Source organism: Dendrobates tinctorius, unplaced genomic scaffold (genome assembly GCF_039654945.1).
Source record: "Dendrobates tinctorius isolate UK_male_01 unplaced genomic scaffold, ASM3965494v1 ptg000011l, whole genome shotgun sequence".
Classification (NCBI taxonomy): domain Eukaryota; kingdom Metazoa; phylum Chordata; class Amphibia; order Anura; family Dendrobatidae; genus Dendrobates; species Dendrobates tinctorius.
Window position 1 is genome coordinate 70,207,946 of NW_027361679.1, and position 72,089 is coordinate 70,280,034.

The window sequence follows — 72,089 nt, forward strand, 5'->3', positions numbered from 1 at the left end:
TGCTTTTATTCGTTCTGGGAAAGGTGAGTAGATTCCATTTGAATTTGTTCTATCTTCCACCCAGATAAGACCCTATTGCGCTCTTTCCTTTTTAGTTTTATCATGAATAAGTATTGGGCAGATGATCACAGCTAACACAATCACAGAAGTGTACATTGTGATGCAAACATTATATAGGAATACATTAGTTTATGATTACATTTACTGAGAACTGGCAACTAAAGGGTTAATGACATCTCTTGGCTGCTAGACAGTAGATAACACCTCTCTGAATCACTGCATTGCAAGAAAGATTAAGCTTACCAGATATGTTTTAAGCGGATAACGAATTCAAGTTGGAGAATTAAGATGGAGGATAGGTAAACACGTGCATCCTATGATATACACAAAGTAAAATGGCCCTTCTTCATCCCAGAATACATTGTTTCCTTCCCACAAAGCACTACTTCAATCCCATAGTGCATTGCTTCTGTTAAAGGCACAGACTATATAATGCTAGCAAAGACACTGCTATAAATTCAGCCACCACTAGATGGTGCTATAATTAACCCAGCACATAATACAAACATATTGCTTTATTCAGCGCACATAACACAAACAGACTGCCCTAGATCAGAGGGCAGAACACTCCCCGCTTGGCATCATCTGATGCCACTTACAGGCTCTTTAGGCGAAAGCAATAGAATTAGCTCCGCAACTGGTCTGAGGAATAGTTTACTCTCCCCAGCCTTCCACACTTTGACCTTGACCTTGCACACCTTCTAATCTTTGCTTGGGAACACCTTGGTGATGAGGCCCAGAGGCCACTCATTTCGATGTGACTGACTGTCCTTCATGAGCACAATATCACCGGGTTTGATGTTTGTCGATCTGCCACTTCTTCCTAGGCTGTAAGGTGGAGAGGTATTGCTTTCTCCATCTGTCCCAGAAAGTATTGGAGAGACTTTGAACTTGTCTCCATTGACGTCTGTAGAGGTCCTTGCTGCTGAATTCTCCCAGTGGAGCGCTAGGAGTGTCGGTTTTCTGAGTGAGTAACATGGTGGGAGTGAGAATGGTTGGATCTTCAGCATCACTGGAGAGTGCAGTCAATGGTCTGGCATTTATGATGGCCGAAACTTCTGCCAAGAATGTAGTCAAACCTTCGTGTGTGTCTTGTGCTACCTTCTTGCAAGAAGATAGAGTCTAAGATTCTGCATGCTATTCCTATCATCCTCTCCCAAGCACCTCCCATTTGAGAAGAGTGTGGTAAATTGAAGGTCCAGGAACATCCCTGTTCACTCAGGTATCTTTCCACACTGGTAATGTCTAGGTTGGAAGGAATTTGGAGTTCTTTCACTGCTGCTACGAAATTTGTGCCTCTGTCAGAACGAATGTGTTTTATGGTGCCTCTGATGGCAATGAAGCGTCGGAGTGCATTTATGAAACTTGATGTGTCCATGGATTCAGTCACTTCGATGTGGAACGCTCTGATGGACATGCAGGTAAACATAACTGCCCAGCGTTTTGCGTTGGCTTGGACTCTTCTAGTATGCCGTGCAACCACAGACCATGGCCCGAATAATCCAGTCCAACGTTGGTAAAGGGAGGAGCCATACTAAGTCTGTCTGATGGGAGATTGGCCATCTTTGGGCTTTGAGTCGTGCCGCGGAGTTTGCGACAAGTCACACAGTTGAAGATGAGTTTACTCACACATCTCTTTGCTCTGACTATCCATAGTCCAGCAGTTCATAGTTTCCCTTCGGTAAACAATCGGCTCTGATGTTTCACCAAAACATGATGGTGCTGTACGAGCAGAGCAGTCACATGATGATGGCCAGGAATTATTACAGGGTGTTTTTCCACAAATTCCACCTTGGCTTCCTGAAGACGACCTCCAATTCGTATCAGCTCGTTTTGTTCAATTGTTGGATCAAGCTTTTTCAAGACACCATCTCTAGAAATGGGTTGACCTTTGTTGAGGTTGTCTATTTCTTTGGTGTAACACTCGCGTTGTATGGTACGAATTATCGTGTTTTTGGCATTTTCCAGGTTCGAAGCAGTAAATGCGTGTTTGCAATGGTGCCAACCCTTACAAGACTTCTGACTGGTGGGTGATGTTGATTTGTAAGACTGAGCCAAATGAATTAAACAAGCAATTGCACGAACACGAACAAGCGAGGTCCAGGTTGAAAACCTGCTGAAATGGTGGGATTTGAGGTGATTGTCTGAAGTCACCGTACTTTGAGCGGATACCTGAGGGCGGATTTCTTCATCTGCATCTGGATCTACCAGTTCAAAGGTGTCTGATTCATCACTGTGAGGCATTGAACGGCTTAAGAATACAGGGCCCATAAACCAGGTTGTGTCCTTACGGTGTCCAGATTCAACAGATCTAGTTGCGTGGTCCACAGGATTGTGGTGTGTGGACACATAGTGCCACTGTTTAGGGCAAGTGGATCTCCTGATCCTTAGCACCCGATTGCTGACGTAAACATAAAAGCGTCGAGTTTTGTTGCAAATGTACCCTGTAAGAAAAAGTTCTATTGAGAGCTGGAAGAGTCGGGAAGAAGTTCCACAGGCGATCTCTTATCAAACTGAGGTTGAAGGTTTATTCGGAGATACACGGCAAAACAGATACAGAATAACAGAGGAGTTGGAATATGCGGGCAAAAACAGGAATTCAGACAGGCAGAGATTTGCTAGGAAGTCTGGCGATGATAAGGCTCTGTGCCCTGGCCATGGTGAGGCACAGTGGCATGATGGCGATGGAATGGCCCCGATCGACAGTAACAGGAGCTTCTTATACATTATCAGAACAAAGAAAGCTGCATTTTGCCGCAGAAAGGCGTTAACATTATAATTCTAAGGCGTTTTCATGGTAATCTACAGAAACGTGGTTTAGAACAGAGAATATAATGACATAATACGAAGATATTAATTAACATTTCTTCAAGCAACACTAAAACCCATAAGTCATTGGTATCTATGGCTACTGTCCTAAAATCTTATCATTGTCTCCAGTCTAGGTCCCTAAATTCTTACATCCTGACATTTTAACTACTCTACACTTCGCTACCACACTATCACGTATAAGCATACTGGCCATATATTTGGTGACCTGTGATCCTATTGATTGATCCAATCTTCCTCTACGCACATCGGCTGAGGTTGCTAGGAGACATGATCTCATTTTCCATCCTCCATTTAATACATTTTATCAGCTCTTTTGTAAAAGTTGAATCTTCTCTAACTTTCAACAAAATGGCTGCTAGAGACAACATGGCCGCTCAGTATATTATGACTGACCATTCTCTTACAAGTCCCCCTCTTGTACTCTATCCAGAGTACAACATACAGTACTGTAATATTCATGGGTGAATTACTGAAAATAAGAATATTGAGGTAATTCAGCACTTTATGCACGTGTGTGTGTAAGGCAAATGTCCCTAAAAATAGAACAAACACATAATAAAAAAATAATTCAAATAGTCCCGAAAAAATAAGTTGCACAAATAGTCCCGAAAAAATAAGTTGCACAATAGTCAATTCTTTTGGTCTTGTCAATTCTTTTGGTCTTTTTCTTCTCATTCTTTGTCTTCTGGATTTTCCTTATCTTCTCCCCCTCTCACACTATCAGAGTCCCACTGTATAGTGTGAAACATCTTCTCCTGATCATCCAATAGGTTCATGGTCCCTGGAGTCGAATATGAAAATCTTCAGCTGACCTGGTGGAAATAAAAAAAAAAAAAAGTGGAGTATCAGTCCTTACCAGAAATCTCAGTAAAATAATTAAGAAGTCTACACTGATTGATATGAACCATTTTAATCACCTTTTTAGCTTGAAAATTTGAGCAAAGACTTAATCATTGTTGTTGGGATGTAAAGCACTAGTCTATCATTAACCCGTTTGTAGTACAAGCACTCCCCCTCAATGGGCAGGGACTCAAGGGAATTGAACAGAGATGAGTCTCCATCCTTCTCCTGTGCTTTTACGAGATCTTGAAGAGAAGAATAAACAAGGGGGGGCTCTCGGGGTTTTTTTAGTAACTGCAGCGATGACTTCTTGGGGATATTTGTCCTCGCCTGTGAGTGCAGCTTCCCTGGCTGCGTGATCTACATATGCATTGCCAAGGATGTGAGGGTCAGGAATTAGCCTCTGGTGTCCTTTAATTTTGCAGAAGGACCATAATTTTGGAAATTCTTTACCCCATTGCTCAATTTGTTTTAGAATGTCTGCATGCTGCAAGGGCTTGTTCTGAGAATCAACCATCCCCCTAAGGGCCCATACATTAAGATATAGAGTGAGTGACGACACGACATATGCGCTATTACTGAAGATATTCATTGGCTCTGGACACACGAGAATGACCTGTAGAGCTGCTTCCAACTCAGCTCTTTGAGCGGAGCAATGACCAGGGAGTTTATACTGCAGCAGCAATGGCTTAGCTGGAAACCACACAGCGAAGCCTGTGACGTAATGCCCCTCATGCCAATAGCGAGCTCCGTCAATATAGGCACAGGGGATTCCCTCTTGAAAGTCTGCTTGGAAGGGAGAGGGAGTAACATTAGCCTGTTCAATTTGACAATCGTGACTTTTTCCTGCATATTGCATCATCTGGGCTAAGTGATATTTCTCACCCACTTCGATTTGTAAGTCTCTAGTCTCAAAATCAATGATCCATTGGGCCATTCTCTGTGAATTAATACCTGAAGCTTTTCCCTTCAGCAAAGTTTTTAAAGTGACATGTGGGGTCTGTAGAATTAAGGGAGCAAATCCCACTATATGCTTCACTTGATTCATAGTCCAGTGCACGCCCAGTAGGTGCTTCATGCACTGAGTGAATCCTTTTTCCACGGGAGTAAGCAACCTGGAGTAATAACCTAAGGCATCCAAATGACTAGATACCTCTGGGCTTTCTTTGGGCCATTTTTGTAGGAGCACTGAAGAAATAGAGATATCACCAGTGTGAGTCTGAATATAGAAAGGCTGGGAAGGGTCAGGGTTAATCAATGCAGCAGCTGCCATAAGGGCGCGCTTCAATCCCTCAAAAGCCTGTAAGGCGGTTCCCTCTACATTAACAGGGTCAAAGTCATTATCAACATTTTTCAATAAATCATACAGTGGTTTAGCCAAATAAGCAAAATCTTCAATGAATTCTCTGGAAAAATTAATAAGACCCAAAAATTTTCTGAGTTCAGTAATGTTAGTTGGTATGGGGACAGCCTGAATAGCTTTAACCCTATCATGCATGGGCTTCTTTCCTTCTGCTGAGACAGACACACCCAGAAATGTAACCTCTGATTTCATCAATTGTACTTTATCTAGACTCATTTTGAGTCCTGCCTCTTGTAAAGCCTGACAAACATTTTCAAGGGTTTCTCTGTGTTCACATTCATCGACAGTTTGAATCAATAAATAATCAACATACTGTAAGACTTTGTCTCCGTAACCAAGGGATTCTAACATCTGAGCTAATGCCTGATAGAAATACACAGGAGAACTGTGAAATCCTTGGGCAGCCGTGTGAACAAGTATTGCACATTCTCAAAGTGAATGCGAAGCGGAGGGCAGATTCAGGTGTTAGGGGTACTGAGAAAAAGCCATTTGCAATGTCCAAGCAAGAAAACACTTTACAATCACTCCTCACCTGCGACATAACTTCAGGGACAGATGCAACAAGGTGAGCAGCTGAGGGAGTGTACTTATTTACAAGTCTCAGGTCTACTACCATTCGAAAACTGCCATCTTCCTTTTTTACAGGTAGAATAGGACTGTTACATGGAGAATTACCTTTCACAACAACACCTTGTTTCTCCAATTCACTGACTGCTACCCTTATGTAAGGGATTGCGTCCTCCGGAATACGGTACTGACGCTGGAAAGGTGGCAGTTTTTCACCATCAATTTTAACCTGAGTTTGCATTAACCCACAATCAGTTTTCTTTGAGATCCACAATTCAGGGAACTTTTGCTTCAATTCATTCTTTAAAGCATCATTGTCAGTGTTTTCAACATTTTCATTAGCACCTAATCCGAAGCTAGCAATGGGTAATTTATGACTCTCCTCCTCCTCTACAGGGACAATTACAGAACAGATAGTGGCTTCTTTCTTCCGCCACAAGACTTTGTTACATAAATCAACAACAATTCCCATTGCTCCTAAAACATCAGTTCCCAAAATAGTGTACCGTAACTGTGGGTTTACCCAAAAAGCGCATCGAAGACCCCTTTGCTTCGATCCCCCTGTGTCCTGAAATCTCAGGTTTACTGGACGACTTTTTTACTGCTTGAATACAGGAGCCCCCAAATTCTACCCAAAATGGTAGTCTCAGGCAGTCCAGGGGGTGACAGCAATTTGTGTCTTTTTTACTGAAACTGAGGCTCCTGTATCGATGAGGATGTCTTCCCAAGGCAGCCCCTCCATTCTCCCTCTGACATAAGGTCTACCGTCCCTGCCCAGGGAAAGGGGGGCAAGGAGGGTAAGGGGAACAGGGGGAGCACTCCATCAATCAGTGTTACCTGCCGTGGGAAGCCCGAAAAATCCATCATCCCCATCTGGACTCGGCTTCCGTCCAACAGCTGCCACCTCCGCCCCAAAGAGATCCTTAGTCAGGGTCCGGTCCTCATGTTCCCGCAGCTCCTTAATCAGCGGAGCATAGGGACGAGGAGGAGTGACCCCTCCCTGAATAGCTTGGATCTCCGGGTGCGGATGAGTGAAAGCTATTGGGAGGGAGCAGGAGCAGAAGGCTCCTGTGAGACTGGGTTAACCATTTGAAGAACGTTGTACTGCTGATACTGCCTAGGGTCATTCACTGCTGGATACAGAGGTCTAACTCCGAAAGGTAGTCTAGAGAACTCCCGGGGCTGTTGGGGATTAAATGGTGCCCGGGGTTCTAGGGGTACAATCCCTGGCACAAGGTTGGGACAAAAACGTCTAACATGTCCCAGATGTCCACAAAAATAACACAAGGGGGGGCCTCTCATGGGATCCCTTGGGGGCTCTGCCGAACGGGACCTGCCCATTCTCGGTACCTGGCCATACCCCCCCGGAACCCCTGGCCTCCCCGAATCAGCAGATACACCCCGAGGTAAATGGCATGCAAAAACATTAGACTCATCACCCCTCACCTCGGATTGCATCGTCCTAACAAAACACTCACTTACTTTCCTCCCAATTAGGCAACATTTTTTTAATAAATTTAAGATGGACCAGGAACATTTGGCCTGGGATTTTTTTCTCTCGGGGTTGAAGCAGCATCACACCTAACCTAGGGTCTGCATGTGCTGGAGCTGTCGGGACAATATATCTTTCCTCAACTGTGTCTGCATAAGCTGGAGCTGTTGGGACACTATATCTTGTTATGTACTACTTTACTCATTCTCCTAACTCTTCTCCATTCTACAACTGTATTTACATCAGCACTGTGTCTTGAAGCTGCAGTGTCCATCTGTGACATAACTGCTCTCAGCTGCTGCTGCTGCTCGCACCCCTCCTCTCTGTGCTTCCGTGCTAGCTCCAGCATCTCACTGAGCTTTTCTGATCTCTCCCTATACGCTGCCCCTCCCCGGGTGATCATGTTAACATATTGTTGTGTAGACTATTTATCAAGAGCCTGATCAAAGGTTATGACTGTCTTACACAAAGCCACTACTTGGCTATTTAGCTTAACCTAGCGAATTTTTTCTATCTAGTTCCCTGTTCTCTGTGGTAAACCAACGCATACAATTTAACCACGTGGTTTCCACATTAACCCCCTCCAGCTGGGGTGTGCCAGCATATTTCTCTGCCTGCTTCCGTAACCACACCATATTTACAGTGGTCTACAAGGACGAGTTTTACTCTGTTCTAGTATCAACAAATGCAATTTAAGCAAAGTTAGATACTCACACCTCTCAGATGGAAGACCTCGCTGCAGCTGTTTGGGGTCGACCAGATATCAAAAGAGGTGCAGCCGTGATTCCAGCCTCACTCGTTACACTTGCCAAGCGTCTCCCCACGCCCTTTTAAAGCTTCTTGCTACCCGGCACAACAAATTCTCACGTCCTTGTAGATAGCTTCTTCTTAGTTACTCATCTTTTTATAGTCTTTTTCTTTGTCCGTGGTTTTATTATAAAAAAATCGGGCAGGCGGTTTCAGAGCGATCACGAGAGGTTCTCCTTCAGGCTGGCTTCCTTTGACCGGTTTAACGTATGGCCATACGCGTTTTTTTATTTTTTCTTCAGTCTTCTAACCTCCAAGCCCTCATCTGCAGCTTCTTCCGGTGGTCCTTCTGGAGGCAGCTCTCCGGAGCCGCTCCTCCTGGCTGGCTCGCCACTTGTAAGAAAAAGTTCTATTGAGAGCTGGAAGAGTCGGGAAGAAGTTCCACAGACGATCTCTTATCAAGCTGAGGTTGAAGGTTTATTCGGAGATACACGGCAAAACAGATACAGAATAACAGAGGAGTTGGAATATGCGGGCAAAAACAGGAATTCAGACAGGCAGAGATGTGCTAGGAAGTCTGGCGATGATAAGGCTCTGTGCCCTGGCCATGGTGAGGCACAGTGGCATGATGGCGATGGAATGGCCCCGATCGACAGTAACAGGACCTTCTTATACATTATCAGAACAAAGAAAGCTGCATTTTGCCGCAGAAAGGCGTTAACATTATATTTCTAAGGTGTTTTCATGGTAATCTACAGAAACGTGGTTTAGAACAGAGAATATAATGACATAATACGAAGATATTAATTAACATTTCTTCAAGCAACACTAAAACCCATAAGTCATTGGTATCTATGGCTACTGTCCTAAAATCTTATCATTGTCTCCAGTCTAGGTCCCTAAATTCTTACATCCTGACATTTTAACTACTCTACACTTCGCTACCACACTATCACGTATAAGCATACTGGCCATATATTTGGTGACCTGTGATCCTATTGATTGATCCAATCTTCCTCTACGCACATCGGCTGAGGTTGCTAGGAGACATGATCTCATTTTCCATCCTCCATTTAATACATTTTATCAGCTCTTTTGTAAAAGTTGAATCTTCTCTAACTTTCAACAAAATGGCTGCTAGAGACAACATGACCGCTCAGTATATTATGACTGACCATTCTCTTACATACCCAAGCACTATCTTGCTGTCTGAGTAGAACTCAACGTCTTTGATTTCCAGGTCAATTTCTGTCGAGATAAGTTCAGCTAACTCTACTGCTAGCACAGCCGCACAGAGTTCCAGTCTGGGTATTGTGTGCTCCTGGACTGGCGCTAGTTTTGTCCGGCTCATAACAAGCCTTACATGGCATTTATCCCTGATGTCAGTAGTTTTTAGATATGCTACTGCTGCAATCGCTTTGACTGAGGCATCACAGAAGATACAGAGCTTTCGAGTTTTGACTTCTGTTGATGGCATTGAAGCGTATGGTCATGCCACGTAAAGATCTGACTAGGCTTCTAAAGATTTCTTCCATCTTACCCACAGATCTCTCTTCTCCATGGGAAGCGGATCATCCCATTCAGACATCTCTTGGGTGAAGTCTCTCAACATGATTTTACCTTGGATAGTTACAGGGGTTACAAATCCTAGAGGATCGTACAGGCTGTTTATCACGGATAGGATGCCTCTACGTGTGAAAGGTTTTTCCTCTTCGTTGATCCGAAAGGTAAATGCATCTCTCTTCAAATCCCAGAGCAAACCAAGGCTCCATTGCATGGGAAGGGAGTCCATATCCAAATCCAAGTCTTTTAGGAGCCGGGGAAGGTGAGAGTTTCCTCGACTCCACAAGCAGCCCCCACCACTCGGCCGCAGCGCTCGGCCTCCTGTGTTCCTGGAAGCCCGGCTGCGGATGGCTCTGCTGCCTCCGCCGGGCTGATCGATGCCCCAGCTCCCGTCCTCGAACCACCCCGCCCGGCGGCGCCATGTCCGGTGTTGCCGGTGCGGAACCGAAACGTCCCCGAACCACCCCGCCCGGTGGTGCCACGTCCGGTGTCGCCTGTGCGGAGCCAGCCCGCGGCCGACGCTGTTGCATTCCACCTGCCAGCAGCGGCCCCGTTCATGAAGCCGGCCGCTACTCCGGCCCCGTCTGCAACTCCGGTTGCGGCCTACCCTGCGGCCGCATCTGCGTCACCACCGGAGTCGGCCACGGCCTGTGTCGGGCTCTGCGGCCTATTCATCAGGAACTACGGCTGCCCCTACCCGCCGCCCGGCCCCAGCGGCTGCTGGGCCGCCGACATCTATGGCCACCTCTGCCCCGCTCTCAACCCTGGCCGTGTCCCGCCCACCGGACTCCGGGGCCTACGCCGGACTCTCTGTTTGGGTCGTGGAGGTTATCCAGAAGAAAAAGGCCAGGGAGCAGGAGGTCTGGAACCTGCTCCATGAGAGGGGGGAGGCCGGCATGGTGGCTGCACGATCCCGGGGGCGGCTCGTATATACTAACTTGGCTAAAGGATACGGGTTCATCCGAGACCTCGCAACCGGCCAGAAGGTGTACATCAATGTGACCGTTATTCGTCACGGCCGGGCACTGCGAGAGGGGGACTTGGTGTCCTACTACAAGGAATACTGTCCCCGCAGCTACTATGCGGTAGCCGTAATCACTGAACCCGAAGATCACGAGCCCCCGTAGAAAGGACCCTAAAGACACTCCCTGCATCCTGGGAGCTCCACGGCTGTGGGGCCCCTTGCTACCGGCCACCAGGAGATGGCTTGGACTGTCGAGTTTGCGTCCAGGTTAAAGGAAAAATGTTTTTTTTATAATTGTTGAATTTGGTTTTGCCTGACATAGCGGGGATGCGAAAAAGGGAGTATTAACGTTAAAGGGAGGGGGAGTCTTTCTTTTAAGAATACTGTACGGAAAATGCTGTGGAAAAATATGTTGATGTGTTTTGGAAAAAAAAGAGAAAAACAAAAAAAAAAAAGAAAGGGGTTACTCCAGTTGGGTAACTCTTTATGTTATTAAAATAAGAGTGATAGTCTGTTAAGAGTTGATGTAATGAATAATGTGTTAAAAAAAAATGTATGTAACAGGTTCCGGGTATGAGGTAAAAGTGATGAATACGCCGGCCATGACTCCTTTAAGTGAAAGATGAAGAGGCGAAGAACAGTGAGCCAGACAGTGGCCCGTCAGTCAGGTCCCCAACACCACTGACACCCCAACAGGACGGGCGGACGTCGATGACCTGGCAGGCAAAACGCCTCGGTCACGGCGTTCCGGACAACTGAAGGTAGCAGAAGGGGAGAGCAGTGGGAGGTTCACGCCGTAGAGTAGTCTGGGTGGACCCGAAAGAAGTTGTCACGTGGTGTGCGCGCTGGCGGGTAGCAGTAGGCTGCTCAGAGCATGGTGCTCCCAGTTTAGTTTGGTCCCCGTGGCGGGTGTGGCCAACGACCGGTCCGACAACAGACTGTGGGTAAGATTCAGAACGACGTAGGTAGGATGATTGTCGGGACGACAATGGACAAAGGGAGGGGGGGTTGTTATGAATGGGTCACCGAGGAGAAAAAAAAACAAAACAAGCTAAGCCACAGAAAACCAGAGAAGTTGGTAACTATGCAGATTGCAGATCCCTGATTTTACCACACAACTAGCAGTAGCCGTGGAGCGTGCCTACGATGTTCCTAGATGCCTCGTCATGGCCGGAGGACTACATAAGCCTAAAGCAAGAAAAGGGAAAACTAACTGCCCCAAAGCAGACCCCAAAGGAATAGCTATCCCCCACACATGTACTGACGGTGAAACAAGATGAAGGCACAAACACAGGCATGAAAATAGGCTGAGCAAATGATGGGGCCCAAACTAACTAGACAGGAAAGGAAAGGCAAGTCACTGTCTGCAACCTGCAAAAAACCCTACAAAAATAATGTCCAACACTTTTGATAGCAAAATTAACCCTGAAGTCACTAGACTTCTCCCACTATATCAGCACTCTGGAATAATCTGAGACAGAGCAAAAAGAGACCGAACTAGTAAGGGACAAAAAGCCAATTGGCAAAATACTGATAAATAAGAGTGGAAATTCAGCTCAGCCCCCAGCCGGGGCTGGCAGACCACACAAAAAAAACTGAATAGACCAACAAAATCAAGCGTGAACATTAGCAGAAAAACTTAGGTTTAGATGACTGGAACAGAGCTGAAAACCAAGAGCTGACAAGCCAGAAGGAATCACCAGCAACTGAATAGGGCGTGGGCTGTCTTAAATCCAATCTGAGAATCCCGAGATCCAATCATTATCACCATCCTCAGGTGGCAGATCTCCACCGATCAAACCAGCCGCACCACCTCCCGACACCACCAGAGGGAGTTCAGAAGGGGAACCCGAGAATTAACTCACAACAGGGAGTGTGGGGAAGGTGACTTGACGGACAGACGTGACTGGCAGTAGGAGGGGACAGTTTGTACAGGGAAGACGGAGATTGACAGGATAGAAGGACGACAGCTAGGAAAGGCAGGATAGAAGGGTGTAGTACTGGAAAGTGACCACAAGATGGCAGGGGAGAGTAGTGTAGGACTGAACAACAGCTTATGGCTCAGATACGCTTAGTCATGGGGGGCGGGGAGATAGGAGCCCAGGTGGGAAATTCCCCTGTGAGAGAGGGGATAAATAGAAGTAGGCAGGGCTCCAGGAGAGTCTAGTCCCGGGAGGAGCTCAGTAGAAAACTGGAAAGGTAGAAGAGCTCAGCCAGGGGACGGACAAAGGAGAGACAGTCAGGGGGGGGTGGCCCTGACCTGACGAACCGCAGGACAGGCAAGGAGAAGAGACAGCCAGGGGGGAGACCCTGACTCGACGGACCGCAAGACAGACCAGGCCCCAGGGGTACCGATTGGAAGACGACCTCGGGCAGGTGAAGCGCTGGGGGTAGATTGGTCTAGGACAGCCCCCAGTGAAAGATCCGTCAGGTGCATTACTGCGACTGGAGCTGAAGAATAGGTACCCGGGCCTGGCGATACAGTGGTGTATAGAAGCTGCGGTGCGTGTTTGGTGGCCGTCAGGAGGACGACAAATAAATCCGGAACTGTTACAAGTAGAAGCTGTCTCCGTCTCGTCTTTGCCTCGTCTGGTAAGCAGTGGTCCACCCACCCAAGCCCGGCCCCCCACCACACTAGCTTCACAGTTCTTGACGAAGTGAGAGGTTGCAGCGCAACATTTGAAGCAGATGTTGTTCTCCTTGAGGAAACCTTTACGATCCTCTAAAGACTTGAAGGCTCTGCATTTTAATAGAGGATGTGGTTTCTTGTGTAGAGGACAATATTTACTGACATCCTGAGGTGTGCTCTCGTTTGGAGGGGTTTTATTCACCTTGTGAGGAGGGCCTGTGGAATCAATGTTAGTTTTGTGGACTGCCACGGGAGTCTTACCAGATTTGACACCAGTGGCAGTGGAACACGACAGAGTAAAATCAAAACTAGGGTCATTTCTAATCCTAGTTTGTTTGGTGACAAAATCAACAAATACAGTGAAAGGAGGAAATGATACATTATGATTGTGTTTATACTCTGAACTACATGTAATCCACTTTTCTTGTAGGTTGTAAGGAAGTTTCTGTACTATCAGATTGACACCCCTAGCGGTATCTAAGAATGCCAATCTGGGCAAGTTTCCTTCCTGCTGAGTAACCTGCAACTCATTCAACAAATCTCTTAGTTTCTAAGCTTTAGATAACCTTTAGGTCCGATCTTAGGAAAATCCTCAATTCTTTTATATAAAGCATTCTCTATGACTTCTACTGCCCCATAGCATTCATTGAATCTTTCCCACACCTTATGCAGGGCTGTGTGAGGATGCTTTACATTAATGTCTCTCAGTCTTTTGGCATGCTCGACTGACTCACTTCCGAGCCACCTCACCAGGAGATCTAACTCCTCACCACAAGAAAGGTCCAGACCATGAATGGCATTCCGGAATGAGGCTCGCCATGACCGATAGTTCTCGGGTTTGTCAGTGAACTTTACAAGACCCTTTGTAACCAGTTCTTGGCGGGCAAGGAACTTTGCAAGGTTCTTGATGGCTCCGTCAGTGCTGGCACGAGCCGGTGTGTGATAGTCATGTCTAGTGTCTGGTGCATCACCATACCTGTAAGACGCTTGTGACTCCGGATAATCTGTGCGGTACCTTGTTGGTGAAGAAGATCTCTTCAAGGCGGGATGGGAACTCTACCTTCTTTTCAGTGGAATGGTAGCTGTGGTCGACATCTGTGTGCTGGACGTCTCCTCTCCTATGGTAGTGAAGCTCGGGGTTGGATCGCTGGTAATCGGCATGGGCTGATCGATGTGATGCGCCAGGGCTGTCATCTACGTCGGAATATTGACCAACGTTCTCTGCGACGTGTTGCGCTGGATCTTGCTGCTCTAGATCTGATCCGAGAATGCTGCTGTGTCTCTCAGAATCAGGATTCTTCATAGCTTCCAAGCACTCTGTTTTAGCTATTGCAGCTGCTGTCTCTTTGTCTGCCGCAAATCTTTCTAGCTCTGCTTGCAAACGTGCAGTTTCCGCTTCTCTTTCTGTCTGCAACTGTACATGTAAAGCACCATGGAATAAATGGCACTATAATAATAAATGATAATAATAATGTCACTGTATTGTTACTGTTTTGCTCTTTAAAATCTCAATTTTATTTTTTATTATTTTGTAAATCTACCTTTGCCTTTCAAAACTGCCTGAATTTTTCTGGGCATGCTTTCGATCAGATTAAAACATTTCTCAACTGAAATCTGATCCCAGGTCTCTTCTACATGTTCCCAAAGTTGATTCACACTGGTCGACTCACTTGGGCAGAGGCGTATCTAGGCTTTCTGGCACCTGGGGCAAGAATTCGGTTCGGCGCCCCCCCCCCAAGTACATATGCGACTTGCACACTTAGCCATGTACCCACGAGCTGCTCCTCCTAATGCTCTCAATGTTCAGTAAAAAACTGAGAGAAGCAGGAAGAGAAGCTCGTTGTCACAGGAACATACCTATGAAAATCGCATGAGTGAAGTGTCCGTGTGATGACTACTGGAACCTGCAGAGCTGAATCCTGACATTGCAGCATCTGAATTCTCACAACGAATGCACTGCACACATTTAGGATTCTCCCTTGCCGATGTACAGTCATGTCAGCACAAGTATGTGATTTATATACTTCTGGCCACATTCCGACTAGACGTGCCCGGCCTCGCTCTGTTCATTTTCATTGAGTGAGGCCACACATGTCTAGTCAGCATGTGACCGCATGTATGTAAATTACCGGCACGAGAGAATCCTGACAGCGTTCAGTGAGCACTGTGAGAGTTCAGACGTCTGCAGTCACAAGGAATGACTGCAGACTCACCACAGACCTGGACAACCCCTTTAATGTTCCTAACAAATAAAAACATGAGAATTAGTCAGTATCACTAATTACATTTACATCCAGGTACCTTATAGATGACGTCGTCTCTGCAGTCAGTCACCTTTTCTTCTAGACCCCATGATGAGTTTTCTCATCCACATCTCGTCTCTGTAGACGTCCATCTTCTCCGGTCTTCTGCAGCAAATCTCCACACGATGCCCTTAAAGATAGAAGTGTCATTATAATGCTCCTAAATAAAAATGTCTGCAATATACTGTCTCCTCACACTATTCCCCTCTAGCATCCCACCTGTTCACCATACTGTCTCCTCATATATTTACTCCCTCACTCTCTATACTGTCTGCTCACACATATCCCTGACTCCCCATACTGTGTCCATCCACATACATTAACCCATTCGCTCCCCATACTGTCTGCACCAATCCCCCATACTGTTTCCTCATACATACTCTTTATTTTGTGTCCTCAAATCTCCCCACACATTAAATCCCCCATCCCCAATCCCCCACATACATTAAGTACCCCTATCCCCATTCCAAATCCCCCACACACATTAAATAACCCCCCATCCCCACTCCAAATACCCCCACACATTAACCCCAACCCCACTCATTAATGCCCCCATACATTAACCCCATCCCCATTCATTAACCCCCGCACACATTAACCCAATCCCCACTCATTAACTCCATCCCCACTCCAAATCCCCCCACACATTAAATAACCAACTGCACTCCAAATACCCCCACACATTAACCCCCATCCCCACTCATTAACGCCCCCACACATTAATCCCCATCCCCATTCATTAACCCCCACACACATTAACCCAATCCCCACTCATTAACACCCCCACACATTAACCCCCATCCCCATTCATTAACGCCCCCACACATTAATCCCCATCCCCATTCATTAACCCCCGCACACATTAACCCAATCCCCACTCATTAACCCCCATCACATTAAATAACCCCCATCTCCACTCCAAATCCCCCCACACATTAACCCCATGGCATCCCCACTCATTAACCCCCACACACATTAACCCCCATCCCCACTCTAAATACCCCCACACATTAACCGCCATCCCCTCTACAAATCCCCCCATCTCCACTCATTAACTCCCCCTCATCTCCCATCTTCGGTGGTTCTTCAGCTCCACAGAGGAGCACACTTACCACCAGCGTTTGCTTTGGGCGCCGGGGAGTGACGTCAGCAGCGTGATCACATGACCTGATCATGCTGCTGACGTCGCTCTGGCCCGGTGGTCAGAGCTTCAATTGTACATATCGTCTGTATAGACGCCAGTACAATTGCTCCCTGGGAGCCGGCACGCACTCCTTCTCTGCGCCGGCTGTCAGCTTGACAGCTGACACAGAGAACCGCCGACTCACAGGACAGGGGGGGCGGCAGAACGCAGCCGCCAGGGAGGACACTGCGGACTGCTGCATTAGGCGGCCCGACTGCGCCCCCCTGCTGGCTGCGCCCGGGGCAACTGCCCCGGCTGCCCCCCCCTAGATACGCCACTGCACTTGGGTACGTATATTGTTTTTTCTTCAATTCTACCCACAAGTGCTTGATTGGGTTGAGGTCTGGGGCTGTGTGGGCCAATCCAGCACCTCTAATACATTGACATTGAACCATTCCTTTGCCAATTTCAATGTACAGTGGCTTGGAAAAGTATTCACCCCCTTGACTTTTTACCTATTTTGTTATATTAGAACCTGTGCTTAAATATTTTCATAAAACAATTTGTGTGTAGTGCATCAGCACTTAATAGTCTTAAGTTGGTGAAGGGAATTGAGAAAAATATAGGCATAAATTACATTTATGGGATAAAATAACTAAAATTGGCATGTGCATATGTATTCAGCCCATTTTGCTATGAAGCACCTAAAAATTTCTGGTGCAAGCAATTACTTTCATAAATCACATACTTAGGCTAGGTTCAGATTTGCAGATATCAGAGCTGCGGAGAGCTGCGTAGTTCCTCCGTGAAGCTCCGCCCACTGCTTCACCTCCTCCGTTCAGCTCCGTTTACGTCTGCATTTGGCCTGCTTACCTATCTTTAACATTGGGTACGCAGACCATGCAGATGTATGCGGATACGTCTGCATGCGTCACTTTGACACTGTGGAAACCGCAACAAAATGCAACATGTTGCGTTCGACGCAGGTTGCCGCAGCGTCAATACGACGCATGCGGATGCATCCGCATACATCCGCATGGCCTGCGTACCCAATGTTAAAGATAGGTACACAGGCAGCATGCAGACATAGGTGGAGCTGAACGGAAGAGGTGCGGCAGTGGGCGGAGCTTCACAGAGGAACTGCACAGCCCAAAGAGTCACCACTAACCAAACAACACCATGAAGACCAAGGACATCTTTAAACAAGTCAGGGACAAAGTTGTTGAGAAGTACAAGTGGCCCAATGTGACACGACCCACCAATCGCTCGGACACTAAATGGCAAAACAAAAACACACCAGGAAAACTTTAACAACGGTGAGCCTTGCGATAGGGAATGGGGAAATGGACACCTCCTGCACTCACCTGAGGATGTGCCCTCCTCTTACTATCGTCCCTATACAGGTTTTTTCAACCCGTCGCCGCTCAGGATACCTAAACCCTCACTTGCCCTGCTCCTATCCATAAGTAGGGAATTGGCAAGTCAAGACACTGGTCCCACCGCTGCACTAAGACAACACAAGGTAAGACAAACACCACAGGGAATGGAAAGCACAAAAACAAAAACAACACTTAGCTTTCTCTGCTGCAATGCACCACACAGCAGAGTAAGGCAGCAGATCACAGCATTCAACTGAAGCACCACTGCACCAGCAACCTCATGTCTTCAGCACGGTTGATATCCAAAAGGTCCTGTATCACCAAGAGTCAGCTGATGAATCACGTGACATTTTAAAGGATGGTGGGAGTGGTCTCCACCTGCATCAGCAAACTCAGCAGCAATGTAATCACACCAGCGGCCACCTGTGGACAAAACTGACATTAACCCCAGATGGCCTGAAAGGAAAAAAGTTTTAATATGAAATGCCAAATCTGCCACAGATCCAAAAATGGATTGTGACAACAAGTCAGGGTTGTGTTAGAATAAAATATCCCAATTTCCGATGATCCACGGAGCACCATCAAATTCATTATTATCAAATGAAAAGAACACGATACCACAACAAACCTGCCAAGAGAGGGTCACCCACCAAAACTCTCAGCCCGGGCATGGAGGGCATTAATTAGCGAGGCAGCACAGAGACCAAATTAAACTCTGCAGGAGCTGCAGAGTACCCAAGCAAAGACTTGAGTATCTGTCCATATGACCACAATAAGCCAAACAGTACATAGAGGGGTCTTTATGGAAGAGGGGGCAGAAAAAAGTCTTTACTTACAGACAAAAATTGTAAGGCTCATTTTCAACTGGCCAAAAGACATGTGCGAGAGTCCACAAAAATAGAGAATAAGGTGCTGTGGTCAGTTGAGACCATTATTGAACTTTTTGGCCATCAAGGTAAACTCTATGTCTGGGACCAAACCAACACAGTTCATTAAGCAAAGAACACCATCCCATTAGTGAAATGTGGTGGCAGCATCATGCTGTGGGAATGTTTTTCAGCAGCAGGGATAGGGAAAATGGTCCAAGTGGAAGGGAAGAAAGATAGTGCGAAACACAGGGATATTCTTGAGCAAAACCTGTTTCAGTCTGTCAGTGATTTGAGACTGGGACGGAGGTTCACCCTCCAACAAAACAATGACCCAAGCATACTGCTAAAGCAACACTCGAGCAGTTTAAGGAAAACTTGTACCATATTTTTCACTTTATAAAACGCACCTGATTATAAGACGCACCCCCAAATTTGTTGAAGAAAAAGAGAATTTTTTTTAATGTTAAATGGGGTCTGTCTTATAATGCCAGTGTCCATCTTACAAATCATATATATGTCCTTCATCCTGGTATCTATTAAACCCCCATCCTGGCACATGGCCCCCTTGTGCTGTCACATGGCCCCGCTGTGCTGCTGGCACACTGCCCCCTTGAGCTGCTACACTGGCACATTCTCCCTCTGTGCTGCTGGCACAACACCCCACTGTGCTGCTGGCATGCACATGCCCCCCATCCCATCCTGGATATGCTCCCCTGTGCTGCTGGCGCACACATTACCCCCCACCCCATCCTGGATATGCCCCCCTGTGCTGCTGGCATGCACATGGCCCCCACATCCTATCCTGGATATGCCCCCCTGTGCTGCTGGCATGCACATCGCCCCCACATCACATCCTGGATATGCCCCCCCTGTGCTGCTGGCGCACACATGCCCCCCATCCCATCCTGGATATGCCCCCCTGTGCTGCTGGCACGCAAATGGCCCCCACATCACATCCTGGATATGCCCCCCTGTGCTGCTGGCACACACATGGCCCCCTATCCCATCCTGGATATGCCCCCCTGTGCTGCTAGCACGCACATGGCCCCCACATCTCATCCTGGATATGCCCCCTGTGCTGCTGGCATGCACATGGCCCCCACAGCCAGACACCACCCTGGAGTGGCACCCGGCAGCTACCTGCCGCACAAGCCTGACCTCACCATCAGAGGCTCCAGTGAAGACCAAGGTAGCTGCCGTAGTTACGCCCCTTCCAGGGTAGTCTGGTTTGTGGCACAGTGGGGCCACAACCCCCCGGCTCGCGCCATTCAGCCAAGGCGCGAGCGTGACAGTTTCCCTTATTGTTTAAATTTGCCTTACTGGAGGTGGGGTTTCCAGATTTACGTGTTACGTGTATTACCTAAATTTGCCTGTTGGAGGTGGCGTATCCAGCTGCACGTCTTATTATTTAAATTCGCCCCACTGGAGGCGGTGTATCCAGGGTCACTCATGTCATCTAAATCTGCCCTGCTGGGGGCGCTGTGTCAAGCCGTGCGTGACCGTGATATTATCACTAACCTTACTTTTTTTTTTCTGGTGAGCCTTGGCCATGTGGAGACCTGTGAACAATTGATGCTGGGCCTCACTGAGGTGAGTGAGGAGCTGCATGGTATTGAAGCAGCTGCGACAGCAATTATCAGGGTCTGGGGCCTTCCCTCTGGCTGAACCAGAAAATCAAAATTGCGGCTCTGGCAATGAAGCCCCTAGAGTCGCTGCTGGGGAGTGGGACTTGCACATGCATGCGGAGGTACCCAGGCAGGTGGGAGGAGTTGGTGCCCCACAGAGCTGCCTGGTATTCCCTGAGGTGAAGGGGTACGTCCCTGTGGTGAGCAGACTGGTGTGATAGTCCGCGGGGTTTACGCCAAATCTTCCATACCACCGAAGAAGCTGCCCCTCCTGGTCGTGTGGAGGAAGGCAACCAGCGAGTGTATATTCCTTCCATATCCCGGTTCCCTTCTCCTCCAGGTGTGAGCAGCAGGTGCGCTGCAGGGGAGTGGGGGCATATCACAACCCTCGCCATTAACCAACCCTGGGAGGCGCAGACCTCATGGTGAAAGGGTTGGAGGGTGGTGTCCCTTAGTGAATAGCGGAGTGTGAGTGTGGTGACACAGGGGGATGCCTCTGCTGTAAATCCAAGAGTGAGTTCGCCGAATAATGACAAACGAATGCATGGCAATAAACGTTCAGGTCTGGACCTGTGGGTGAACGAGCATGTATGGGTGGCCACCAAAAAACATCCTGTGGAAGTGTGTTGTGGTGTCTTACCAGCTCATAACAAGCATACACATACATAAACTCGTTCCCCAGGTTGGCGCTGTGGAGATGAGTGGTGTCTTCAGAACATATTTTGCCAATACCAGCGGTGCGTTTGTCATAAACCTGAGGTGCAGGTAGTTGCAGGGGTGAACTCTGGATCTAGGCATCTCCGCTGTTGCTGGTGCCCTGTTGAGAATTGGTCTTGAGGGTCCAGAGGCCCCTCATTAAGGGGAGGGTACTGTCATGATCCAGGTTTGATCTGACAGTTTTAAATGCACAAGTGAACTTTTTTTTTCCTTTGGCTGTGTGCCAAAGTGTGGTGTTTGCCCCCGGTGGCCATTAGGATTATTGAACTGTGGTGTCATTTGTTCTAAGCTGCCCCGGTGGTGGTGAGCGGTATTGCACTCTAGTACCTTAGTTTGTGCACGTAATTATAATGCAGGTGTGAATGCTCTATAAAAGAGTGTCAGGTGTATCAATCACTGTTGGTGATAGGTCTTCAGCTGGTCATTCACAAGTAAACCTGGGTGAAAGATGGAGCTGAACAAGAGTCCTGGGCAGCCCAGCCAGAGGGGACGAGTGGCAGCTATGGAGTCTGCAAGGAGTGCTGGCATGGTTTGGTGGAGTCCAACAATGGGGTCTGAAAGACGGGCTGGCATGGCGTGGTGAAGTCGCAGTTTATGGTGTCAGCAGGAAGTGCTTGCATGGCTTGGTGGAGTGGCGACTATGGTGAGAGTTGCACTCAGCATGCTGGACTTGGTTGCTGAAAGCTGGACTCAAGCATGCTGGACTTTTTTGCAGAAAAGTTGGACTCAAGCATGCTGGACTTTTTGGCAGAAGCTTGACTCATCTTTGCGACTCTGTTTACTGGGCAGCTGCAACTGGTGGTGGACTCTGCTCCAAGGCTGCACTATGGTGATGGATCCGGTTATGGTGATGGATCCGGTTGGAGGAGAAGATGCACGCAGGTGGTGGGCTCTGTTGCTGGGAGCGTAAGCAACAGAGCAAAGCTAAGTGATGTTCCCCTGTATTGTCACTTTTCCTTGTGTGTTTAGTGCAGTGGTGGGATTAGTTTCTGCACCGACCAATTCCCAGTGAGGGTTTAGGTGCAGGGCGAGTCAGGGTTTTGAGGTTCCTGTGCGTCGCCCGGTGCGGAACCGGCATAGGGAACGATAGGAGTGTAGAGACACTGACTCAGGGGAGTGCAGGAGGTCTCCACTTCCCCGTTTCCCTATCGCAGGGCCCTCCATTGTTAATGTTACCCAGGTTTCCCTTATTGTTTAAATTCGCCTTACTGGAGGCGGGGTTTCCAGACATACGTGTTACGTGTATTGAATAAATTCGCCTGTTGGAGGCGGCGTATCCAGCTGCACGTCTTATTATTTAAATTCGCCCCACTGGAGGTGGTGTATCCAGGTTACCCGTGTCATCTAAATCTGCCCTGCTGGGAGCGCTGTATCCAGCCGCGCGTGACCGTGACACCTACAACCTTATTCGTATACGTCAGAGAGACGAATGGAAAACAGCCTTCAACACTCGAGGTGGACACTATGAATACCTGGTAATGCCATTTGGCCTCAGTAACGCACCCGTGGTCTTCCAGGAGATAGTAAATGACATTTTTAGAAATCTCCTTTATTCATGTGTTGTGTCTATTTGGATGACATCTTGATTTACTCCATAGACCTAGCCACTCATTGGAAACATGTGTGTCAGGTTCTACAAAGACTCAAAGAGAATAGACTGAATGCCAAGTTTGAGAAATGTGTCTTCGAACAATCCTCTCTGCCTTTTCTCAGTTATGTAGTCTCGTCCACAGGTCTAAAGATGGATCCGGAGAAATTTTCCGCTATCCTCAAGTGGCCTTGCCCGTCCGGGCTGAAAGCGATACAACGGTTCCTGGGATTCGCCAACTATTACCGCCAATTTATTCCACACTTTTCTACTCAATTGGCACCCATCTCCGCTCTAATTCAAAAAGGCATTAATCCCAAGGATTGAACTCCAGAAGCGGAAGAGGCCTTTGCTTCAATGAAGGAAACCTTCTCTTCTGCGCTCATTCTCCATCGACCGGACTCTGACAAACAATTTTTTCTCGAGGTAGACGCTTCCTCCATAGGCGCAGGAGCGAAGCTCTCTCAAAAGTCCTCTACCAGTCAAATGGTCTCTTGTGTTTTTTTCCATTTCAGAGAGGAACTATTCCGTTGGAGATCAGGAACTGTTGGCATTCAAGATGGCTCTGCAAGAATGACATAGTAATAATTAACCTGAGGGTGCAAAAAATTCTTTTTGATTTGCTGTTTTTATTTAAGTTATCAGTCACACAATGCCCAATGTTTCGGCCGCATCGGCCTTTGTCAAGGGTATTTTATCTAAATAAAACATGATAATAACATCAAATCAGAGTTTTAACCCTAAAAATGCTTGAATACATAAATAAATCATCGAGTTGCTGACTGGTATTTAATACAAAAAATAAAGTAGCAAATATATACATTGACATCCAATCGATATTAACCCCTTCACGACCCATGACGCCTACGTAGGCGTCATGAAATGTCGCGCCCAAACGACCTATGACGCCTACGTAGGCGTCATGCTATAAATAGCCCCCCTGCGGGTAGGGTGACCAGGGTCACTGAAAGGTCACCCGACCCGCACACAGAGGACACTCTACAGTTAATCCCTGGGGGCGTGGCTTAGCCCCCACGTGCCTACGATCGCTCTGATTGGCTGTTAAAAGTGAAACAGCCAATCAGAGCGATTTGTAATATTTCACCAATGAAATTTGGTGAAATATTACAATCCAGCCATGGCCGATGCTGCAATAGCATCGGACATGGCTGGACACAGACACCCGACCCCCCCACACACCGACTGGTGGGGCCGATCGGCCCCCGCCACCGATGGATGGCAGCGATCGGTCGCCGCCGTCATCATCTGCTCCCCCTCCCCTTCCTATCGCTCCCTCCCACCTTCCGATCCCCCCGGGACCTCCGATCGTGCTCCGGGTGTCCCGCCGTGGCTTCCGGCGTCCGGATCAGTGCGCCTGCCATTGTCCAAGATGGTGGCGCTCATGAATTTGCCAGTTGCCCATTCATTTTTCATTTTGATCACTGTGATACACTCTTACAGTGATCAAAATGAAAAAAAAAGTAAATACACCCCCCTTTTATCACCAAATAATAAAATAAAAAAAATATTTTTTTTTCCATTTAGGGTTCGAACTAGGGTTAGGGTTGGAATTAGGGTTAGGGTTGGAATTAGGGTTACAGATAGGGTTAGGGTTAGAAATAGGGTTAGGGCTAGAATTAGGGTTAGGGTTGGAATTAGAGTTAGGGTTAAAATTAGGGTTAGGGTTAAAATTAGGGTTAAAATTAGGGTTAGGGTTGGAATTAGGGTTAGGGCTGGAATTAGGGTTAGGGCTGGAATTAGGGTTAGGGGTGGGTTGGGATTAGGGTTAGGCTTGTAGTTAGGGTTAGAGTTGGGATTAGGGTTAGGGGTGTGTTGGCGTTAGGGTTGTGGTTAGGGTTATTATTAGGTTGGGTTAGGGTTAGGGGTGTGTTGGTGTTAGAGTTGGAGTTAGAATTGAGGGGTTTCCACTGTTTAGGCACATCACGGGGTCTCCAAACACGACATGGTGCCACGATTTATTCCAGCCAATTTTGCGTTCAAAATGTCAAACAGCACTCTCTCCATTCCGAGCCCCGACGTGTGCCCAAACAGTGGTTTACCCCCACATATGGGGTATCAGCGTACTCAGGAAAAATTGCACAACAACTTTGGGAGTGTAATTTCTCCTGTTACCCTTGGGAAAATAAAAAATTGGGGGCTAAAAAAATGATTTTTGTGAAAAAAAATGATTTTTTTTGTTTTCACGGCTCTGAGTTATAAACTTTGGTGAAGCACTTGGGGGTTCAAAGTGCTCATCAAACATCTAGATAAGTTCCTTGGGGGTCTAGTTTCCAAAATGGGGTCACTTGTGGGGAGTTTCCACTGTTTAGGCACATCAGGGGCTCTGCAAACGTAACATGACGCCCGCAGACCATTCCATCAAGTCGGTATTTCAAAACGTCACTACTTCCCTTCCGAGCCCTGATGTGTGCCCAAACAGTGGTCCCCCCACATATGGGGTACCAGCATACTCAGGACAAACTGGACAACAACTTTTGGGGTCGAGTTTATCCTGTTAACCTTGTGAAAATAAAAAATTGCGGGCTAAAAAATCATTTTTTGAGGAAAAAAATAGATTTCTTATTTTCACGGTTCTGCGTTATAAACTTCTGTGAAGCACTTGGGGGTTCAAAGTGCTCACCACACATCTAGATAAGTTCCTTGGGTGGTCTAGTTTCCAAAATGGGATCACTTGTGGGGGGTTTCCACTGTTTAGCCACATCAGGAGCTCTGCAAACGTAACATGATGCCCGCAGACCATTCCATCAAGTCGGTATTTCAAAACATCACTACTTCCCTTCCGAGCCCCGACGTGTGCACAAACAGTGGTCCCTCCCCACATATTGGGTACCAGCGTACTCAGGACAAACTGGACAACAACTTTTGGGGTCCAATTTCTCCTGTTACCATTGTGAAAATAAAAAATTGCGGGCTAAAAAATCATTTTTTGAGGAAAAAATTTTTTTTTTATTTTCACAGCTCTGCGTTATACACTTCTGTAAAGCACCTGGGGGTTCAAAGTGCTCACTATGCATCTAGATAAGCTCCGTTGGGCGTCTAGTTTCCAAAATGGGGTCACTTGTGGGGGGTTTCTACTGTTTAGGCACATCAGGGGCTCTGCAAACGCAACATGATGCCCGCAGAACATCCCATCAGTCTGCATTCCAAAATCGCACTCCTTCCCTTCTGAGCTCTCCCATGCGCCCAAACAGTGGTTTCCCCTGTGTGTAGGCAGACAGGGCCTCTCCAAACACGACATGGTGTCCGCTAACGATTGGAGCTAATTTTCCATTCAAAAAGTCAAATGGTGCTCCTTCCCTACTGAGCCCTGCCGTGCGCCCAAACAGTGGTTCCCCCCCCACATATGGGGTGCCAGCGTACTCAGGAAAAATGGAACAGCAACTTTAGAGGTCCAATTTATCCTGTTACCCTTGTGAAAATAAAAAATAGCGGGCTAAAAAATAATTTTTGAGGAAAAAAAATGATTTTCTATTTTCATGGCTCTGCGTTTATAAACTTCTGTGAAGCACTTGGGGGTTCAAAGTGCTCACTACACATCTAGATAAGCTCCTTGGGGCGTCTAGTTTCCAAAATGGGGTCACTTGTGGGGGGGTTCTACTGTTTAGGCACATCAGGGGCTCTGCAAACGCAACATGATGCCCGCAGAACATCCCATCAGTCTGCATTCCAAAATCGCACTCCTTCCCTTCTGAGCTCTCCCATGCACCCAAACAGTGGTTTCCCCTGACATATGGGGTATCGGTGTACTCAGGACAAATTACACAACAACTTTTGTGGTCCAATTTCTCCTGTTATCCTTGTGAAAATAAAAAATAGCGGGCTAAAAAATCATTTTTGAGGAAAAAATTTTTTTTTTTTATTTTCACTGCTTTGCGTCATAAACTTCTGTGAAGCACTTGGGGGTTCAAAGTCCTCACCACACATCTAGATAAGTTCCTTGGGTGGTCTAGTTTCCAAAATGGGGTCACTTATGGGGGAGCTCCAATGTTTAGGCTCACAGGGGCTCTCCAAACACGACATGGTGTCCACTAACGATTGGAGCTAATTTTCCATTCAAAAAGTCAAATGGTGCTCCTTCCCTTCGGGACCCTGCCGTGTGCCCAAACAGTGGTTTATGACCACATATGAGGTATCTTTGCACTCAGGCGAAATTGCTCAACAAATTTTAGAATCCATTTTATCCCATTGCCCATGTGAAAATGAAAAAACTGAGGCTAAAAGAAAATTTTTGTGAAAAAAAAGTCCTTTTTTTTTTTACGGATCAATTTGTGAAGCACCTGGCGGTTCAAAGTGCTCACTATGCATCTAAATATGTTCCTTGGAGGGTCTAGTTTCCAAAATGGGGTCACTTGTGGGGGAGCTCCAATGTTTAGGCGCACAGGGACTCTCCAAACGCGACATGGCAACCGCTAAATATTCCAGCATATTTTCCATTCGAAAAGTCAAATGGCGCTCCTTCCCTTCTGAGCCCTGTCGTGCGCCCAAACAGTGGTTTATGACCACATATGAGGTATCGGTGTACTCAGGAGAAATTGCCCAACAAATTTTAGGATCCATTTTATCCTGTTGCCCATGTGAAAATGAAAAAAATTGATGCTAAAAGAAAATTTTTATTGGAAAAATTAAAATGTTCATTTTTTCCTACCACATTGCTTTAGTTGCTGTGAAGCACCTGAAGGGTTAATAATCTTCTTGAATGTAGTTTTGAGTAGCTTGAGGGGTGCAGTTTTTAGAATGGTGTCACTTTTGGGTATTTTCTGCCATATAGACCCCTCAAAGTGACTTCAAATGTGAGGTGGTCCATAAAAAAAATGGTTTTGTAAATTTTGTTGTAAAAATGAGAAATCGCTGGTCAACTTTTAACCCTTATAACTTCCCAACAAAAAAAAATTTTGTTTCCAAAATTGTGCTGATGTAAAGTAGACATGTGGTAAATGTTATTTATTAACTATTTTGTGTCACAAAACTCTCTGGTTTAACGGAATAAAAATTCAAAATGTGAAAATTGCAAAATTTTCAACATTTTTGCCAAATTTCCATTTTTTCACAAATAAATGCAAACATTATTGACCTAAGTTTACCACTAACATGAAGCCAAATATGTCACGAAAAAACAATCTCAGAATCGCTATGATCCGTTGAAGCGTTCCTGAGTTATTACCTCATAAAGGGACACTGGTCAATATTGCCAAAAATGGCCAGGTCATTAAGGTCAAAATAGGCTGCGTCATAAAGGGGTTAACAAAATTTTAATATAGTGTGCAAAATGGAGTGTACATCATTGGAGGCAGTTATTATAAAAGAAAACATTGTCATATCAAAAGAAACTACAGCCTAAGGCAGCTTTTGGTATCACAGAAAATATTGCACAGAACAATAATGAATCCAGTACCTGTGTGGCTATGTATTGGAGATTCAGAATTCTATAAAGAAGATGAAAAAAAGGGGGGAGAAAAAAAAAAAAAATATATATATATATATACACTCACTGGCCACTTTATTAGGTACACCATGCTAGTAACGGGTTGGACCCCCTTTTGCCTTCAGAACTGCCTCAATTCTTCGTGGCAGAGATTCAACAAGGTGCTGGAAGCATTCCTCAGAGATGTTGGACCATATTGACATGATGGCATCACACAGTTGGCGCAGATTTGTCGGCTGCACATCCCTGATGCGAATCTCCCGTTCCACCACATCCCAAAGATGCTCTATTGGATTGAGATCTGGTGACTGAGGAGGCCATTTGAGTACAGTGAACTCATTGTCATGTTCAAGAAACCAATCTGAGATGATTCGAGCTTTATGACATGGCGCATTATCCTGCTGAAAGTAGCCATCAGATGTTGGGTACATTGTGGTCATAAAGGGATGGACATGGTCAGCAACAATACTCAGGTAGGCTGTGGCGTTGCAACGATGCTCAATTGGTACCAAGGGGCCCAAAGAGTGCCAAGAAAAAATTCCCCACACCATGACACCACCACCACCAGCCTGAACCGTTGATACAAGGCAGGATGGATCCATGCTTTCATGTTGTTTACGCCAAATTCTGACCCTACCATCCGAATGTCGCAGCAGAAATCGAGACTCATCAGACCAGGCAACGTTTTTCCAATCTTCTACTGTCCAATTTCGATGAGCTTGTGCAAATTGTAGCCTCAGTTTCCTGTTCTTAGCTGAGAGGAGTGGTACCCGGTGTGGTCTTCTGCTGCTGTAGCCCATCTGCCTCAAAGTTCGACGCACTGTGCGTTCAGAGATGCTCTTCTGCCTACCTTGGTTGTAACGGGTGGCAATTTGAGTCACTGTTGCCTTTCTATCAGCTCGAACCAGTCTGCCCATTCTCCTCTGACCTCTGGCATCAACAAGGCATTTCCGGCCACAGAACTGCCGCTCACTGGATTTTTTTTCTTTTTCGGACCATTCTCTGTAAACCCTAGAGATGGTTGTGCGTGAAAATCCCAGTAGATCAGCAGTTTCTGAAATACTCAGACCAGCCCTTCTGGCACTAACAATCATGCCACGTTCAAAGGCACTCAAATCACCTTTCTTCCCCATACTGATGCTCGGTTTGAACTGCAGGAGATTGTCTTGACCTTGTCTACATGCCTAAATGCACTGAGTTGCCGCCATGTGATTGGCAGATTAGAAATTAAGTCTTAACACACAGTTGGACAGGTGTACCTAATAAAGTGGCCAGTGAGTGTATATATGATAAGGTGTAGCAGAGAAGCAAAGCAAATATAATGCACTGTGTATGTCAGAGAGAGGGACCAATATAACATTGGTATTGACCAACCTATATCAGGAACATGCGGTGGAACAGGACTGCGCCGCTGCTTGATGATGAAGTGAGTATGTTACAATAGGTGCGCCTATTTATGCCTCTTTAATGGGGTAGATATGGTGCAGCTGTGTACATTAGATCGCGCTGATGACGCGCGTGCGCCGTCTCTGAGGACGGAAGTGGGGCATTCTACAACCAGAAGTGAGGCATATGTGAACTTCAGGGAGGTGTAGGAGCAGCGTTCCGTTTACTATGCGCATGCGCAAAGTGCTAAGGAAGGAGGTGGGACATATAACATTGTGATGCAATTGTGAACACTAAACCGCTCCAATGATGCGCACGCGCCGACCATCCATAAGGACGGACTTGGGGCCAAAAACATCCAAGTCAGAAAAAGGGACATGTAAAAACATAGAAGAGCCTAGGAGAGGCGTATAATTATAGCATGGCTGTGCAGAGCATACTATAGACGATAGTGGAGTATATTATGAATGTTATGACAAAAGGAGAGGAGGAAAAGAGAAAAAAGACAAAATAAACAGAGAAAGGATAAAAAAAAACAAGCCGCTATTGACGTCTAATCACCTAGTGAAGTAAATATCAATGAACCAAAAAGTGAATACCATATTTCTGCGATTAGGTCTGCAAGAATGATGACACCTCCTCAAGTGAGCAGTTTATCAGGTTGTCATATTCAACCATCATAAAAACCTAGCTTATCGCCAGTCAGCACAGAGATTGTATCCCTGCCAGGCTAGGTGGGCTTTGTTTTGTGCTCGATTTAATTTTGTTCTTCATTTTCGTTCTGCTGACAAGAATGTCAAGGCCAATGCACTTTCCAGAGCTTTTCTGCCTCCCGATTCAGAGGAAGAACCACAACATATCATTGAGTCATCCAGGTTAGTGCCAGTAGTCTCTGCCAATCTCTATCGGCTTTCCCCAAGCAAAACTCTTGTGCCCTCTTCAGACAAAAATTGTGTCCTTCAGTGGGCTCACTCCTCCAAGTTTGGGCGGGCATGCTGGTCGGAGAAAGACTTTGCAACTTATCTCCCATTACAATTGGTGGTCTACCATGGGCAAAGATATCCTGGAGTATGTCGCAGCCTGTCCTTCGTGTGCCCGTAACAAAACCGCAAGACGCTTGCCATCTGGGCAGCTTCTGACACTTCCTATCCCTTCCGCTCCCTGGCAGCACATCGTGATGGACTTTATTACGGATCATCCCATCTCTTCTGGCTGCTCTGCTGTCTGGGTTGTGGTAGATCGCTTTTCGAAGATTGCTCACTTCGTTCCTCTGTCTGGTCTTCAGTCTGCTCCTGAGCTTGCTGACTATTTCATACAGCACATCTTCCGTCTCCATGGGTTTCCTCTCCACATTGTGTCCGAAAGGGGCGTTTTGTTCACTTTGAAGTTCTGGAGAGCGGTCTGTAAACTACTAAAGGTAGAACTGGATTTTTCATCTGCTTACTATCCTCAATCTAATGAGCAAGTGGAGAGGACCAGTCAAGTCTTGTCCAGCTTTCTGCGTCACTTCGTCAATGCGCATCATGATGACTGGGTCAAGTTACTGCCCTGGGCTGAGTTTTCGTATAACAATCAAGTAAGTGAATCCTTTCAATATTGTGTTTGGACTGCAACCCGGAATCCCTCTTCCCATCTCCGGGCCCTCATGCGTCCCTGCAGCTGACACCTTTGCAGAGGAATTCTATAAAGTATGGAGTGATACCAAGTCCGCCCTGGAAAAAGCCTCACAACGCATGAAGAGACATGCAGTCAAAAGATGCCTGGATGCTCCAATCTTTCGGCCCGGAGATAAGGTGTGGCTCTCCTCCAAATTCATCCGTTTGACGATGCCCTCCTAACAAATTGGGTCCCTGCTTCATCGGTCCCTTTGAAGTCTTGAAACAAATTAATGCAGTCACGTATAAATTGAAATTGCCTGCTTCATTATGTGTGCCTATCTCTTTCCATGTTTCCCTCAAACCTGTAGTTTTGAGCTCCTTTAAGGACCTGGGTACCCCTCCTGATCCCATCAGTGAGGAGGATGTCTTTGAGGACAAAGATATCTTGGCCACAAAGAGAGTAAGGGGTAAGACCTACTTCATGGTGGATTGGAAGGGCTTCGGTCCTGAGGAGAGGTCTTGGGAGTCCAAAGAAACTATCCAGGCTCCTGTTCTATTGTAGAGATTTTACACAGGCTTGAAAAAGAGTGTTCGTAAGGAGGGGGATACTGTAATACCTGTGCCTGCGCGGGGTCCCCGACGGGCTCCCCGTCCCCTCGCTGTGGCGCCCGTACCTCCTCAGGGCCCCCATCGGGGATGCCCACTCTCAGACTACTCCCTGCCGTTCCTGCTACCTGGCGCGCGGCCAGCACTTCCCCAGGTATGAGGCTTAAGTCGCACGTTCGTGCGCTCCCATTCTCTTAAAGAGAGAGCGCACATTTTTCAAAAACGTTATTAACCAATGGTATTCTTGTGTGTGTTATTTCTAGCCCCTCTGCCATAGAGAGGGTGACAGAGCAACAAGTGTTTACTGTTGCTAGTTCCAGTTTTGTGCTCTGACGTGTCTGTGACCAGTTGTGTCTCTTCCTTGTCCAGCCAGTATCCTGCTAATACTGTTTGTCTTCCTAGACTATCAGCGGCTTACTATTCCACACCCAAGACGATACCAGGCTTGAGGAAGAGGGGCCATAAAGGGGGGGTACTGTGACAACCCTGCTGGCATCACTGCATGGCCTCCCATCTCCCACACACCAACTTACTCACTGCTCCAGGTCATGCTGTGATTTCTCTCTGCCACCAGCTCCTTGCCTTGTCTCCTGTCTGCTATGTTCATGTTTTCTGACTGTGTGTATAGGGGGTGGCGCCTGATCTCTCTGCTCCTTATGGAGTCAGGGTGCACCTGGCTAATGTGTCCCTGACCAATTTCCTAGAGCCCTCTCCTATTTAGGGCTGCCCCACCCCCTGGAACATTGCCTGTGCAATGTCTAAACTCAGTTAGTGGTTTTGCTGCTGAGTAAGCCAAGCCCTGTCCTGTGTTTCTCCATCTCTGGTGGCTACACTCCTAGCTTTGTCTTGTGCCTGTCTGCCTGCCCTCCTGGAGGCAGAATATCCTGGTCTCGGTGCTAAAGCTCCTGCCCATGTCTTGCCTAGTACCCCAATTCGCCCTCCAAGAGGCAGAATATCCTGGTCCTTGAGTCTTTGTCCTTGTACCTTGTCTGAACTCTGTCCTACCCCTGCCTCCTTGTCTTTTGTTTCTTTCCCTGCTGTGTCTTTCCTTGTGTCCTCCCTGTCCATGCTCTGTACCATTGCATCTCTGCCTGCTCTGCACCAGTGCAGCTCTGGCTGTTCTGCACCAGTGCAGCTCTGCCTGCTCCGCTCTCTTGCAACTCTGCCTGCTCTGTAGGCTCTGCCTGTTCTCGGAACTCTTACAGATCCTGCTTGGTTCTACTGCTGCAGAACCTCTTGCCTACTCCGCACTCCTGCAGCTCTGCCTACTCCGCACTCCTGCGGCTCCACCTACTTTGAATTCTTGCGGCTCCGCCTACTCCGCAACAAAGCAGAAAACAAAAAAAAGGGCACAACAAGACTAGATGCAAAGGATTAACAAAAGAGTCACTTAACTGAACCATGCAGATCAGGCAGGAGACAAAAGAACTCCAAATGCACAAGGAGGAAATCACCAGCAACCACAAGGGAAGCCTGCTCAATTATATGCTCCCAGTCAGTAATCCCAGATTCCCAGTTATCGTTGTCAGGTGGCAAACTTCCATCAACCTGGCCAGCTCCACTACTCCCAGTAACCACCAGAGGGAGCAGAGGGAGCTCCGGCTCTGAAGTCCGAGCAAGGGAATTCACAACACCAACCCTTCCTGCCTGTATCAATACCAGCACCTGCTGTGTGATCAAGTCTCTACCTGTTTCTTCATATATTCCACTCCTGCCGGCCCTGTGTCTCTCCTGTGCCTTCATGCCCTGTGCCTCAAAGCAGTGCCCGCTTGCCAGTGTCTCAAGCCGTGCCCGCCTGTCCTGTCTCAAGCCGTGCCCAACTGTCCTGTGTCTCAAGCCGTGCTGGCTTGTCCTGTGTCTCAAGCCATGCCCGTCTGTCCTGTGTCTCAAGTCGTGCACCCTGTCCTGTGTCTCAAGCCATGCCCACCTGCCCTGGGTCTCAGCCATGCATGTTGTGTCTACTTGCCTGCCTGTCATTCGCACCTGTCCAAGTGCCTTGTCCTCGAGTGGGATCAGCAGCCCCAGCCAGACACCACCCTGGAATGGCACCTGGCAGCTACCTGCTGCACAAACATGTCCTCACCATCAGAGCCTCCAGCAAAGACCGAGGTAGCTGTCATAGTCACGCCCCTTCCAGGGTAGTCTGGTTTGTGGCACAGTGGGGCCACAACCCCCTGGCTCGCGCCAATCAGCCAAGGTGCGAGCGTGACAGTTTGCACAGGCCATGGTCCCCGCTGAGTCCCATGTCCTTCCGCTCGCAGAGCGTCATGAACTTGTTTCCTGCCAGTATGAGCAACTGGAAGAATTTGTTCCGCCCTGTGTGGTTCCGATTGTTGAGACTTCTGAACCAATCATTGTCTCCAATGCCATCTACAATCAGCTCCTGGCTTATGAGAAGCTCGACCCTGCAGATCCGCCAAGGTTCTATGGGAATCCTAAGGAGTGCCAAGGGTTCCTAGAGCAGTGCCTGCGGTACATCGAGTAGAATCCAGCCTGTTTCCCCTCTGATTGTGTCAAAGTGAGATATGTAATGTCCTACCTAGCAGGAGAAGCTTTGATGTGGATCTGTCCCCTCTGGGAAGCAGGGGATCCTATCGTCACTGACCTAGATGCCTTCGTAGTGGCCTTCCGTAAAGTCTTTTGTGTGCCTTGCCCAGCTGCTCTTGCAAAGTCTTCCCTTTCTAGGTCTGAGAGGCGAAACCCGTGAGAAAGCCGCCACGTCAGACCACGACCGTCCAAGACCCTCCTGTTCCTCCAACCATCAAGGCAGCTACCCGAGTAAAACCCAAAAAGACTGATAAGAGTGGGCTGGTAAAACAACAGCCTGAAACCAGTCGTAAGAAGGGCACACAGTATTGCTGCGGTTGTGTGGAACACCAGGACGGCTACTGTACGAAGGAGCTCAAGCTCCAAAACCTTGGGTCAGTGGGAGAGGCTTCCCTTGGTGAGAGTCCCTCCTCCCCACTAAAATCGGTGACTGTTCCCATGCCTTGTGGGAGCTTTGGCCTTGCAGATGTGTTAAAGCTGCAAGTCAGACGGAGTCTGTGTGGAGTTCCGGTTCCACAGCTACAGAATCCTGTGAAGGTGTTTGGTGATGGTCGTGCCCTACTTCTGAACAGTCCAGTGTCGAAGGGTCAACTACAGCTCCAAATCAGAGCGTAATATTTAGAGAAGTTTATTCTCCACTTGCTGACCAGTTTGCCCATCGGGCCTTCTGAGCCGGGTACTCTACTGCCTGTTCCAGTCCGAAGACTCAGCGTGGTGCTGCACTTGTAGCTACCTAATCACCAAAGCTATCTAGTTCCAATGTTGCAAGGTCAGGCTACAGTGTTGTTACCTTCCCCACCTGTTCTACTGGCTATAGAGTCATGGTGTGTTATTGTCACTGAAGAAAAGGAAGCAGTGGCACCCTCTCCACACACCTCCTGTGACCAGTTCCCAGAAGCATCCCTGTCACTTGAAAATTTTTCTCTAGGCCATGGGCAGAAGATGGATCCTGTGAGGATGCCTTCAGATTCCATGTGGCCCATGTGGCAGGTGGATAAAGAAGTTGGAGCAGAAGCTCTTGTATCTCTGTTTTTTACCAACCCGGAGGAATAGGTCCAGTTTTCTTCTGATAACGGGTGATGGATGGATCCACTGTGGGTACCCTCAACTTCTAGCTGGCCGGCTAGTGAAGATACTAAGGAGGAGGTCCAATTTACTTGGCATTACAGGCTGAAGTTGGATCCAGTGAAGGTGTCTTCAGTTTCCAGGGGGCCGGTTGATGTTGAGGGCATATCAAGAGCTTCCAAGTCACTGCTTTTTGTCAACCAGGTGAAAGAGGTTCTGGCCCTTGTATCTTCAGTGTGTGAAGCTGACCTTGCTGGGCACAAAGACACTTGGCAACCTGAGTTCCCTGATGTCACACCTACCTCATCCAAAGGATGTCATGATGGCTGTGACTGTGTGCACTCCCATACTCCTTCTGCAAGTCATTCTGGCAGGCTTGAGGAAGAGGGGCCATAAAGGGGGGGTACTGTAACAACCCTGCTGGCATCACTGCATGGCCTCCCATCTCCCGCACACCAACTTACTCACTGCTCCAGGTCATGCTGATTTCTCTCTGCCGCCAGCTCCTTGCCTTGTCTCCTGTCTGCTATGTTCATGTTTCCTGACTGTGTGTATAGGGGGACGGCGCCTAAACTCTGTTTGTGCAAAACATTTCAGCTCATTTAGAGCCATTGTCAATTGTGAATAGTTAGGGTGTGTGCACACGTTGCGGATTCTGCTGCGGATTTTTCCGCACAGATTTGTCCAAATCCGTAGGTTTAGCCTGCGGTTTTCCCCTGTGGTTTGACACCTGTCATGGAGCAGGTGCGAAACCGCTGCGGAATCCGCACAAAGAATTGACATGCTGCGGTTTTGAAACCGCAGCAAATCCGCGCGGAAAAATCTGCAACCTTTTCACTGCGTTTTTCTTTTTACATAGACTAAAATGGTACTGTACAGTGCAGCAGAAACTGTTGCGGATCTGCAGGGCCAAGCCCACTGCAGATCTGCAGCAGAATCCGCAACGTGTGCACACACCCTTACATAGTATTACAACGTCTATAGAAAAAAACAAGGAAATTACATCACAAAATAAATCAAAGAAGCAAATTAATTAAAAATCCAACAAAACCTGACCAAACATCAAATAATTACCAGAACATAAAAATAAAAAAATTAAAAAAATTTTTTCAAACAAACTTATACCACAATCGCATTATATTAATACCTCCTTTTTCTTATATAATACACGAACTATCTATAATAAATTTTATATATATTTTATATTACTTTATCATTTATTTTTATTTTTTTTAAATTTTAAACTTTTTTTGGATTTTCTTTAAAAAAAAATATTTTATATTATTCCTTTTTTATCATATGTGCTAATAGAACAAAAAATTTTTTTGAAGAGATGAAGTTTTTTGTCTGTATTGTTTGAACAAATGTCACATTTATCTGTATAGGATATTATAAATGGAGGATATAAAAGATATGCTCAAATATTTATATTTAAGGTTCTATTAGCACATGATTATATATGATTAAACAAGGAATAATATAAAAAAATTTAAAAAAAAGCCAAAAAAAGTTTAAAATTTTAAAAAAATAAAAATAAATGATAAAATAATATAAAATATATATAAAATTTATTATAGTTTGTGTATTATATAAGAAAAAGGAGGTATTAATATAACGCAATTGTGGTATAATTTTGTTTGTAAAAAAAAATTATTTTTTTATTTTTATGTTTTGGTAATTATTTGATGTTTGGTCAGGTTTCTTTGGATTTTTAATTAATTTGCTTCTTTCATTTAATTAGTGATGTCATTTCCTTGTTTTTTCTATATATGTTGTAATACTATGTAACTATTCAAAATTGACAAAGGCTCTGGATGAGCTGAAACGTTTTGCTGTTAGCTGTGATGTGGAATAAAGCAAATTAAATCAACACATGTGAGTGCCGGGATTTCCTCTTTTCTTGGATGAATCATTCCCTCCACATGCACCACGATATCGACTGGAGTGCCGACTATTTTTCATTATCATAAAGTTTATTTTACAGGCTTCTGGAGAAAGGCACAATGCCAGTCATTCAAGGGTTAATTCTTTGGACCACTGAGAGAGACTTTCTAGCCAATGAAACCACAGTATAAAACACCTGTGGTAACTACGGAAACTGCGCTGATGTCATACACACATACATTTATGATACAGGAGAAGATTCCAGAACCACAAGTCATTCAGCCGTAGGAGGAGACGTACTTGATGTGTCTGGAGACCTGGAGCTTCATCACTCCACAATGGGAGGAAGGGGACACCGCCTAGCCAGCCAGATCAGCCATACCGCCTAGCCAGCCAGATCAGCCATACCGCCTAGCCAGCCAGATCAATGGGGTGACAGATGTTGCAGCCAGATCTCCCTCACGTCCAGTACTCGCCGCCTTCACCTTTATGTGTACGGCCTGGAGAGGTCGCATTAGGCTTCTCCATAAACAAATATGACACAATGTACAAATTCTGGTACAATTTGCTGTTACATGTTGGCATTAACCTTCTAAGCCCAAGGGAAGGGCAGTCCTGCAGCCATGGTTCCCTAGAGGTTTCCTCCACAGGGGGTTTTTCCTCTCCTGAGTGCTGAAGGATGATTCTTCGTGAGTCAGGGGTTCTGCCATTTTCAGTGTCTTTTTCATAGTAATTGGCTGATTCTAAATTTCAGACACTGAATGAAATAATAACTATGAGATTTGGAATAAAATTTGGTCGATTTAACATCCAATAAAAGTGTTTTGTGTGTTTCTTTCACAATCTTGGGTTGGTGGAATTTTGTTGGGGATCAGGATCCAGCATCTATGATCAAGCCGTGAAGCCAGATATGGAGTCGGAGCAATTTAACCCTGCGCTGGAAGACAGGACGGAGCAGAGATGACAAAGTGTTTCTGCACAATTAGCACAAGTTCACACTCTTCCTCGCATTCAGATATACGAGGGGATTCAGTGCCGAATTGGGACTAAAAAGCAGCCCTGGCACACAAAATTCACCAGCCCACATACAATAAGTGTCCTCAACCCAAATCGTAGAACAGTGATAGGTCATGTAAGATTTTGCTTTATCCGTTACCAGGGCCGGAACAAAGTATTTTGGTGCCCAAATCAGATGAAGTCGAAGGCGCCCATTTTGCCTTTCTACCCAGCTAAGTCTCCTGCAGCACATCCCGACACGGAGTCCTTTAAAAATAACATTGTTATTAAAAAGCTCCTGAATAAAAAATATCTATCCATATTATGACCTAAATCTGACTCTTATAAAATATGGCCTCCACACTGTCCTGTAGTCCATCTGTTCAGAGATGGTAGCTGGGAAAACACAGAACAACAACTGAAACAATATCATCAGAACTAGTGTTGAGCATTCCGATACCGCAAGTATCGGGTATCGGCCGATACTTGCTGTATCGGAATTCCGATACCGACTTCCGATATTTTTTCAATATCGGAATTCGGCATCGGAATCGGAAGTTCAAAGTTGATTGACAGCCTGACGTCATCATGATGCGCGGTGTGTGCGCATCATGATGCGCCGTCATTTCGGGCCTTCCGGGGGTCTCTGCCGGCCTGCCGGGGGGCTGTGTGGACTGCCCGGGGTCTGTACCGGCCTGCCGGGGGGCTGTGCCGGCCTGCCGGTGGTCTGTGCACCCTGTGGGGGTCTGTACCGGCCTGCCGGGGGGCTGTGCCGGCCTGCCGGTGGTCTGTGCACCCTGTGGGGGTCTGTGCCGGCCTGCCGGGGGGCTGTGCCGGCCTGCCGGTGGTCTGTGCACCCTGTGGGGGTCTGTACCGGCCTGCCGGGGGGCTGTGCCGGCCTGCCGGGGGGCTGTGCTGATGTCCGGGGGTCTGTGCAAGCATCGTCCGATGGGACTACAAGTCCCATCTGGCGATGCCTGCTACCATGACAGTGATTGACACATTAGCCAATGATGGGACAGTAGTAGTCCCATCATCCGGCTAATGTGTTAAATGTTAAAAAAAAAAAAAATACTACATACATACTACATGCATGCTACATACATACTACATGCATGCTACATACATACTACATGCTACATACATACTACATGCTACATACATACTACATATATACTACATGCATGCTACATACATACTACATACATACTACATATATACTACATACATGCTACATACATGTTACATACATACTGCATGCTACATACATACTACATACATACTACATACATACTACATACATACTACATGCATGCTACATGCATGCTACATACATACATACTACATGCATGCTACATACATACTACATGCATGCTACATGCATGCTACATACATACTACATGCTACATACATACCACATACATACTACATACATACTACATACATACTACATGCTACATACATACTACATATATACTACATGCATGCTACATACATACTACATGCTACATACATACCACATACATACCACATACATGCTACATGCTACATACATACTACATATATACTACATGCATGCTACATACATACTACATATATACTACATGCATGCTACATACATACTGCATGCTACATGCATGCTACATACATACTACATACATACTACATGCTACATACATACCACATATATACTACATACATACAATACATTCATACAATACATACATAGACATACAGTACATATAACATAGAGTAACATACTTACCAATACTTGTCACATTGTTCCCCGAAGCCATTGTCTTTTCCGGAATAAATATTAACATAACAAACCACAAAAATACTCACCCACGATCCGAAGCAGTCCACGAGTGTGTCCCACGACAATCTTGGGTAGAGAACTGCAGCATCAGCTGATGCTGCCGTTCTCTACAGGCTGCAGGAATCCAATGACGGAAGGTAGGTATCCTTCCGCACTGTATTCCTCCGCCACTTAAAAAAAAAAAAAAGTCCCTAGTCTCACTTTATGCCATTGCTGCGTGGGAAATTCCCACACAGCAATGGCATAAAGTGAGACTAGGGACTTTTTTTTTTTTTAAGTGGCGGAGGAATACAGTGCGGAAGGATACCTACCTTCCGTCATTGGATTCCTGCAGCCCGTAAAGAACGGCAGCAGTTCTCTACCCAAGATCGTCGTGGGACACACTCGTGGACTGCTTCGGATCGTGGGTGAGTATTTTTGTGGTTTGTTATGTTAATATTTATTCCGGAAAAGACAATGGCTTCGGGGAACAATGTGACAAGTATTGGTAAGTATGTTACTCTATGTTATATGTACTGTATGTCTATGTATGTATTGTATGAATGTATTGTATGTATGTAGTATATATGTGGTATGTATGTAGCATGTAGTATGTATGTAGTATGTATGTAGCATGCATGTAGCATGCAGTATGTATGTAGTATATATGTAGTATGTATGTAGCATGTAGTATGTATGTAGTATGTATGTAGTATGTATGTAGTATGTATGTAGCATGCATGTAGCATGCATGTAGTATGTATGTAGCATGCATGTAGTATGTATGTAGTATGTATGTAGTATGTATGTAGCATGCATGTAGCATGCATGTAGTATGTATGTAGCATGCATGTAGTATGTATGTAGTATGTATGTAGTATGTATGTAGTATGTATATATGTAGTATGTATGTAGCATGTAATTTTTTTTTTTTTTTTTTTTTTTTTTTACATTCAACACATTAGCCGGATGATGGGACTACTACTGTCCCATCATTGGCTAATGTGTCAATCACTGTCATGGTAGCAGGCATCGCCCGATGGGACTTGTAGTCCCATCGGACGATGCCTGCACAGACCCCCGAAGCCTGCACAGCCCACTGGCAGGCCGGCACAGCCCCCCGGCAGGCCGGCACAGCCCCCCGGAGCCTGCACAGACCACCGGCAGGCCGGCACAGCCCCCCGGCAGGCCGGCACAGACCACCGGAGCCTGCACAGCCTCCCCGGCAGGCCGGCACAGCCCCCCGGAGCCTGCACAGACCACCGGCAGGCCGGCACAGCCCCCCAGCAGGCCGGCACAGCCCACCGGAGCCTGCACAGACCACCGGCAGGCCGGCACAGACCCCCGGCAGGCCGGCACAGACCACCGGAGCCTGCACAGACCCCCTGGCAGGCCGGCACAGCCCCCCGAAAGGCCCGTACAGACCCCAGAGAGGCTGTACAAGGCAAAAACAGGGTTTTTCTTATTCCGATACCGGAAGTCCCATAGACTTGAATGGGACTTCCGGTATCGGAATCGGCGATACCGATACTTTTTTTAAAGATCGGCCGATCCATTCCGATCCGATACTTTGAAGTATCGGACGGTATCGCTCAACTCTAATCAGAACAGAAAGCAGGTTACATTCACAATATGCCAAAAACAGCTCTACACCTTAAATAGGGGGATTATAAGAGTGAGCACAATGGACACTCCCAACATGGAATTATCTACTAAAGACATAGAGTCAATAATCCACCAAGAAAATATAACAATATTTTGTATCATTAAATTGTAACAAGAAGGCATACACGTATATATACACATACAGTATAACAGTTCCCCAGATACTCAACTCATTGGGGATACAATTGTGGCATGCCTTAAGATGGCTGGGGATCGTCTTTATTGTGCTCACACCATTCACATCATGTGCGGTGAATTTCTACAAGTAGTTCCCATTAGTTTCCATTCCCACATTAGTTTTTGCCGGTAAAAGATTAGGTCATGCACAATACCACTTACCAATGTATTCTGTCTATGCTTAGACTAGAAACGTATTCGCTTATAGCCATTATTTATTTGCCCATACCGAAGATGGAGTCTGGCCAGTACGCCTGTGATGTGATGTGCATCAGAGCATTGCCGATGGCACCTTTTCATTGACACCTGATAATCAGTGACGTCACAGGGGTTTCCGCTTGACCCACCGTGTCACCTAGGTCGCCGGAAGTGATGTAATCTCCGGCATATACAACACCACACATGTACCGCAAATTATACCGGAAGGATGCACACCTGCGGTGATATCTCTATAAGGTTAATCTTGTCGCACAGTATGGCATAACCCCCAGAGTAAGGCCACGCAAAACGCACATTGGATCTGCTGAGGTGGTATCCCACCTGGGTAATATGGGTAAAAGTTAATTGCGTCTTTGTGCTGGATAGTTTTTACCAATGTGCATGCGGTCTAGCATATAGCAGTGTTATGATTCAGGCCATATTGGCATATACCAATGACTGATGCATATAGACTGGTTACCTGTCTAATCAACTTACCTGCATTCAGCATTTATGATAAAAGGCTATCAATATTGAAACACTAGCACTTTAAGGTATTCTATTTTATATACTCTTCCTGCCACAATATACTGTACATGTATATACAGTGCCTTGTGAAAGTATTCGGCTCCCTGGAACTTTTCAACCTTTTCCCACATATTATGCTTCAAACATAAAGATCCCAAATGTAAATTTTTGGTGAAGAATCAGCAACAAGTGGGACACAATTGTGAAGTTGAACGAAATTTATTGGTTATTTTAAATTTTTGTGGAAATTCAGAAACTGAAAAGTGGGGTGTTCAAAATTATTCAGCCCCTTTAACTTAATACTTTGTTGCGCCACGTTTTGCTGCAATTACAGCTGCAAGTCGCTTGGGGTATGTCTCTATCAGTTTTGTACATCGAGATACTGAAATTCTTGCCCATTCTTCCTTGGCAAACAGCTCGAGCTCAGTGAGGTTTGATGGAGATCGTTTGTGAACAGCAGTTTTCAACTCTTTCCACAGATTCTCAATTGGATTCAGGTCTGGACTTTGACTTAGCCATTCTAACACCTGGATACGTTTATTTGTGAACCATTCCATTGTGGATTTTGCTTTATGTTTGGGATCATTGTCTTGTTGGAAGTCAAATCTCCGTCCCAGTCTCAGGTCTTTTGCAGAATCCAACAGGTTTCCTTCAAGAATGGTCTTGAATTTGGCTCCATCCATCTTCCCATCAATTTTAACCATCTTCCCTGTCCCTGCTGAAGAAAAGCAGGCCCAAACCATGATGCTGCCACCACCATGTTTGAAAGAGGGGATGATGTGTTCAGGGTGATGAGCTGTGTTGCCTTTACGCCAAACATATCATTTGGCATTGTTGCCAAAAAGTTCGATTTTGTTTTCATCTGACCAGAGCACCTTCTTCCTCATGTTTGGTGTGTCTCCCAGGTGGCTTGTTGCAAACTTTAAATGACACTTTTTATGGATATCTTTGAGAAATGGCTTTCCTCTTGCCACTCTTCCATAAAGGCCAGATTTGTGCAGTGTACGACTGATTGTTGTCCTATGGACAGACTGTCCACCTCAGCTGTAGATCTCTGCAGTTCATCCAGAGTGATCATGGGCCTCTTGTCTGCATCGCTGATCTGTCTTCTCCTTGTTAGAGATGAAAGTTTAGAGGAACGGCCGGGTCTTGCTATATTTGCAATGGTATGATACTACGTCCATTTTAAGATGATTGCTTGCACAGTGCTCCTTGGGATGTTTAAAGTTTTTTAAATCATTTTGTATCCAAATCCGGCTTTAAACTTCTCCACAACAGTATCACGGACCTGCCTGTTGTGTTCCTTGGTCTTCTTGATGCTCTCTGTGCTTCAAACAGAACACTGAGACTTTCACAGAGCAGGTGCATTTATATGGAGACTTGATTACACACAGGTGGATTATATTTATCATCATTAGTCATTTAGGACAACACTGGATCATTCACAGATTCACAATGAACTTCTGGAGTGAGTTTGCTGCCCTGAAAGTAAAAGGGGCGAATAATATTGAATGCCCCACTTTCCAGTTTTTGAATTTCCACAAAAATTTTAAATAACCAATAAATTTCATTCAACTTCACAATTGTGTCCAACTTGTTGTCGATTCTTCACCAAAAACTTACATTTGGTATATTTATGTTTTGAAGCATGATATGTGGGAAAAGGTTGAAAAGTTCCAGGGGGCCAAATACTTTCACAAGGCACTGTACCAAAATTAGTCCATAAACATTTATATATACTCTGGCACTTCTCGAGAATAATAAATACACAGTCTTCGGACTTATATATTGAAAATTAGCCGAAAAAAAGAAGAGATCCAAAAAACAATAAAAAATCATATTTTATTAATGAATATTAAAAGTTTAGTTTAAAAAGATAAACAATAATGCCCAGTAGGGGGCACTCAACCGCCTAACTATAGCCAAATATCACATAAGGTACCGTAAGCACTAAATTCGGAAGTAAATTACTGGAATGCAAACCATTTGTGCAAATAATACAATATTTCTTAAAAAAAGCGTACAAAAAATGCCAAAGATTCAGTGAGAAATGTACCAAAATATGTAATCACAGCAGTAACATGACAAAGAAATGTCTAAGTACCTGTGGCAATCAGAGCCTGAAACTACACTGAAAAATAGGCTGCAGATGAAAAAAAGAAATAAACCGCAATCAAATGGTAACTGTACCTGAAGTGTGTATGAGTGACAAAGATGGCGCAGCCTCCTCACCCCAACGCACGTTTCACACCCAGCTTCTTCCGGGGGCATGTCCATGTGGCGGGCGGTATGTGTTTAAATAGTACCGATAGCCAATTAGAGAGCGTGAAGACAACAAGAGCGTGAATGGCTTGGTGACGTCTCCCCGTATGAAAATCACTACCAGTGACACACTCTGTCGAACCGCAAGCAGTAATGCTAGAGGCACAATAATAGAGCACTCCCGGAAGTGAACGGCAGTGATGAAGCTGCGCAGGCGCACAATCATGCAGAGAAAGGTGCCGTGATAAAAGGTGAAAACAATAAAAATGTGAACCGACCCTTCAACTGTTATATAAGCATGCTCCAATCCAAATATAAATCACATCCATAATGAGGTAGTCTCAATAGTTTCTAATCTATTGTTGTTTGATTATATCAATTTAATAATTCAAAAAATACATTAAAATTCCTGTAACATATAGCAGTCCATTTTCAATGGTAGTCCCAAAGGTTGAATAGAATCCATCAAAAGGAATTATAACAGCATGCTTTAGTCCATTGTAATTAGGAACTTCCATCAAAAATATTAATCTAAGCATGCTTTAGTCCACTGTAGTTAGAAACCTGAAAACACAGAGGAAAAATGAACTCAGCAGAGTATAGTCTTTAATGGTTAAAAAACCTCAAAAAAATGAAGGATCAAGGTGATGTATCCAATAATTCTCCGAAATTGAAGACAGCTGACATCAGCCAACAGTCGAAGATAATGAAAACCTCCATGATAAAGCTCAATCTAAATCGAAAGAAAAAATAATAATTAAAAAAGTAAAATACATGAAAATAACCCACTCACCCCATAAAAAGATGCCAAAAAACAAGGAGACTACAAAAAGGAGCCTTGGCATGATTTTAATGAAGCCGGCAAATGTTTCAGCGGCTATTCTGCTATGTAGAACTGTATGAAATATATATATATGCATTCTCCGTGTCTATATCTATTCTTTTGTTTCTTTATTAAACCTGTCAGTGTGATTTTACTGTTTTGCAAAATGAATTGCCGGCTTTTGGTAAAGGACACTGGGTGCGATTTTCTCACAAGTCACACTTGCGGCCCCATAGAATTGCATTGGCGAGTCCGATCCGATAATCGTAAATTGGGAGAGTAGAAACAGAAGCGCAGAAAACAGTGCACACACAGGTGAAATATGTGTATAAAAAGGCTTTATTTAACACCAATGCCTGGCAGACAGAAAATATAAAATCACCATAAAATCACAAAGAACATGGACAATTCAAGCCTGACAAGGTATACCATAGGGGCAATATTTGATAACGGTGCAGCTGTGAATAAGTGACTCACACACAGATCACTGCCACGGCGACATGTAAAGGATAACTAATATTCCAGTCCAAAATATAAATAGATGCTATGGTATTATAGCTAATGTTCGATAATATAATATCACATCAAAATTATTCCAACTTGCTAATTTACTAATACCATAAGCGCTCTGAGCAGAGATCATGCGCCAGACACATATATAAAACCTTATAGACTGAGCGCACTCCATGCAACTGTGTTATAAAGATCAAAAAATACCTCACAAACTAGCCAAAGCTGGGACACTCTGCACCATGTTATTGCTCTGGTGAATGCAATATACAGAGAAATAATTTATGCACAAAGCCAAAAATCATGTAAAAAATTGCTCAAAACCAGAAAGGCTGGTATGGTAGATAATGAAATGTTATCACTTTAAAATAGTGCCAGAGCAATAACAATGCTATATCCAGAGCGCTCTCAGCAGTGGCCATGTGGTGCATACAAATACATGCATAAGAGTAAGGCTGGAGTCACACACAAGGTAGAAAATACGGACCGTATTTTACGCCCGTAATAAGCATAAATGGTCCCTAAATAGTGATCCGTATGTCATCCGTTGTCAGGGTGTGGCCGCGTATTTTTCTCATGTAAGCATCCGTTTGTAATCCGTATACCGTTTTTTTCTCGCAACCTTGCAAAATGGACATTTAACGGTTTTGAGGCCTGCACATAATTTAAATCATCAGCACCAACCCTATTTATTGCCTCAACATCAGGTGGCAGCCTCCAATCTGCCCATTTTGGCGCTCTGCTCGTGTGGGTGTCTTGCTGGTTGTTAGCAAACATGTCTGACACACTTCAGTTCACCCCAACTGACCGTGTTCTCTTCAACTGGGTTTTGTCCAGGTGCTTTGGCCAGCCATACCCAGTGATTGTGGATCCGAGGAGGAGGAGACCATGTGGGTGCATCCGCATTTGAGACAACGCCTCAATAAAGGCCATTTTCACAGGCTTTATGCAGCTCTGAGGACACATCCTGACAAGTTTTTCCTCTGTTGTCGGATGACCGTTTCTACCTTTGATGCTTTGTTGGAGACAGTGCGCCCAGGGATCACCTTCCAGGACACCCAAATGTATCTCTGCGGAGGAGCGCCTTCTCCTTACATTACGGTATGTATTTCTCAGCTACAGAATGTATGTAGATGATTAGTTTCTCAACTAATTCTCTTACTCAGTAACCCCTTTTTGGCCAAGAAGCATTAGGTATTGGTACCAAATATATGCTCTGAAACTTAGAATACTTTGATGTGTTATTCCACATTACATAGCCGTGGGACATGTGTATATGTATTGTTCGCATAGCTTCTTACTTACACACTGTTCTGGTGGTCTATATGTAATGTGTGCATCCTTGAGTCCTTGAGCATGTATTTTAATGTATATATTTTCTACATTTGTTTAATTGTAGGTTCCTCTCAACTGGCCTTTCTTATGCAGCACTCCATCTGGAGTTTTTGATTGGGCGATCGACAATATCCGGCATCGTTCGTGCTACATGTTCGGAAATCTGGTCCAGAGTTCATAATCTGGTCATGCCAGAGCCCAAGATGGTAGACTGGTTGAGGATTGCCCGGGGATTTGAGTTGCACTGCCAAATCCCCAATTGTATTGGAGCCCTAGATGGGAAGCACATCCGTGTGCGTAAGTCGCCGAACTCAGGGTCCCAATTCTATAATTATAAACAATATTTTTCTGTAGTTTTGCTGGCTCTGGTTGACAACAACTACAGCTTTATAATTGTAGACATTGGGGCTTATGGAAGAACTGGAGACTCTAGAGTCTTCAGTTCTTCCATTAAGAGTCGGCGGCTGCGCAAAAACCTGTTGGACCTACCACCACCACGTCAGCTGCCAGGCTCAAATCAAGAAGCGGTGCCTTGTGTCCTAGTGGGGGATGAAGCCTTCCAATTGACCAGGTATGTCATGAGGCCATACCCGCACAGAAACCTTGACCACCGGCGCAGGATTTTTAATGTGCGCCTTTCACATGCCCGAAGACCGGTGGAGTGCGCCTTCGGCATTCTTTGTGCCAAATGTCGTGTCCTCCAGTCTACCATTCAGCTGAGTGAAGCCAACGTCATTGAGGTCATCAAAGCTTGTGTGGTCCTCCATAGCTTCACTAGACTGCATGATTGCTCCTCATCTGATGTGACTGAAGGTGTGGTGGACAATGGGGCTAGGCCTACGCCACATGTGCTCCCTTTACGGTGTCCTCTCTCAGGACTCAAAGTACGTGATGTGTTCACTCAGTATTTTGTTTCACCTCATGGTTCTACTACCTGGCAAGATCAGGCTGTATCTATGTTGTGATGTTCATCAGTTTTTTTGTTTGGTCTTCTCTGATTTGTGTTGTCTGTTTATATGTGATAAAGTTGACTTACTTATTCGAATGCCTAAAATAATTCAGGAAGAAGGCCAAAGATGCATTTTCGAATGTTTTATAAATGCAAAAAATAGCTTACAATACGGTGTACCATATTTTTGTCATTGGGCAGATATTGTCCAGGCCATTTAGCCTTTTCTGTATATAACATTGTCATTTTTTGACACACAAAGAGGTAACAAGAAATTATAAATACCAACAAAAATAATTTACAAAACGATTAGCTATTTTATAACTGCTGGTAGCTTGGCGGAGGTGATGGCGGGAGGCCTTCATCTCTTTGTTGGGGGTTGGGGTGCCCAGCTTGACCATCACCCTGTTGGGGTGGATGATCTTGACCCTGTGGGAAGATGTGGCCATGTTCCAGCAGCTGCGCACCAAAGAGACCATAAGGATACTATCGATTATAATCCTGTGGCTGATATATGACCATGTCGTCCAAAACAAGGTTGGGGCCAGCCTCCAACACCAGGTCTGTACAAGTGGCCATATTGGGCAGGTAGGTTATAGGCTGCCATTTGGCCCTGTTGTGGCCAAGGTTGGTTTGGGAGGGAATGGGTGGAGGTGTAGGCACACGTGCAGACCGACACTCAGATCCTAATTGAGCATGCACAGCTGGTTGTCGGACAAAGCGGAGACGGTTAGGAGTTGAGAGCTGCCACCTCTCAAGATACTCAAACAACTCATATGGGTCATTGGGGTGTGTGCATGCATCAATTAGAATCTGAATGGATCCGCGCACACGTAGCCTCACCTCACGGGGTAGGGGACGAAGGTACCGGGCCAGGCTTCGGGAATATGCCACTTCACCCTCATCCTGGGCAGCCCTGGACAGGTAATTTAGGACACCTGTGTCTACATGCCTCGGGGTATTAGAGGCAGTGTTGTCCCTTCTCCATCTCCCACGGCGGCCTACGGCTGCAGGCTGGGGGGACCCCTCAACACGGCCAGTAGGGCTGCTGCTGTTGCCAGGGTCTTCTAAGTTGCTGGCTGCTGGTGGCTCTGCTGGGTCTGGTCCAGGTGTAGAACATGATGCTGGTGGAGCTTGGGGGTTGCAAAAGCTCGGGTTAGAGGATGGGCCAGCCACCTCTTCACATCCCCCGTCCGGGTCTATGATGGGCTCAGTATCCGACCCTGTCTCCCTCTCTGTGAGGTTGGACTGAGTTCTGTTAGGAAATGTACAAATAAACAAATGTAGCTCTGACCCTAAAAAGCATATGTGTCATGTGGTGTGATGTCTGTACTTACGGTCTGAGATCTATACTGGGTGCCAAAAATGCCAAGCGGTCAAAATAGATGTATTTCCGCTTGGTCAGTGCTGCTGCCCCACTCCTGGCCCTCTGCTGTCTTTCCCGCCAATACTGGTCGCGGATGCTGCGCCAGCATCTCATCACATCCTCAACTGCAATGTGAAGTGAAAAGGGACTGTAACCCTTGGGAATTGTGTCAAACAATATTCATAACATTTCACATAGTCACGTGGCCTAGTAGGGGGTGGTTTTTATGTAAATTTTTCTTTAGCAAACAGGGATACACAGTCTAGGATTGTAGGGGCTACATTTAAGAAAGCTCACTTCTGGCCTTTAAGCTGATTGGTAAAAATGACATTTACTTACGAATGTGTTGTTGCTCCTCACGTAGCCGTTGGGCATAGTCTGGGAACATGTGCACACAGATGCGCCTGCATGCCGCCTCTTTGCGGCCTCAGTCAGAATAATGGTCATCCCGTTGGTCCCAAAGTTCGGGCCTTTCCTGAACCAACACAATTAGGAGCTCCACATTAATGTGGCCAGACATGACGCTGCAGGACTCTGTGGAGGCATACTTCCTGAATGTCTGGAGCGCTATTTGAGATAATTTGCATGTCTAAGCTTCCTGATGATGGATTGGCCCATTTGCTGTCACCAGGAAAAGTCTTGCGTATATCTCGCAAGTCACATGGGTGGTCCGTGTGTAATGTGATTTTTCTGCACACCCATAGACTTGCATTGGCGTACTACGGTCGTAATACGCTGACAATCGCAGCATGCTGCGATTGGCACAGACCGTAGAAAATACGCGAGAAAAATACGGCTGATGGGCGCTACCCCATAGAGAATAATTTGTCTGTGGGCAATGCGTTTTTTTATCGCCTCTCACTCGTCCGTATTCCTCTCTAGTGTGACGCCGGCCTAACAGATAGACACACACTGCAATCACATAATTACCCAGAGCCCAGGTTATACCATCAGGTCTGTCCGGTCCAACGCGTGTCGCTGTCCCCACAACAGGTTCGTCAGGGAATCTACATGTCAATATCTATTCTTTCATTTCTTTATTAAACCTGTCAGTGTGATATTACTGTTTTGCAAAATGAATTGCCGGCTTTTGGTAAAGGACACCGGGTGCGATTTTCTCGCATGTCACACTTGCGGCCCCATAGACTTGCATTGGCAAGTCTGATCCGATAATCGGTGACAAACGCAACATACTGCGATTTTCTCAGCCCGATTAAAACGGCCGAGACAAAAAAAAAAAAAAAATAGAATGATGGGAGCTGCACCATAGATTAACATTGGGATGAGTGCAATGCGATTTTTTATCGCTAGTGCGACTCCGGTCTAATGCTGTTTGTCTTCCTTGACTATCAGCGGCTTACTATTCCACACCCGAGATGATACCAGTGCTGCCTGTGCAAGTAGCATCCTGCTCAGCCGTCCATCACTCCGCTACCCACGACAATGTCAGCACTGCCTGAGCCAGCTCAATCCCTTCATGCAGCTTCTCGTTTCTCATGTTCTACGCTGCTTGTTATCCCTGCCTGTGCAGTAGTTCCGCTGGGCCAGCTTCCACGTGTCCAGCGTCTAACTGGAGGTAACACCTGTGTCCCTTGGTCATTCCATTCTGATATTGTCTGAGGGGTCTTACTACGGGTGACTGGGGCTCGCATAGTCATGCACCACTCGGAGCCCCCAAGACCGTGGGCCCGTGGTGCAACACGGATTGATCTTTGGTTTCAAGAACGTTCCAGAAAATCCAAGCAGGAGTGGAGACCTTATCGTATGGATTTTAGACTCCAGAAACCGCCTGCTTCTCCATCTCCAGTCTCTCTTCCTGAACCAATACAAGTAGATCAAGTGAGCTTGGCCAGGCAGCGCCAGGAGGCATGCCGAGTGGAAGGAAGATGTTTCTACTGCGGTAGTTCGGAGCATCAGATCTGCTTCTGTTCAGAGAGGTCGGGAAACTCCAGTGCCTAGGGTCGGTAGGAGAGCCTTCCCTGGGTAAAGATCATTTCTCTCCATCTCTGCAACTGACTGTTTCCGTATCCTTTGGCACAGTTAAATTCTCGGAACTTTGTCACTTGGATTCCAGAGCCGCGGGGAATCTCATCCAGCAAGCGGTTGTGGACCATTACCAGATTCCAGTCCAGCGCCTTCCAAATCCGCTGCTAGTGACTTCCGTAGATGGCAAACCCCTGACCGAGCCCATTCAGTTCCACACTGTGCCAGTGAAACTTCAGGTAGGTCTATCGCGTTCTGAAGAATTTGTTTTTATGTTTTGCCTGGTTTGTCTCACCCCTCGTTTCTAGGTTTGCACTGGTTCCGAACACATGAACTTGTCTTGAATTGGAGGACTGGAGAAGTCCTGCACGGGGGAGATTTCTGCTCCGATCATTGCATCACCCCCATTTGTCCTGTTCCTGCTCCAGTTCAGCCAGCTGACCTACTGGGTTTACCATCCCCTTACTGGGCTTTCTCTGATGTCTTTGGGAAAAGTGAAGCAGAGAGACTACCTCCACACATGTCATATGACTATCCCATTGATCTGCTTCCTGGAACGACTCCTCCTCAGGAGCGAATCGATCCTTTTTCCCCATGCAGAGACCCAGGACATGTCGGACTACATCCAGGAGAACCTGACTAGAGGATTTATCTGGAAATCATCTTCCCCAGCGGGGGCAGGATTCTTTTTCGTTAGGAAAAAGGACGGATCTCTTCGGCCATGTATCAATTACAGGGGGTTAAACCAGATCACGGTAAAAAATAAATATCCCGGTAAAAAATAAATATCCATTACCGCTTATTTCAGAGCTGTTTGATCATCTCCAAGGGGCCAAGATCTTCACCAAACTAGATCTCAGAGGGGCCTACAACCTTATTCATATACGTCAGTGAGACAAATGGAAAACAGCCTTCAACACTCGAGATGGACACTATGAATACCTGGTAATGCCATTTGGCCTCAGTAACACACCCGCGGTCTTCCGGGAGATTGTAAATTACATTTTTAGAAATCTCCTCTATTCATGTGTTGTTGTCTATTGGGATGACATCTTGATTTACTCCACAGACCTAGCCACTCATCGGAAACACATGTGTCAGGTTCTACAAAGACTCAAAGAGAATAGACTGAATGCCAAGTTTGAGAAATGTGTCTTCGAGCAATCCTCTCTGCCTTTTCCCTGTTATGTAGTCTCGACCACAGGTCTAAAGATGGATCCGGAGAAATTATCTGCTATCTTCAAGTGGCCTCGCCCATCCGGGCTGAAAGCGATACAACGGTTCCTGGGATTCGCCAACTATTATCGCCAATTTATTCCACACTTTTCTACTCAAGTGGCACCCATCTCGGCTCTAACTCAAAAAGGCATTAATCCCAAGGATTGAACTCCCGAAGCGGAAGAGGCCATTGCTTCAATGAAGGAAGCCTTCTCTTCCGCGCCCATTCTCCATCGACCGGACTCTGACAAACAATTTTTTCTTGAGGTAGACGCTTCCTCCACAGGCGCAGGAGCGGAGCTCTCTCAAAAGTCCTATACCAGTCGTATGGTCTCTTGTATTTTTTTCTCAAAGGTTTTTTCCATTTCAGAGAGGAACTATTCTATTGGAGATCAGGAACTGTTGGCAATCAAGATGGCTCTGCAAGAATGATGACTCCTCCTCAAGGGAGCAGTTTATCAGGTTGTCATATTCAGCAATCATAAAAACCTGGCTTATCTCCAGTCAGCACAGAGATTGTATCCCCACCAGGCCAGGTGGGCTTTGTTTTGTGCTCAATTTAATTTTTTTCTTCATTTTCGTCCAGCTGACAAGAATGTCAAGGCCAATGCACTTTCCAGAGCTTTCCTGCCTCCCGATTCAGAGGAAGAACCACAACATATCATTGAGCCATCCGGGTTAGTGCCAGTAGTCTCTGCCAATCTCTCTCGGCTTCCCCCAGGCAAAACTCTTGTGCCGTCTTTGGACAAAAATCGTGTCCTTCAGTGGGGTCACTCCTCCAAGTTGGGCGGGCATGCTGGTCGGAAAAAGATTTTGCAACTTATCTCCCATTACAAATAGTGGTCTACCATGGGCAAAGATATCCTGAAGTATGTCGCAGTCTGTCCTTCGTGTGCCTGTAACAAAACTGCAAGATCATCCCATCTCTTCTGGCTGCTCTGCTGTCTGGGTTGTGGTAGATCGCTTTTCGAAGATTGCTCACTTCGTTCCTCTGTCTGGTCTTCCGTCTGCTCCTGAGCTTGCTAACTATTTCATACAGCATATCTTCCGTCTCCATGGGTTTCCTCTCCACATTGTGTCCGACAGGGGAGTTCAGTTCACTTTGAAGTTCTGGAGAGCGGTCTGTAAACTAATGAAGGTAGAACTGGATTTTTCGTCTGCTTACTATCTTCTATCTAATGGGCAAGTGGAGAGTACCAGTCAAGTCTTGTCCGGCTTTCTGCGTTACTTCGTCAATGCGCATCATGACGACTGGGTCAAGTTACTGCCCTGTGCCGAGTTTTCGTATAACAATCAAGTAAGTAAATCCTCTGGAAGGTCTCCTTTCCATATTGTTTGGGCTGCAACCCGGAATCCCTCTTCCCATCTATGGGCCCTCAGGCGTCCCTGCAGCTGACACCTTTGCAGAGGAATTCTTTAAAGTATGGAGTGATACCAAGTCCGCCCTGGAAAAAGCCTCACAACGTATGAAGAGACATGCGGACAAAAGACGCCTGGATGCTCCAATCTTTCGGCCCGGAGATAAGGTGTGGCTCTCCTCCAAGTACATCCGTTTGAAGATGCCCTCCTACAAATTGGGTCCGTGTTTCATCGGTCCCTTTGAAGTCTTGAAACAAATTAACGCAGTCTCGTATAAATTGAAATTGCCTGCTTCATTATGTGTGCCTAACTCTTTCCATGTTTCCCTCCTCAAACCTCTAGTTTTGAGCTCCTTCTTCAAGGACCCGGGTAGAACTCCTGATCCCGTCAGTGAGGAGGATGTCTTTGAGGTAAAAGATATCTTGGCCACAAAGAGAGTAAGGGGTAAGACCTACTTCATGGTGGATTGGAAGGGCTTCGGTCCTGAGGAGAGGTCTTGGGAGTCCAAAGAAATCATCCAGGCTCCTGTTCTATTGGAGAGATTTAACACAGGCTTGAAAAAGAGTGGGCGTAAGGAGGGGGATACTGTAATACCTGTGCCTGCATGGGGTCCCCACCGGGCTCCCCGTCCCCTCGCTGTGGCACCCGTAACTCCTCAGGGCCCCCATCGGGGAACCCCGCTCTCAGACTACTCCCTGCCGCCCTGCTGCTCATGCTACCTGGCGTGCGACCAGCACATCCCCGGGTATGAGGCTTAAGTCACACGTTCGCGCGCTCCCGGTCTCTTAAAGAGACAGGGTGCATTTTTCAAAAATGTTATTAACCAATGGTATTCGTGTGTGTTATTTCTAGCCCCTCTGCCATAGAGAGGGTGCCAGAGCAACAAGTGTTTACTGTTGCTAGTTCCGGTTTTGTGTTCTGACGTGCCTGTGACCAGTTGTGTCTCTTCCGTGTGCAGCCAGTATCCTGCTAATACTGTTTGTCTTCCTAGTCTATCAGCGGCGTACTATTCCACACCCAAGATGATACCAGTGCTGCCTGTGCAAGTAACTGTAACAACCTGCTGGTATCACTGCATGGCCTCCCATCTCCCACACACCAACTTACTCACTGCTTCAGGTCATGCTGTGATTTCTCTCTGCCACCAGCTCCTTGCCTTGTCTCCTGACTGCTATGTTCATGTTTCAGACTGTCTGTATAGGTGGGTGTTGTGAGTTCATTTTCCCCTCCGTCTCTGAGGCCTGGTGAACTCCCTATCCTAGTGAAGGAAGGTAGTGAGCCTGATTATCAGGCACCTGGGACTAATGAAGACGATTGGCTGAGTGGAGTCTCTGACTGGATATAAGGCTGCCTACGCCCTTTCTGCCCTGCGGGTGATTTCTCTGTGGACTCTTGGACACCAGTCTGATTCCTGCTCTCCTAAAGCTAAGTTTTCTGCTTTGCCATTTGCATTTAAGATTTGTTTTTGTTTTTCTTGCTTTTTGGATTCTGCCACTCCCTGCTGGAGTGTGCAGTATTCCTTTAGCTCTGTCCTCTGAAAATACCTGAGTGCTGATTTAGTTTTGAAGCTTAGTTGCTTCAGGGCCATTTTTATATCAGCTGGTTGGCTCTGTCTTTGATAGGGTTTTGGCGGATTGCAGACAGCAGCTTTCCTATCCGTTCCTATCTAGGTAGTTTTTGGGCCCCATCTTTGCTCACTCTGTCTTTTTGTCTGTGTAAGTGTTTCCATCTTGCTTCACCGTCATTATATGTGGGGGGCTGCCTATTGCTTTGGGGTCTGCTCTGGGGCAGTTAGATTTCCCCTTTCCTTCTTTAGGCCTATGTATCTCTCCGGCTGTGATCGAGGGGTCTAGGTCATCGTAGGAACCCCCCACGGCTACTGCTAGTTGTGTTGTTAGGTTCAGGGGTCTGCAATCTGATAGTTGCCAACTTCTCCGGTTTTCTGGACTTAGCTAGCATTTCTGTTTTTGCCTCCTGCGGTGACTCAATCATAACAGGTGGGCAGCGCCTGAACTCTCTGCTTCTTATGGAGTCAGGGTGCACCTGGCTAATGTGTCCCTGACCAACTACCTCGAGCCCTCAACTATTTAGGGCTGCCTCACCCACTGGAACATTGCCTGTGCAATGTCTAAACTCAGTTAGTGGTTTTGCTGCTGATTAATCCAAGCTCTGTCCTGTGTTTCTCCATCTCCGGTGGCTACAGTCCTAGCTTTGTCTTGCGACTGTCTGCCTGCCCTCCTGGAGGCAGAATATCATGGTCTCTGTGCTATAGCTCCTGCCCTTGTCTTGCCTAGTACCTTCGTTCGCCCTACAGGAGGCAGAATATCCTGGTCCTTGAGTCTTTGTCCCTGTACCTTGTCTGAACTCTGTCCTACCACTGCCTCATTGTCTTTGGCTTCTTTCCCTGCTGTGTCTTTCCTTGTGTCCTCCCTGTCCATGCTCTGTACCCTTGCAGCTCTGCCTGCTCTGCACCCTTGCAGCTCTGCACCCATGCAGCTCTGCCTGCTCTGCACCCTTGCAGCTCTGCCTGCTCTGCACCAGTGCAGCCCTGCCTGCTCTGCACCAGTGCAGCCCTGCCTGCTCTGCACAAGTGCAGCTCTGCCTGCTCCACTCTCTTGCAACTCTGTCTGCTCTGTAGGCTCTGCCTGTTCTCAGTACTCTTGCAGATCCTGCTTGGTTCTATGGCTGCAGGACCTCTTGCCTACTCCGCACTCCTGCGGCTCTGCCTACTCCGCACTCCTGCGGCTCCACCTACTTTGCATTCCTGTGGCTCCGCCTACTCCGCACTCCTGCCTGTATCCATACCTGCACCTCCTGGGTGAACAGGTCCAAAACCTGTTCCTTCATATTCCGCTCTGTTGTGAATTCTCTTGCTCGGACTTTCTGAGCTGGAGCTCCCTCTGCGCCCTCTGGTTGTTACTGAGAGTAGTGGAGCTGGCCAGGTTTATGGAAGTTTTCCACCTGACAATGATAATTGGGAATCTGGGATTACTGGCTGGGATATTTTAATGTGAGAGACAGGCCTCTATTCCTTATATTTAAAGACTCTATAGAAACAGGGTCTGTTCCTTTTGATTGGCGGCAAGCAAATGTGGTACCAATATTCAAAAAGGGGTGTAAAAGGTAACCTGGAAACTATAGGCCGGTAAGCTTAACATCTGTTGTGGGTCAAATTTTTGAAGGCTTTCTAAGGGATACCATTATGGAATATCTCAATGTTAATAAATGTTTAACTCCATATCAACATGGATTTATGAAGGATCGCTCCTGTCAAACTAACCTGATCAGCTTCTATGAGGATGTAAGCTCTCAAATGGACCAAGGAGAATCATTGGATGTCATTTATCTCGACATCTCTAAAGCATTTGACACTGTCTCACATAAAAGATTGGTAAGTAAGATGAGAAAGCGTGGGCTAGGGGAAAATGTGTGTAGATGGGTACAGTTGTGGTCAAAAGTATTGACACCCCTGCAAATCTGTCAGATAATACTCAGTTTCTTCCTGAAAATGATTGCAAACACAAATTCTTTGGTATTATTATCTTCATTTAATTTGTCTTAAATAAAAAAACACAAAAGAGAATGAAGCAAAAAAAGCAAAACATTGATTATTTCACACAAAACTCAAAAAATGGGCAAGACAAAAGTATTGGCACCCTCAGCCTAATACTTGGTTGCACAACCTTTAGCCAAAATAACTGCGACCAACCGCTTCCGGTAATCATCAATGAGTTTCTTACAATGCTCTGCTGGGATTTTAGACCATTCTTCTTTGGCAAACTGCTCCAGGTCCCTGATATTTGAAGGGTGCCTTCTCCAAACTGTCATTTTTAGATCTCTCCACAGGTGTTCTATGGGATTCAGGTCTAGACTCATTGCTGGCCACCTTAGAAGTCTCCAGTGCTTTCTCTCAAACCAATTTCTAGTGCTTTTTGAAGTGTGTTTTGGGTCATTGTCCTGCTGGAAGACCCATGACCTCTGAGGGAGACCCAGCTTTCTCACACTGGGCCCTACATTATGCTGTAAAATTTGTTGGTAGTCTTCAGACTTCATAATGCCATGCACACGGTCAAGCAGTCCAGTGCTAGAGGCAGCAAAGCAACCCCAAAACATCAGGGAACCTCCGCCATGTTTGACTGTAGGGACCGTGTTCTTTTCTTTGAATGCCTCTTTTTTTCTCCTGTAAACTCTATGTTGATGCCTTTGCTCAAAAAGCTCTACTTTTGTCTCATCTGACCAGAGAACATTCTTCCAAAACGTCTTAGGCTTTTTCAGGTAAGTTTTGGCAAACTCCAGCCTGGCTTTTTTTATGTCTCGGGGTAAGAAGTGGGGTCTTCCTGGGTCTCCTACCATACAGTCCCTTTTCATTCAGATGCCAACGGATAGTACGGGTCGACACTGTTGTACGCTCGGACTACAGGGCAGCTTGAACTTGTTTGGATATTAGTCGAGGTTCTTTATCCAACATCCGCACAATCTTGGGTTGAAATCTCTTGTCAATTTTTCTTTTCCGTCCACATCTAGGGAGGTTAGCCACAGTGCCATGGGCTTTAAACTTCTTAATGACAGTGCGCACGGTAGACACAGGAACATTCAGGTCTTTGGAGATGGACTTGTAGCCTTGAGATTGCTCATGCTTCCTCACAATTTGGTTTCTCAAGTCCTCAGACAGTTCTTTGGTCTTCTTTCTTTTCTCCATGCTCAATGTGGTTCACAAAAGGACACAGGACAGAGGTTGAGTAAACTTTAATCCATGTCAACTGGCTGCAAGTTTGATTTACTTATTGCCAACACCTGTTAGGTGCCACAGGTAAGTTACAGGTGCTGTTAATTACACAAATTAGAGAAGTATCACATGATTTTTCGAACAGTGCCAATACTTTTATCCACCCTCTTTTTTATGTTTGGTGTGAAATTATATCCAATTTGGGTTTAGGACAATTCTTTTTGTGTTTTTTCATTTAAGACAGACAAATTAAATGAAGATAATAATACCAAAGAATTTGTGTTTGCAATCATTTTCAGGAAGAAACTGAGTATTATCTGACAGAATTGCAGGGGTGTCAATACTTTTGGCCACAACTGTAGGTAGCTGGCTTAGTGATAGAAAACAAAGGTTATTAATGGGGCATACTCAGATTGGGCCAGGGTTACTAGTGGGGTACCACAGGGTTCTGTATTGGGCCCCCTACTATTTCATATATGTATTAATGATCTAGTGGATGGCTTACACAGTAAAATATCAGTATTTGCAGATGATACAAAACTATATAAGGTAGTTAACACAAAGGAGGACAGTTTGCAACTACAGACAGATTTGAGTAAATTGGAGAATTGGGCTGAAAAATGGCAAATGAGGTTTAACACAGATAAGTGTAAGGTTATGCACATGGGAAGGAGAAACAGATGCTACAATTACTTACTAAATGGGAAACTGCTGGGGAAATCAGAAAAACCCCTATCAAAACAAGGGCCAACAGGCTGATAAGGAAAAAAGCCCTGAGGACGCTAGGCTTCAAAAAGACTATATCAGCACTCAGGTATTTTCTGAAGACAGAGCAAAAAGGAATTCAGCTCACCCCAGCAGGGAATGGCAGAAATCCAGAAAAAACAAGGCAAAGCAAAACAGAACACAAATGCAAAAAGCAGAGCAGAAAAACTTAGCTTTTCAGGAGCAGGAATCAGACTGGACTTCTAGAATCCTTCAGAGAGATCACCAGCATGGAAGAAGGGCGTCGGCTGTCTTATATCCAGTCAGCAATTCCTGTCACCCAGTCATCATCATCATACCCAGGTGCTTTGTAATCAGCCTCACTACCTTCCTTCACCAGAAGAGGGAGTTCATCAGACCTCAATGGTGAAGGGGAAAATGAACTCACAACAGAGGAGGATGTCTTTGAGGTAAAAGAAATCTAGGCCACAAAGAGAGTAAGGGGTAAGACCTACTTCTTGGTGGATTGGAAGGGCTTCGGTCCTGAGGAGAGGTCTTGGGAGTCCAAAGAAAACATCCCGGCTCCTCTTCTATTGGAGAGATTTTACGCAGGCTTGAAAAAGAGGGGGCGTAATGAGGGGGATAATGTAATACCTGTGACTGCATGGGGTCCCCGCCAGGCTCCCCGTCCACTCACTGTGGCGCCCGTACCTCCTCGGGGCCCCCGTCGGGGATCCCCGCTCTCAGCCTGCTCCCTGCCGCCCTGCAGTCCCTGCTACCTGGCGCGCGGCCAGCACATCCCGGGGTATGAGGCTTAAGTCTCATGTGCGCGCTCTCCCGGTCTCTTAAAGAGACAGGGTGCATTTTTCAAAAATGTTAATAACCAATGGTATTCTTGTGTGTGTTATTTCTAGCCCCTCTGCCATAGAGAGGGCGCCGGTGCAACAAGTGTTTCCTGTTGCTAGTTCCGGTTTTGTGTTCTGATGTGCCTGTGACCAGTTGTGTCTCTTCCGTGTCCAGCCAGTATCCTGCTAATACTGTTTGTCTTCCTAGACTATCAGCGGCTTACTATTCCACACCCAAGACGATACCTGTGCTGCATGTGCAAGTACCTGTAACAACCCTGCTGGCATCACTGCATGGCTTCACATCTCCTGCACACCAACTTACTCACTGCTCCAGGTCATGCTGTGATTTCTCTATGCCGCCAGCTCCTTGCCTTGTCTCCTGTCTGCTATGTTCATGTTTCCTGTCTGTATAGGGGGGCGGCGCCTGAACTCTCTGCTTCTTATGGAGTCAGGGTGCACCTTGCTAATGAGTCCCTGACCAACTACCTAGAGCCCTCTACTATTTAGGGCTGCCCCACCCACTGGAACATTGCCTGTGCAATGTCTAAACTCAGTTAGTGGTTTTTCTGCTGAGTAAGCCAGGCCGTGTCCTGTGTTTCTCCTTCTCTGGTGGCTACACTCCTAGCTTTGTCTTGTGCCTGTCTGTCTGCCGTCCAGGAGGCAGAATATCCTGGTCTCTGTGCTATAGCTCCTGCCCTTGTCTTGCCTAGTACTGCCATCCACCCTCCAGGAGGCAGAATATCCTGGTCCTTGAGTCTATGTCCCTGTAACTTGTCTGAACTCTGTCCTACTCCTGCCTCCTTGTCTTTGGCTTCTTTCCCTGCTGTGTCTTTCCTTATGTCCTCCCTGTCCGTGCTCTGCACCCTTGCAGCTCTGCCTTCTCTGCACCCTTGCAGCTCTGCCTGCTCTGCACCCTTGCAGCTCTGCCTGCTCCGCTCTCTTGCGACTCTGCCTGCTCTGTAGGCTCTGCCTGATCTCAGTACTCTTGCGGATCCTGCTTGGTTCTACTGCTGCAGAACCTCTTGCCTACTCCACACTCCTGCGGCTCTGCCTACTTCGCACTCCTGCCTGTATCCATACCTGCACCTCCTGTGTGAACATGTCCAAAACCTGTACCTTAATATTTCACTCCTTCCTGCTTGTATCAATACCACCTGTTTCTTCATATACCACTCCTGCCTGCCCTGTGTCTCTCCTGTGCCATCCTGCCCTGTGCCTCAAAGCCGTGCCCGCTTGTCCTGTGTCTCAAGCCGTGCCCACCTGTCCTGTGTCCCAAGCCGTGCCCGCCTGTCCTGTGTCTCAAGCAGTGCCCGCCTGTGTCTCAAGCTGTGCCCGCCTGCCCTGTGTCTCAGCTGTGCATGCCGTGTCTACTTGCCTGCCTGTCAGTCGCACCTGTCCAAGTGCCTTGTCCCCGAGTGGGATCAGCAGCCACAGCCAGACACCACCCTGGAGTGACACCTGGCAGCTACCTGCAGCACAAGCCGCACAACCCTTCCAGGGTAGTCTGGTTTGTGGCACAGTGGGGCCACAACCCCCCCAGCTCGCGCTAATCAGCCAAGACGCAAGTGTGACAGTTTGCACATGCCATGGTCCCCGTTTTGTCCCATGTGCTTCCGTTCGCAGAGCGTCATGAACTTGTTTCCTGCCAGTATGAGCAACTGGAAGAATTTATTCCGCCCTGCGTGGTTCCAATTGTTGAGACTTCGGAACCAATCATTGGCTCCAATGTCATCTACAATCAGCTCCTGGCTTATGAGAAGCTCGACCCTGCAGGTCCGCCAAGGTTCTATGGGAATCCTAAGGAGTGCTAAGGGTTCCTGGTGCAGTGCCTGCGGTACATTGAGTGGAATCCAGCCCGTTTCCCCTCTTATTGGGTGAAAGTGGGATATATAATGTCCTACCTAGCAGGAGAAGCTTTGATGTGGATCTGTCCCCTCTGGGAAGCAGGGGATCCTATCGTCACGGACCTAGAGGCCTTCGTAGTGGCCTTCTGTAAAGTCTTTGGTGTGCCTCGCCCAGCTGCTCCTGCAAAGTCTTCCCTTTCTAGGTCTGAGAGGCGAAACCCGTGAGAAAACCTCCACGTCAGACCACGACCGTCCAAGACCCTCCTGTTCCTCCATCCATCAAGGCAGCTACCCGAGTAAAACCCAAGGAGACTGATAAGAGTGGGCTGGTAAAACAACAGCCTGAAACCAGTCGTAAGAAGGGCATACAGTATTGCTGCGGTTGTGTGGAATACCCGGACGGCTACTGTCCGAAGGAGCTCAAGCTCCAAAACCTTGGGTCAGTGGGAGAGGCTTCCCTTGGTGAGAGTCCCTCCTCCCCACTAAAATCAGTGACTGTTCCCATGCCTTGTGGGAGCTTTGGCCCTGCAGATGTGTTAAAGCTGCAAGCCAGACGGAGTCTGTGTGGAATTCCGGTTCCACAGCTCCAGAATCCTGTGAAGGTGTTTGGTGATGGTCGTGCCATACTTATGAACAGTTCAGTGTCGAAGGGTCAACTACAGCTCCAAATCGGAGTGTTATATTTAGAGAAGTTTATTTTCCACTTGCTGACCAGTTTGCCCATCGGTCCTACTGAGCCGGGTACTCTACTGCCTGTTCCGGTCCGAAGACTCAGCGTGGTGCTGCACTTGGAGCTACCTAATCACCAAAGGCATCTAGTTCCAATGTTGCAAGGTCTGGCTACAGTGCTGTTACCTTCCCCACCTGTTCTACTGGCTATTGAGTCATGGTATGTTATTGTCACTGAAGAAAAGGAAGCAGTGGCACCCTCTCCACACACCTCCTGTGACCAGTTCCCAGAAGCATCCCTGTCACTTGAAAATTTTTCTCTAGGCCATGGGCAGAAGATGGATCCTGTGAGGATGCCTTCAGATTCCATGTGGCAGGTGGATGAAGAAGTTGGAGCAGAAGCTCTTGTATCTCTGTTTTTAACCAACCAGGAGGAACAGGTCCAGTTTTCTTCTGATAACGGGCGAAGGATGGATCCACTGTGGGTACCCTCAACTTCTAGCTGGCCGGCTAGTGAAGATACTAAGGAGGAGGTCCAATTTACTTGGCATAACAGGCTGAAGTTGGATCCAGTGAAGGTGTCTTCAGTTTCCAGGGGGCTGGTTGGTGTTGAGGGCATATCAAGGGTTACCAAGTCACTGCTTTTTGTCAACCAGGTGAAAGAGGTTCTGGCCCTTGTATCTTCAGTGTGTGAAGTTGACCTTGCTGGGCACAAAGAGACTTGGCAACCTGAGTTCCCTGATGTCACACCTACCTCATCCAAGGGATGTCGTGATGGCTGTGACTGTGTGCACTCCCATACTGCTTCTGCAAGTCATTCTGGCAGGTTTGAAGAGGGGCCATAAAGGGGGGGTACTGTAACAACCCTGCTGGCATCACTGCATGGCCTCCCATCTCCCGCACACCAACTTACTCACTGCTCCAGGTCATGCTGATTTCTCTCTGCCGCCAGCTCCTTGCCTTGTCTCCTGTCTGCTATGTTCATGTTTCCTGACTGTGTGTATAGGGGGGCGGCGCCTGAACTATGCTTGTGCAAAACGTTTCAGCTCATCCAGAGCCTTTGTCAATTGTGAATAGTTAGGGTGTGTGCACACGTTGCGGATTCTGCTGCGGATTTTTCCGCACAGATTTGTCCAAATCCACAGGTTTAGCCTGCGGTTTTCCCCTGCGGTTTGACACCTGTCATGGAGCAGGTGCCAAACCGCTGCGGAATCCGCACAAAGAATTGACATGCTGTGGCTTTGAAACCGCAGCAAATCCGCGCGGAAAGATCTGCAACGTATGCACTGCGTTGTTCTTTTTACATTGACTAAAATGGTACTGTACAGTGCAGCAGAAACTGCTGCGGATCTACAGGGCCAAACCCACTGCAGATCTGCAGCAGAATCCACAACGTGTGCACACACCCTTACAAAGTATTACAACATATATAGAAAAAAACTAGGAAATGACATCACAAAATAAATCAAAGAAGCAAATTAATTAAAAATCCAACAAAACCTGACCAAACATCAAATAATTACCAGAACATAAAAATAAAAAAATTTTTTTTCAAACAAACTTATACCACAATTGCATTATAGTAATACCTCCTTTTTCTTATATAATACACGAACTATCTATAATAAATTTTATATATATATTACTTTATCGTTTATTTTTATTTTTTTTAAATTTTAAACTTTTTTTGGCTTTTCTTTAAAAAAAATTTTTTTTATATTATTCCTTTTTTAATCATATATAATCATGTGCTAATAGAACAAAAACATTTTTTGAAGAGATGTATTTTTTTGTCCTGATTGAACATATGTCACATTTATCTGTATAGGATATTATAAATGGAGGATATAAAAGATATGCTCACATATTTATATTTAAGGTTCTATTAGCACATGATTATATATGATTAAAAAAGGAATAATATAAAAAAAATTTTTTTTTAAAAAAGCCAAAAAAGTTTAAAATTTTAAAAAAATAAAAATAAATTATAAAGTAATATAAAATATATACAAAATTTTTTATAGATAGTTTGTGTATTATATAAGAAAAAGGAGGTATTAATATAATGCAATTGTGGTTAGTGTTGAGCATTCCGATACCGCAAGTATCGGGTATCGGCCGATACTTGCTGTATCGGAATTCCGATACCGACTTCCGATATTTTTTCAATATCGGAAGTCGGCATCGGAATCGGAAATTCAAAGTTGATTGACAGCCTGACGTCATCATGATGCGCGGTGTGTGCGCATCATGATGCGCCGTCATTTCGGGCCTTCCGGGGGTCTCTGCCGGCCTGCCGGGGGGCTGTGCCGGCCTGCCGGGGGGCTGTGTGGACTGCCCGGGGTCTGTACCGGCCTGCCAGGGGGCTGTGCCGGCCTGCCGGTGGTCTGTGCACCCTGTGGGGGTCTGTACCGGCCTGCCGGGGGGCTGTGCCGGCCTGCCGGTGGTCTGTGCACCCTGTGGGGGTCTGTACCGGCCTGCCGGGGGGCTGTGCCGGCCTGCCGGGGGGCTGTGCTGATGTCCGGGGGTCTGTGCAAGCATCGTCCGATGGGACTACAAGTCCCATCTGGCGATGCCTGCTACCATGACAGTGATTGACACATTAGCCAATGATGGGACAGTAGTAGTCCCATCATCCGGCTAATGTGTTAAATGTTAAAAAAAAAAAAAAAAAAATACTACATACATACTACATACATACTACATGCATGCTACATACATACTACATGCTACATACATACTACATAACACATATATACTACATACATACTACATACATACTACATGCATGCTACATACATACTACATGCTACATACATACTACATGCTTGCTACATGCATGCTACATACATACTACATGCTACATACATACTACATATATACTACATACATACTACATACATACTACATACATACTACATACATGCTACATACATACTACATGCTACATACATACTACATATATACTACATGCATGCTACATACATACTACATGCTACATACATACTACATATATACTACATACATACTACATACATGCTACATGCATGCTACATACATACTACATATATACTACATACATACTACATACATGCTACATACATACTGCATGCTACATACATACTACATACATACTACATACATACTACATGCATGCTACATATATACATACTGCATGCTACATACATACTACATGCATGCTACATACATAACACATATATACTACATGCATGCTACATACATACTACATATATACTACATGCATGCTACATACATACTACATGCTACATACATACCACATATATACTACATACATACTACATATATACTACATGCATGCTACATACATACTGCATGCTACATGCATGCTACATACATACTACATACATACTACATGCTACATACATACCACATATATACTACATACATACTACATACAATACATTCATACAATACATACATAGACATACAGTACATATAACATAGAGTAACATACTTACCAATACTTGTCACATTGTTCCCCGAAGCCATTGTCTTTTACGGAATAAATATTAACATAACAAACCACAAAAATACTCACCCACGATCCGAAGCAGTCCACGAGTGTGTCCCACGACGATCTTGGGTAGAGAACTGCAGCATCAGCTGTTGCTGCCGTTCTCTACGGGCTGCAGGAATCCAATGATGGAAGGTAGGTATCCTTCCGCACTGTATTCCTCCGCCACTTAAAAAAAAAAAAAGTCCCTAGTCTCACTTTATGCCATTGCTGCGTGGGAATTTCCCACACAGCAATGGCATAAAGTGAGACTAGGGACTTGTGAGACTAGGGACTTGTAGTCCCATCGGACGATGCCTGCACAGACCCCCGAAGCCTGCACAGCCCCCCGGCAGGCCGGCACAGCCCCCCGGCAGGCCGGCACAGCCCACCGGAGCCTGCACAGCCCCCCGGCAGGCCGGCACAGACCACCGGAGCCTGCACAGCCCCCCGGCAGGCCGGCACAGCCCCCCGGCAGGCCGGCACAGCCCACCGGAGCCTGCACAGCCCCCCGGCAGGCCTGCACAGACCACCGGAGCCTGCACAGACCCCCTGGCAGGCCGGCACAGCCCCCCGAAAGGCCCGTACAGACCCCAGAGAGGCTGCACAAGGGAAAAACAGGATTTTTCTTATTCCGATACCGCAAGTCCCATAGACTTGAATGGGACTTCCGGTATCGGAATCGGCGATACCGATACTTTTTTTTAAGATCGGCCGATCCATTCCGATCCGATACTTTGAAGTATCGGACGGTATCGCTCAACTCTAATTGTGGTATAATTTTGTTTGCAAAAAAAAAAATATTTTTTTTTTATTTTTATGTTCTGGTATTTATTTGATGTTTTGGCAGGTTTCTTTGGATTTTTAATTCATTTGCTTCTTCGATTTATTTAGTGATGTCATTTCCTTGTTTTTTTCTATATATGTTGTAATACTATGTAACTATTCACAATTGACAAAGGCTACGGATGAGCTGAAACGTTTTGCTGTTTGCTGTGATGATTAAAGCAAATTAAATCAACACATGTGAATGCCGGGATTTCCTCTTTTCTTGGATGAATCATTCCCTCCACGTGCACCACGATATCGACTGGAGTGGCGACTATTTTTCATTATCATAACGTTTATTTTACAAGCTTCTGGAGAAAGGCACAATGCCAGTCATTCTAGGGTTAATTCTTTGGAACACAGAGAGACTTTCTAGCCAATGAAACCACAGTATAAAACACCTGTGGTAACTATGGCAACTGCGGTGATGTCATACACACATGCATTTAGGATACAGGAGAAGATTCCAGAACCACAAGTCATACAGCCGTAGGAGGAGACGTACATGATGTGTCTGGAGACCTGGAGCTTCATCACTCCACAATGGGAGGAAGGGGACACCGCCTAGCCAGCCAGATCAGCCATACCGCCTAGCCAGCCAGATCAGCCATACCGCCTAGCCAGCCAGATCAATGGGGTGACAGATGTTGCAGCCAGATCTCCCTCACGTCCAGTACTCGCCGCCTTCACCTTTATGTGTACGGCCTGGAGAGGTCGCATTAGGCTTCTCCATAACAAATATGACGCAATGTACAAATTCTGGTACAATTTGCTGTTACATGTTGGCATTAACCTTCTAAGCCCAAGGGAAGGGCAGTCCTGCAGCCATGGTTCCCTAGAGGTTTCCTCCACAGGGGGTTTTTCCTCTCCTGAGTGCTGAAGGATGATTCTTCGTGAGTCGGGGGTTCTGCCATTTTCAGTGTCTTTTTCATAGTAATTGGCTGATTCTAAATTTCAGACACTGAATGAAATAGTAACTATGAGATTTGGAATAAAATTTGGTCGATTTAACATCCAATAAAAGTGTTTTGTGTGTTTCTTTCACAATCTTGGGTTGGTGGAATTTTGTTGGGGATCAGAATCCAGCATCTATGATCAGGCCGTGAAGCCAGATATGAAGTCAGAGCAATTTAACCCTGCGCTGGAAGACAGGACGAAGCAGAGATGATAAAGTGTTACTGCACAATTAGCACAAGTTCACACTCTTCCTCGCATTCAGATACACGAAGGGATTCAGGGCCGATTTGGGACTAAAAAGCAGCCCTGGCACACAAAATTCACCAGCCCACACACAATACGTGTCATCAACCCAAATCGTAGAACACTGATAGGTCATGTAAGATTTTGCTTTATCCGTTACCAGGGCCGTAACAAAGTATTTTGGTGCCCAAGGCAGATGAAGCCGAAGGCGCCCATTTTGCCTTTCTACCCAGCTAAGTCTCCTGCAGCACATCCCGACACAGAGTCCTTTAAAAATAACATTGTTATTAAAATGCTCCTGAATAAAAAATATCTGTCCATATTTTGACCTAAATCTGACTCTTATAAAATATGGCCTCCACACTGTCCTGTAGTCCATCTGTTCAGAGATGGTAGCTGGGAAAACACAGAACAACAACTGAAACAATAACATCAGAACAGAAAGCAGGTTACATTCACAATATGCCAAAAACAGCTCTACACCTTAAATAGCGGGATTATAAGAGTGAGCACAATGGACACTCCCAACATGGAATTATCTACTAAAGACATGGAGTCAATAATCCACCAAGAAAATATAGCAATATTTTGTATCATTAAATTGTAACAACAAGAAGGCATACACATATATATACACATACAGTATAACAGTTCCCCAGACACTCAACTCATTGGGGATACAATTGTGGCATGCCTTAAGATGGCTGGGGGTCATCTTTATTGTGCTCACACCATTCACATCATGTGCGGTGAATTTCTACATGTAGTTCCCATTAGTTTCCATTCCCACATTAGTTTTTGCCGGTATGAGATTAGGTCATGCACAATACCACTTACCAATGTATTCTGTCTATGCTTAGACTAGAAACGTATTCGCTTATAGCCATTATTTATTTGCCCATACCTAAGATGGAGTCTGGCCAGTACGCCTGTGATGTGATGCGCATCAGAGCACTGCCGACGGCACCTTTTCATTGACACCTGACAATCAGTGACGTCAGAGGGGTTTCCGCTTGACCCGCCGTGTCACCTAGGTCGCCGGAAGTGATGTAATCTCCGGCATATACAACACCACACATGTACCGCAAATTATACCGGAAGGATGCACACCTGCGGTGATATCTCTATAAGGTTAATCTTGTCGCACAGTATGGCATAACCCCCAGAGTAAGTCCACGCGAAACGCACATTGGATCTGCTGAGGTGGTATCCCACCTGGGTAATATGGGTAAAAGTTAATTGCGTCTTTGTGCTGGATAGTTTTTACCAATGTGCATGCGGTCTAGCATATAGCAGTGTTATGATTCAGGCCATATTGGCATATACCAATGACTGATGCATATAGACTGGTTACCTGTCTAATCAACTTACCTGCATTCAGCATTTATGATAAAAGGCTATCAATATTGAAACACTAGCACTTTAAGGTATTCTATTTTATATATTCTTCCTGCCACAATACACATGTATATACAGTGCCTTGTGAAAGTATTCGGCTCCCTGGAACCTTTTCCCACATATTATGCTTCAAACATAAAGATCCCAACTGTAAATTTTTGGTGAAGAATCAGCAACAAGTGGGACACAATTGTGAAGTTGAACGAAATTTATTGGTTATTTTAAATTTTTGTGGAAATTCAGAAACTGAAAAGTGGGGCGTGCAAAATTATTCAGCCCCTTTAACTTAATACTTTGTTGCGCCACCTTTTGCTGAAATTACAGCTGCAAGTCACTTGAGGTATGTCTCTATCAGTTTTGCACGTCGAGAGACTGAAATTCTTGCCCATTCTTCCTTGGCAAACAGCTCGAGCTCAGTGAGATTTGATGGAGATCGTTTGTGAACAGCAGTTTTCAGCTCTTTCCACAGATTCTTGATTGGATTCAGGTCTGGACTTTGACTTGGCCATTCTAACACCTGGATACGTTTATTTGTGAACCATTCCATTGTAGATTTTGCTTTATGTTTGGGATCATTGTCTTGTTGGAAGACAAATCTCCGTCCCAGTCTCAGGTCTTTTGCAGAATCCAACAGGTTTCCTACAAGAATGGTCTTGAATTTGGCTCCATCCATCTTCCCATCAATTTTAACCATCTTCCCTGTCCCTGCTGAAGAAAAGCAGGCCCAAACCATGATGCTGCCACCACCATGTTTGACAGTGGGGATGGTGTGTTCAGGGTGATGAGCTGTGTTGCCTTTACTTGCCTTTACGCCAAACATATCATTTGGCATTGTTGCCAAAAAGTTCGATTTTTGTTTCATCTGACCAGAGCACCTTCTTCCTCATGTTTGGTGTGTCTCCCAGGTGGCTTGTTGCAAACTTTAAACAACACTTTTTATGGCTGTCTTTGAGAAATGGCTTTCCTCTTGCCACTCTTCCATAAAGGCCAGATTTGTGCAGTGAACGACTGATTGTTGTCCTATGGACAGTCTGTCCCACCTCAGCTGTAGATCTCTGCAGTTCATCCAGAGTGATCATGGGCCTCTTGGCTGCATCGCTGATCTATCTTCTCCTTGATAGAGATGAAAGTTTAGAGGAACGGCCGGGTCTTGGTAGATTTGCAATGGTATGATACTCCGTCCATTTTAAGATGATTGCTTTGCACAGTGCTCCTTGGGATGTTTAAAGTTTTTTAAATCATTTTGTAACCAAATCCGGCTTTAAACTTCTCCACAATAGTATCACGGACCTGCCTGTTGTGTTCCTTGGTCTTCTTGATGCTCTCTGTGCTTCAAACAGAACCCTGAGACGTTCACAGAGCAGGGGCATTTATATGGAGACTTGATTACACACAGGTGGATTATATTTATTATCATTAGTCATTTAGGACAACATTGGATCATTCACAGATCCACAATGAACTTCTGGAGTGAGTTTGCTGCCCTGAAAGTAAAGGGGCGAATGATATTGCACGCCCCACTTTCCAGTTTTTGAATTTCCACAAAAATTTTAAATAACCAATAAATTTCATTCAACTTCACAATTGTGTCCAACTTGTTGATTCTTCACCAAAAACTTACATTTGGTATATTTATGTTTTGAAGCATGATATGTGGGAAAAGGTTGAAAAGTTCCAGGGGGGCAAATACTTTCGCAAGGCACTGTACCAAAATTAGTCCATAAACATTTACATATACTCTGGCACTTCTCGAGAATAATAAATACACAATCTTCGGACTTATATATTGAAAATTAGCCGAAAAAAAGAAGAGATCCAAAAAACAATAAAAAAATCATATTTTATTAATGAATATTAAAAGTTTAGTTTAAAAAGATAAACAATAATGCCCAGTAGGCACTCAACCGCCTAACTATTGCCAAATATCACATAAGGTACCGTAAGCACTAAATTCGGAAGTAAATTACTGGAATGCAAAC